Genomic DNA, 72,089 nt, shown 5'->3' on the forward strand with positions numbered 1-72,089 from the left:
AAATCTCTCTTTTGCAATTCAAATCAAAACTCTTTTATGAGATCATCAACATATGCTAGTCATTGATAACTTTCCAACGATATAAGTTTTATTAAATTTGGATCATTAAGAAATGATCAATTGAATATTTTTACCCTTGCTGCCACATTAGCATTAATATGCAATTACCATGTGGTTGATCATGTGGCACCCTAGGTCCATGTGTCATCATAAGGGTAGTGTCATGGAAACACTAAGGCCACTTTAGCCTTCCATGTCATCCATTGGCCTAAGGATTAATTATCTTACATTTAATTAATAATGAATTAATGTATTTATGTTCATACAAATATATTAAGTTAATAATAACAATAAGTACATTTAATTATCTCACAATCATTAAATTAAATAATTTCTTATGTGCACAATTCAAAAACGGAAGGTTTCATGGCCTAGGTGAAATTTGAAATTTACCAATGTAAAACCCAAAAAATTTAACTAATTGTTGATGGAATCAAACTCTTAACTTTTCATTGACCTCAATTAGTTCATTGTCCATAAGTGAAATTTGACATCTCACTTTTAGAAACTTCATAAAATTTTCCAAACACTCAATTAATTCATTGTCCATAAGTGAAATTTGACATCTCACTTTTAGAAACTTCATAAAATTTTCCAAACACTCAAATGGTATTATGGTTGTTGGAAAAGTTTAACGAGTCACTTTTAGAAACTTCATCAAATATGTTTGAAGATTTTATTTGGGCTAAAGACAAAATTTAATGTATCACTTTTAGAAACCGCATCAAATCCATTGAACCTTTGACGGTATTATTGGTAGTTGAAAAAATTTAATGTCACTTTTAGAGAATTCATCAATCCACCAAACCTTAATTGTATTGTCAACCATTTGCAAAATTAACATTTTTACCTATTAAAAACCCCACAAATTCTTCGATTACCGATGAAATATATTTGTGCAAACTATGTAATAAATCTAAGAGAATATATTTGTGCAATCACTGATGAAATATATTTGTGCAAAGTTTGTAATAAATCTAAGAGAATATATTTGTGCAAATTATGTAATAAATTTAAGAGAATTTGTATTATACATTAAATACGATTATCTCTATTGAAGAATGGAAGTCATTATGCATAGAGATACTTTACTATGCTCTCATTATATACATAAGAACTTATAAATTTGAAGATTCAAACTCAATTCCTAAGAAGAAGGAAACTCTAGCATTCTTTATACTCATGTAAATAATCATGATTACAAGGAGTTATTACACATCATAGTTTAAGAAAGTCTTGCACCAAAATAGATAGGATTCAAATGTAAATAAGCATACTTATTGGGAGTTACTACTCACCAAAATTGATGTATTTAAGCATAGATATAGGTAAGAGTAATAAAGTAAAATGAAAAGTTACCAAGGTTACTTCCCACCAAAATTTATACACTTTTTTACATAAATTTAGGTAGAACGATTATGTAATTACTTTCTTTACTTCAGACAACAATTACCCCATAAAATCTCTTGTAAGTTACAATTAATATACACTAAATCAAACAATTAATATACACTAAATCAAACATAACCTAAGATCTTTGCATGAATATAAATATATATGTGCCATAATCATATGAATAAATTTTCACTATAGAAATTAAACATTACAATTTTTACTCTCCCTTGGTATTAACCAAATTTTCTACCACATTTACAATGTCTCGATTAATTATACTATATCTTAGGATATAGTAGATATTTGGGTCATGCATTAGTATATGGTTACTCTAGCTATGCACTTATACTTCCATGGGCCTTATTGTGATTTATAGCTAGTAAGGCTTACTCCTCATACAAGCTCAATGGTATAGTTTATATCAGACACGAATCTTACCCATATAATTGTGGAGGCAAGGGAGGAATCACGGGAGAGACTTGTACACCACCATATCACTATACCAAATTTGTATGATATTTTAACATATGCGCCACATTTTGAATTTCCATTTAAGAAAAGACATACATTTTCTATCTCTAATTTTGCAGGCAAAATTCATAAAGTAAAATAACAATAATAACAAGTATCAAAGGCAACACTTATCTAATTTCAAGATGGAAAATAACTTGAAGGAGTCCTTTCAACCCAACTATAAGCTTAGATGCACCAATTCTCTCTATAACTAGCCACTCCTCAACCATGTTATAATACCATTAGGGGAAGCTATAAACAATTAGAGATTTGGGATGGATGAAGGTAAATATCCTTCACAAAAGAAAAAACATAGAGAACCCTTCTTCTCATTGAGCTTGGGGTATCCACAAATCTCATATGCCTCTCAACTAGCTAGCCTAGCAATGCATAAATCCCTTCACTGCTCTACAATCCCTTTGAAATTTCCTTTCCCATTGCATATCATATTGATCTAAAATGGGTAAATTTGTGACCCACAATATTTAACTAAGTTACAAATCTCTTTGGTGAGAAATGGGCATGTAGTATTCATTTTTAGAAAGTCAAACACACCAACAATGTTCCAATCTGTGATTGGCACTTTTATGGACATACCCAAAACTTTGTATAAATACTCAAAATAATCAAGAGAGCCTCCAACTTTAAAAGGGAAGCGTTGCAGTCTCGTTAGGAATAGGGATCCAATTGGACTGCAAAAAAAAAAAAAAAAGATGAATGGAACTCTGGTTAAAAAAAATAAAAATAAAAATAAAAATAAAAATAAAAATAAAAATAAAATAAAATAAATAAATAAATAATAATAATAATAAAAAGGATGAATGGAACTCTGGTTGTCACTATATAATCGACCCATCTCTTACTTCTTGCCCAATTCATCTATAAACCTTTGCAACCAAATCATTTCTTTACTAGCCTTTGTAACAACAACATACTCTACTTCTGTTGTTGAAAGTGCAACAATGTTTTGCAATTTTTAAACCCAACTGACAGTTGTTCCACCTACGGTAAACACATACCCTGTGGTACTCCTCTGGTTATCTCTATCACCTGTCATATCTACATCAACATATCCATATAGAGCAATGTTTGAACCACCAAAGCATAATGCTTGATTTGTGGTACCTCTCAAATACATGAGAATCCACTTTACTTCCATCCAATGCTCTTTCTATGGATTGTTCATATACTTGCTTACAACTCCCATTGCATGTGCAATATCAGGCCTTGGTTAAGGGGTTTGCACAAAATAAATGTATAGACTTTGATGATTTTTTTTATCGTGTTGTTCAAATGACTTCAATCAAAACTATCTCAATTCTAGTGGCAGCAGAAGATTTACATATTGAGTAGTTAGATGTAAAGACAACCTTTCTCCATGGGGATTTGGATGAAGAAATATATATACAACAGCCAAAGGGTATGAGGTCAAAGGGAAGGATAAATTAATGTGGAAATTGAATAAGAGCTTGTATGGATTAAAACATGCTCCAAGGCAGTGGTATCTAAAATTCAACAGGTTTATGTTTGAACAAGGTTATAATAGATGTCACTCTGACCATTGTGTTTATCTTAAAGATAAAAATGATTGCAACTATATTATATTGTTATTGTATGTAGATGGCATGCTTATTGCAGGGTCTAACATGCAGGAAATAAATGTGATAAAAAGAAACTTAGCAAATTCATTTGCAATGAAGGATTTGGGTGCTACAAAACAAATCTTTGGTATGATAATAACTAGAGATGGGAAAAATCACAAATTAACATTGTCTCAGAGTGATTACATAAAAAAGGTGTTGGAAATATTTAATATGCAAAATTCACAACCAGCTAGTACACCTTTGTCTAGCCATTCCAAACTAAGGAGATATGTCCCAATACCCACGAAGACATGCATTATATGTGTAAAGTTCCATATGCATCAGTAGTTGGAAGCTTAATGTATTCAATGGTATGCACAAGACCTTATATTGCACATTCAGTGGGAGTTGTAATAAGGTATATGAAAAATTAACGAAAAGAGAATTGTATGGCAGTGAAGTGGATTCTGAGGTATTTGAGAGGTACCACAAATCAATAATTATGCTTTGGTGGTTCAAACATTGCTCTACAAGGATATTTTGATCTAGATATTGCAGGTGAAAGAGATAATAGGAAGAGCACGACACAGTATGTGTTTATTGTAGGTTGAACAACTATCAGTTGGATTTCAAAATTGCAAAACATCATTGTACTTTCAACAATGGAAGCAGAGTACGTTGTTGCTACAAAGGTGTTGTAACGGCCACAACCACCCTCCAAAATTTTTCCCATGATTTGATTTTGGAGCCTTCCTTTCTATTGGGATGTGCTTGCCTTTGATTTCCATCAAGTATTTATGTTATGATTGAGACTTATCCCTTTCATCTATGCTTGTGTTTGCTTGTTTTTACACTTAGATGATATTTCTAAGTCATAATATAACCTCCTTACTTTGCCTCACAACAGTTCTAGGATTGCCTCCAGAAACTATGCAATCCATGAGGGAAATCCTGCCTTGATGATTGGAATTGCGCAATCCAAATTGGAAGTTCTCCCTCTAGCTCAGAAGCTACACAGTCATAGAAGGCAACTCAACGATAAGCCCATAAATTGTGCAATCCATCACTAAGCTCAAAAACTGCGCACTGCACTGAGCTGGAAAGTTTTAAAGTTCCCTAGAATTGTGCAATATTTCCCAGCAGTATGCATGGCGAGTTTCCCAAAAAATAAAAAAAAGAAAAGCAAAAAGTAAAAATAAATCCCTATAAAATTGGGATTCATCATTACTTTCCCGAAGGTGGCATTGTCTTTATTTTTAGAAATTTTTCCAAGTGTCACTTTTTCCTTGATTTTAGGCATGCCCGTCATAAGCCTTAATTTTCTCAAACCTATTTAATAGACACCTCTTGAGCTCATTTGTACATTCGATCTTGGAGCTCTAGCATTCCCAAGGAGATCAAGGAACCTTCAATGGAGTTTTCATCACTTTTCTGGGTGAGTTTTGGTTTTTTCGTCTTTTGCCGCTTTTTCTGTCGCTTTTTATCGTTTCGATCCTATGAGTGTTGTTTTACTTGTTTCTCTTTGTGATTGCTAGAATTTTAACTTGTATTAGCTTGTAGAAGTGTTGTTTCAATTTTTTGTTTGCCTTCCATAAGTGTCGCATTGATTTTCTTGTTTTTGCACACTGGCGATCGTCGTTGTAGCAACTCTCCTCACACATTCATTTTTCCTTCCGTTTTTTAAGTTTATTCACTCTATTTACATTGAAACATCAATACTTAGTCAAAAATACACTTAAACTCACATCATCACTTGGATCTTCTTGTTTTCCACACTTGCACTGAGAAGATCCACACTTTCCTTGGTCAGTTTTCACAGTGCCCAGCTGGGCATTGCGCAGTTCAGAAGAACAAGATGAGGCTTGGCCTCTGAGACTACATAGTGCACAGTACAGGCTGGCCCAACTGCACATTACGTAGTTCCAGGGCTCAGTATGCTCCTTGGCCACTGAGACTGTGCAATGCACAATCTCTCCTAGTCACTGCCTAAGTTGGGACTGTGCATTACGCAATATCAAGCCTCGGGCTATCCCTTCCCTACTAAGATTGTGCAGTCCATAGTTCCCACTACTAGTCTCCCTCACTTTCCCAAGAGAATTGTACAATTTTTTCTCACCAGTGCATCAGTTTTCTACCTAATCTTTCTATGAAGATAGATTTGCAAAAGGCTAATGTTTTCTTGCCATGAGTGTCTTTTTTGTCCCATAGGTACCACAGTTGTTGAGCACTTCTCTCCGTTGGTCACTGTTACTATGGAGCCTAAGATAACTACTTCAAAAGATGCCACTGAGAGTAGTACCGGCAGTTGAGAAAATGTCAGAGAACTTGTCAGTATACTCGAACACTCAACTGTATGTAGAAAGCGACTTAGATCTTACATGGAAAAATGGTAAAGAATCATTTTCCACAAAGTACTTCGTAGCAGATCTATAGGATCAGTAGGTATACATTAATGTCTAGAGATTAGGGTTACACAAGGTTTCATGAAGATATCCAACCTTCCCATGTAAATATTTCATTAGCTGAATTGTCTCACATATTGATGTGAAGACCATGAATTTGAGCAGTACCAGCGGATAGAGGCTTGCTACTTTTTTGGTAGCAGATTATCAACGTATGTATCATTTTCTTAAGCATAAGCACACATGGATTCACTCTTCTATGCCACCAATAGCTAGGTGGTCATGAGGGATGTTGTTAAGAGTTGGGTGAAGGAGCCATCAAAGTTTTGACAGACACCCGACAAAACATATAAGACAAGGTCTCTTAGGATGGTCTATCAAATGTTGATCATCTTAGCTTGCAAAATCGATGGTCAACAGAACACACAAACCTTTCCGGAAGGGTGGGAAGTTCTTATAAACTAGATTGTGAACAATGGGAAGCCACTCAGCTAGTCAAATTTGTTGGTTCAATAGTTAAGGATCCATGTAGGTAATGCCCTGAATCCTCCCAAGGGCAAGCAAGCAATATTGTATATGTCTACATATTTGTTGCATGCAATCTCTACACATAATGCATTCCTTAGTATGAACTAGGCTTGTTCACATTGAGAACTTGTCGTGCACATATACTTATAGCTTCTCTCGGATTGTAGTCATTGAGGGGTTATGGAGGAGATAAATAACTACTTCCTCATTCCACTATACAAGATGATATTTGAGGAAGAACCACCTTGCATGTCACCTGCGAAAATGGAGGCAATATTAGATATCACATATTGGTTTTCCTTACCAGATGGCACCTTCCTTGAAGTATTTGGTGGGGAGAAGTCTCTGCATGTTTTGCTAAGGTACGCCACCAACAAGCTCGTCATGCAAGAAGTGTCATATCATCTCGCCATAGGGTTATTAGCTGCTTTGCACAGGAATAAGAAAGAACCTTAGCCAACTCTTCCTATGCAAATTGGATTGTACGAGATAAAGAACCTGAAAGTCATGGATACCAAAGGAAAGGTGATAGAGAAGTTTAGATTCAGTACTCGAGACTTTAATATGTACTATCCATGTGGTATTTTTAAGAACCATTGTGCAAGAATACACTTTTAGTGGCTTAGCGGAACATTTCACTAGCAATAGGAGGATCCATTGAAGAGTTGATACAATGCTTCCAGACCTTGCGAGCCAATCAATATGGCAGGAAATTCACGGGCCACTTCACAAAAGGCAGTAACTCCAGAAGCAATGACAGCAGAAGGGAGGAACCTCATGCTGGATAAAGGAAAGAGAAAGATTGCTCACAATCCAGGTGGAGAAAGAAGCCGCAAGATGAAAGTAGATCCAATGGCTAAAAAAACGGCTTTAGAAATTGAGGCAAAAAGGAAACAAAGGATGTAGAGAGAAGAATGAAGGAATAGGGAAGAGAAGCATAGAAGATTGGAGGAAGAAAATAAAAAGTAAGAACAAGAAGAGAAGCAGAAGTAGGAAGAAGAGGAAAGGCAACATGCAATAGCAGAAGAAACAATGTGGACACAAGATGAACAGAAAGAATAGAGCTAGCCACTAACAGAGGAGGAGGGTGGATAGATGCAGGATCAAGATCTTGCTCAACAGATTGAAAAAATGATAGAGATCGATGATACAAAGGTGGAACCAGAGCTGCAGAATCAGGATGTCGACCTGATGCCTAACACATAATAGGTCACTATTCAGTCTCCACCACCCCCAGCAATAGAATTAGCTCTAGGAAAGGAAGGGGAAGTTATTCCTCTTGATGATGATTTGTTTATGGACATGTACAATATTTCATACGATGAACTCCAGAAGAATATTGTACAAGCGCGTAAGAATATTTTTCTGGATGATATCGCATCTCTTGCTTTTATGAGAGAAAGGGTGATTGTGGCCAACATGTGGAGAGATCCCCAATCCATTTCCTTAGCCAACTTGGCCTTTGCCGGTGCAGTGAAGTCAAACACTTTGTTAGTGTCAGTATCTTCATCCCTCCATTAGTGATCAAATTCTCTTGTTGCATTGCATGTTAGGTGTCTCACTCGATCAGCTGTATTCCATTAGGATCATGGATCATCTGATGGTAGTGGCATATTATACATTTTCCCTCATGTTCTTTACCTGCTGGCCCATTTTCATACATCTAGATCATCTGCAGTCATTTTTTGTCTTTAAATCTACAAAAGTCATTTTTAGGGTTTTAGGTCTCATTAGGTCTAGGGTTTCGTCAATAAGGTCTTGTCAACACTCAATAACGGTCAGCAAGCGCATGAGGAGGTCACATAAAGTCTCAGCAACAATAATTTCCATTATCACATGTTCAGTGATTGATTTTTCCTCAAAACCCTGTTTTGAGGAAAAACAGAGTTTTTATGTTTTCATGTACAAATTTGATGTAATTTCATTTTTTCCATATGTAATAATTTTAGAGGTAGCCCTAGTCACCTTGCCAAGCCTCTGCAACTCCACCACCTACAAAAGAAACAAAAAATCAAAGCATTTAGTCCATCAAAGGAAAAAATAAAGCAAATTGCCCAAAAACAGAGTTTTTAAAGCAAGTGAAAATCAAACATTAGTAAAGTGGGTTTTCTTGAATGAAAAATTAAAAGCCATGGCTATATAAAGTTTTTTCAAATCAAAGGAGGCTCATTTGTGTCCCCAAGAGAAAGAGAGCAAGTGTATTCATGTTCCAAGAACCAAGAGAGTGATTTTTGTGCCAAAACAAGGAAAATCCCAGGCGTGGTACACTTGGGCGTGGGCGTGGCGCACTCATCCAGTGCGGCACACAAGGCAGTGATTTGCAGTGTATTTTTACAACGGGCGTGACGCATTGAGGCAGTGCAGAGCACCTGTGAGGTGGCACGACGCACAGGACTACAAGGCCTGAATTCACTCACAGCTTCCTCCAAAATCAAAAAATCGCTAATTCCTCAATTATCCAAGTAAGTTAACACTCCTTCATATCCAATGAATGAGTTTGTCTTAGTGTTTATGGTGATTTAATGGGAAAAAATTGAAACCCTAGCTCCTTGTATTGCTTGTTTAAAAACATTGCATAGGGTTTACAAATTGCATTTTTGCTGCTAAATCCCACTTTTATCATTTTCACTCCCTCACTTCATTTTTTCCCTCCCTTTTCATTCATATATACCCATTCCATATTCCCCATATCCCTAAACTACTAACCCTAAAACCCTAAATACCATTCCCTAAACCCTTTCATTCCCCCAAAAAACCTGCAAACAACATTCCCAAACCCCTCATATACATTCCCTCCAAAGCCCCTAATCAAAACATACCTTTGGCAGCAAAAACCTATTGACACCATAAAATCTCTTCATACTCATCTGCGAAAACTCAAAAATTAGCAAACATGGAGTCAGATTCTTCCTATGACAGAAATGAGGAAACAGTCAATGAGTCTTCTATAGAAATGCATGCACCAAGGAGGCCTCATAAGAGTGGAAAACATAACCAGGAGGAGCCTACTTCACTTGCCGAGCTATTGGCCTGTCCTCTTGCTGTCACATGCTTCCAGTATCAATCTTGTTATCAGTTTTGTGAGTTGGTGGAAAGAGTCAAATACCACCATGAGCTGGTTAGACTGTTTGTGCTCCATCTTCATAATGGCCAAGTCACTTTGGCAGGTGTGACATTCACCTTGACACTTGAGACTATTGCTCAAGCAACCGGTATTCCAAATGTAGGTGAGTAGTGGAATAAGAGGCAGCTAGTTGACAGAGATCATTATGAGCCTTACATAAAGGCTGGTTTTTAGAGACATGTCGGTAGAGTTTTCCCATTCAAGTACCTACAGGACACATATGCTCCCTTGATGAAACTCATAATTAAATATTTTAGTTGTGAGGGCAGATTTTCTCGTCTATACACCTATCATATCAGACTGTTGATGCACTTTACCAGGGTGAGGATGATGAGCCTCCCCTATTTCATTTGCCGGAACATTGAGAAGATGACCACCTTAGTGCAAAGGAAGCCTCCTCATCAGCAATATAACAGTATTTATCACTTTGCACTAATCAAAATTGTGGTTTTGCATCAGCTTAGTCTACTGAATGTGTCATGGGAGGATTTCATCTCACATGAGGTCTTCACAGGTCCTCAAGTGCCCCCACCAGTTTTTCATGAGGCAGGAGAGCCTTCACATTAGCAGGAGGTTCATGAGACACAAACCACTAGTGTGCTAGTGTTTGTCACATACCAAAAGGGCACTAGAAGGTTGTTTGCAATAGCAAAACGAGTACTATCTCCACCCGGGGTGGAAGGGGTCTCGTTTCCTCCATCAACAGAGCAGGTACAGGACAAGGGTAAGAAGCCCTTGCATGATGAGGGACCTTCAAGAGGTCAAGAGGCAGATTTCATCCTCATTCAGGATGATGACACTGATTTGAGCTCAAAGCTCAAAGAGATCATTCGGGAGCAGCAAGATGACATTCATCATTTGTCCCTCAACCTGGAAAGAGACAAATGGATAATCAATTATTTGGAGCAGAGGAACAAACAACTAGAAGATTATCAAACCATCATGGAGCTAAAAAACATAAAGGCAAAAGCTGCCAAGAGGAGGAAGATCAAGTTGACAACACTTGAACAAGAAATTCAAGCTGATCATGAATCTTGGCTTGAGAGGACAAACTTGCACTTGGAGAGGATGTTGGAGAAGGCCAATAGAGAGAAAAACATGTTGAGGAACATGGCATACCACTACTTGGCAAGAAACAAGGTGTGCAAAGAAAGAATCAGGATTTTGAAGACCAAGTTGAAGAAAGCCACGAGGAAGAGAAAAGAGCAAGATAGACTCCAGATCTTGGCTGAGGCTTCCTTAGCCCAACACAACACCTAATGAAGAACACTTAGCCCAAATTTCAAGAAATTTGGGAAACCTTTTGCAATTTTTGAATTTTTGGCCTAAAAAACAGGTTTTCCTGCCTGATGCGCCGCGCCACTTGGTACGCGCTTTTGCTAGAGACCTCCTTTCAAGGAAAACTCAGCATTTTTGGATTTCTCATGGAAAAATATGAATTCCCTCACATGGCCAAGAAATTTTGACAGGTTTTGAGCTTCCAAAAAGGTCAAAAACACCTCAAAAATGACCTTTCTGCCCCTTTTTGGACACACAAGAAGTAGTGTTGGGAGAACTCATTTTTGGAGGGGAAAATGGAGACCAAATTTAGAAATTCCACTTGTTCTGGAAAGTAGATAGAAAGAACTTTCCAACAAGCCCACTTGGAGCAACTTTGGTGCACGGGAAGGCCTCCAAAAGCAGATCCAAAATAGCGTGGCGCATAGGGGTAGGAGTGCGGCGCATAGGATGAAATTTTGTCATTTTGGCCAAAAAACTCTATTTTTCGCCTAGTTTCTTCACAGTTTGACTTTTCTCTTTCTAATAGTCAAACTCATGATGTATTTTAATGTGAATTGATGAATTTTGATGTAATTATGCTAAATTTTCATTCATAGAGGTAGATTCATCATGAAAAAGTAGTTTGCAACTGAATGAATCAATTTCCTAGGTTTTAGAGGCAAGCTGTTCCACTGCCTACTTTTCAGTTCTTAGTTTAGATCTTGTTGAAAAAGCTCCTAAACTCATGAATTCGACCCCTAAAGCCTAGCATGAGTTGTTTGTTGCCTATATCTAGTATTTTTTCAGTCATTGGTAAAGGTTGGACTCTTGTGAATGCTTTGAACATTATTGTATACTCATTTCAGCAGTTTGGCTAAGGAACAGACCAGGGTTTGCAGCACTTTATGGGATTCTTGTGGAACCTTTGATTTGGTATTATGTTTCCTTCTGTAATTGCAAGTTTACATATGTTTTATGTATGTCATTATCTCTCTCTATTCATCTTAACTAAATGAAACAAGGATAAAGGTAGAATTCATTGAGTTGCAGTGCTCTACTTAGGGTTTTGTTTAGTTGTTTATGTTTTCAACTGTTTGAAGAGGATCCCTGAGACTTTCATGCCCTCTCCAACTCCTCATTAGTCTAAAATCTCTCCATCTCACTTAATTTGAAGTACTAAACCATTTGCCTACCTTGCCCCATAGAGATCTCTGTAAGATTGTGTCCATTCCCCGAACCCAAATCTGCCTTTCACAATTGAGCCAGCAAACCAAAATCAAATTCAATCAAACTCCTCTGTACACACACCTAGCCTAAAATCAGTTTTTACATCAGTCATCTCAAGCTTTATTGGCCATATTTTCCTGAGATTGACAAGGAGAGAGCCCTATCCCGACTTGGTAGGGCTAGCTACCAGGTTAAGTGTGGCTTGATGTTACCCTAGATCCTACCTTTCTCAGCCTGAGGTAGATTTAGGCCCTAACACACTTAGTGTCTGATGGTCGATAATAAACAAATGGAAATGAACTTGTAGGCTCCCAGGAAAGAGGTTGAAAATTTCCATGCAATAGCTCAAAATGTAGCTTCCGCACAGGTCCACTTGGAGGAAATGAAGGCAACGATACTTCATGACGTATCTGAACTTGGATATACCATGCAATATCTCTATCAGGAGTTTATTACTATGCATAAGGAAGTTGTATGTGTGCTTGGATTACAATAGCAGTGTAAATACTTCTTCAAAATTCTCATAAATGTGCAAGCTTCAATCGTTGTAGTGCATGAATGGACAATGTGATACAAAGGGCACCGATTGAATTGGGTAAGAAGATGAAGCCACATGCAGAGGGTGAGAAAGCAATATTGCTAATGTTGATCTAGAAAAAAAGTAGCTCACCTCATTCATTGGCAACATTCAGGCCTCGTATGCATGGATTTAAAATAATCTGGATTCCTTGGTGAAGACCCATAAGATCCCATTAGTTGGCTTACTCATTGAAGCCAAACAGAGGAACCAGGTAAGAAAGGAGCTAGAAGAATACTTGGATTAGCTTAAATAGATTACCACCAAGGAGGACTTGGAGGTGAATAGATATAACATGCACAACTACATTGGTGGTCCTGTCCAAGTGCGGACAATGTTGATCATGCTTCGGAGGGAAGTAAAGAATGGTTCCAAAAAATTGTACCTAGATGCCATGTAGGATAGAATCCTCTTCCATCCAGACACCATCACACAGTTTTGGGATGCCATCACATAGTACTAATATTGGCACCACTACGTGACCAATAAACATTAAGTGGAAGTTGTCGAGCTAGAGTTTCCCCAAACTCAACCATATAGTGTTTTGTCTTGTTAGGCTATCAAGTTGTCTCTACCCTATTTTTTCTTATATAGTTATGAATGTAAAATGTAATATTATTTGTAATTAATTGTAAGTGGAATTCCAAGTGTAACACCCTCCTCCCACATCTACCCAAGTAACTAGCCAACTGAGTTAAACATGAGATGAGGGGCTACTAAGATTGGATTCGACCTCCTATGTGACCTTAAGGAAGTGGAATCAATAGAAACATCACACATAGTCATCCAACATCATCTTTAGAATCCTTAGGAGACATGTCAGCCAACCAGACAGCCAGTCCTTAGGTCCCACTTATGTTCTGGATATATTAGGCCTCAGTCGCTCCCATGCTATGGGCAAGAGAGCATCCAAAAACCCAAATTCGCTCTCACAAGCTTGCCTGCTAGCGACAAAAGACTAAAATTTCCAGTTCTATGCCAATGACCCTGGAATTTAAGCCACTTTTCCAGGCCCAAAGCCCAGTTCACTGCCCAGAATGGAGTGATAGCTTAAGATCAGTAAAAGTACACGAAAAAAATGATGCCAAAGCAATAAGTTAAACAAGACCTTATCCAGACCCCTACTAGCAATGACATGAATTTCATCAAACATGTTGCAAGCATGTAATCTATATGAGTAATCAACATAATAAACATAGGGATCTTGTACTTATCTGAGAATCGCTAAGAACCATTGTTCCCTCATGTCATTTTCTGCATTATCATCTATTAGGTCATAGACACATTATCCATTCATTTACAAGTAAAAACATGTTGAGAGCCATAAATAGTCGTTGTCATAAAACATACATATAACCAGCATAATAGGGATAGAAATATCATAAACATATCAACCATAAAGTCCACATATACATCAGTACATTTACACAAGAAAATCAAGGGAATGAATTTCTCATTAATGAATGAAATAAACTAATTGAAGATGGGACTACCACGTTCCACCTGACCAAATATTAGCTGAGCCAACTCTCACTTCAGCCAATCACCCCCATGCCATATTCCAAGCATGAATATGGGACTCATATAACACACCAAAAACGCCAACAAGCATGGATTCCACCGAATTTCTCCACCAACATTGTGAGGAATTTGAGTTCCTCCTAGTCTCTCAGGCTTTACCGTAATCCACAGTTTGATCCACAGATCACTAGGCCCTACACTGAGACATACTCTCCTAGGAAAAATGGAAATAAAATCCACCTCTTGGATTTACCGTATATCCTGCCATTAACCGGCAAGGATTCTTAGGCCTACCAAGGCACACAATATGGCTTTACCACAACCCATAGTCTGGTTTAGGGGTTACTAGGCCAGTGGCTTTACTGTGATCCACAGTCTGGTTTAGGGACCATTAGGCCATGTGTTTGTCAGTTCATCGATCCACCCCACTCAACTTCGAATCCAATGCAGTCATCCCACATTAACTGAATGTGAGAACCCATCTCATCACAGCTATCATGAAATGGCAAGGCTAGGATGAAGAATATTGTCACACTTGGCAAAACCCATGCCATGATTGAAAAGAACCACATGCAATCCCATGCATGCCAAATCTAGCAAGGAAAATACACATGCAAGTCAATACCTACAATGAATCCTATTGTAACTACTTGACCATGCCTTTCCCTGCTTGATCTTTTCTTCCTCTTACCTTCTTTACCTTTCTCGCTCCAATGCCAAAGTGCTCCAAGAAAACTCTAAGTGTCCAAGAGTATGAGAGAGAGAGAGAGATAATAATGAGAGAGCTCCAACACTGAACTGAAAAAAAGTTACCAATTGATCCTCATAATTCTTTTAATGAATGAGGCCTCTATTTTATTCATTTTCCATTAATTTCCTTGATTTTCCTCCTCACATGCAACCTAAGACCTTTCACCTCCTTTTTCTCCTCATTTCCATTATTTTTATAAATAATTGTGCCAAAAACTCCATTTTTCATTTCCAAAGCCTTAGCCATCACCTTTGCCAATTTCCTTAGCGATAAACAACCAAATGAACACCCTCTAGGATGTCTTTCCCAATATTCAGCTTGGAATAAGTGTCCCATCGACCATGGTTATTGTTTTTAACTTTTATTACATGGAATTTTCACTAGGGCTATTATAGAACCCTCCCCCTTTGGGGACACTGTCCTCAGTGTTCAATCACGTATATACTCAACAACCTGCTGAAAGAAGACATACTGCTCATGGAGCTTTATAACATAGCTCGATGTAGTATTTACAATGAAAGACCTGCTCAGAACAAAACATCATAACAACATACCGCATACTGGGGCTTTATAACATAGCTCATTATGGTATTTACAATGATCATCCTACTGAATCCCAACCCATATGACATCACAACATCATAATAACATAACCACATGATAGCATAGTTACATGAAAACATAATCATAATGATATGACACCCATACCACTTAGTGGAGATTTATAACTTAGTGCATGGTAGTATTTACATCCATATACATATGTACACATAGAAACATCACCAAAAATATATACCAAAAATATACCAAATCATATACCAAAACATATATCAAAACATATACCAAACACCATATCTAAGCATATACCAAAACACCATATCAAAGCATATACCAATAACACCATATCAAAGCTTCTTTTCCTCAATCGACAAACAAGGAAGGATACATAGCCCACATCTAATCTGCCATCTCCCATGTAGCTTCATCAGGCCCAAAGTGATTCCAGTGCACTTTAACTTTTTCGATTGCTCGGTTCCAGAGCATGAGCACCTTTTTCTACAATATACACTGAGGATCTGGTTGGAATTCTCCATATGGTTCCACCTACAATACATACCATTCAATCACATGATCAACATCCTTAACATACTTCTTAAGAAAAGATACATGGAAAACATCATGTACTTTCATTATCGAAGGCAGTGCAAATCGATAGGCTACTAGCCCAATCCTCTCAATGATACTAAAGGGTCCACAAAACCGTGGTGTGAGCTTGGCACATGATCCAATCCGCAAGGAGCTCTTCTTCGGTTTGATGCACAAGTACACATGTTCCTCAACTTGGAACTCCTTGAAAAACATGTTCCTATCTGCATAACTCTTCTTCCTATCATGTGTTTCCTTTAGATTTTTCTTGATCACTTGCATTTCTTGTTCCATGTCTACCAACATATCTGGCCCAATCATTAGTTTGTTAACCATATCACTCCAATTGATCGGAGTGTTACAACTCCACCCATACAATGCCTCAAAAGGACTCGTCCTCAGTCACTCGTGATAACTGTTTTTATATGCGAACTATGTCAAAGGGAGATACTCTTCCCACTTCCGTTGATGGTGCATCACGTACATCCTCAACATGTCCTCCAATATTTTGTTGACCCTCTCTTACTATCCATCTGTCTACAGATGATAAGATGTATTGAAGGCCAACTATGTGCCCAAACCTGAAAATAACTCCTTCCAAAACTTGTAAGAGAACTTCGCATCCCTCTTTGACAAAATATTCTTTGTAACATCATGCAACTTGACCACATCTCTAATGAATACCTGTGCTACATCGCTAGCTGAGAATGTAGACTTCACTGAAATGAAATTTGCAACCTTTGTCAACATGTCCATGATAACCATGATGGAATCATGTTGTCTCAGTATCTTCGGCAACCCTGTGATGAAATACATGAAAATAACCTCCCATTTCCATTGTGGAATCACAATCAGATATAGCAGTCCACTTGGATGTTTACACTATTCTTTCACTCACTAAGAGTCGAAACATCTCACCACAAACTTTGATACATCCCTCTTCAAATTCAGCCAATAGTAAAATATCTTCACCATTGTTAATGTCTTTTAATATCCTAGGTGACCCGAATATGGTTTCACATGAAACTCCCTCAAGATTACCTTCCTGAGTTCACTATTATCCAATACATATATCCTATCTCAGAACCTGACCAATCCATCTACTATACGACAATAATCCATACCCTGTGCACCTGCACCTGTACCTGTACTGCCACCTGTACATGTACCTTCACTTGTACCCATACTTGTATTATCACCTGTACTTGTACCACTACCTGTACCTGTACCTACACCTTGCCATAACCTGTGCACAATCTCCATATACTTGAAATCTTGTTGACCTGCCTGCAAGATCCTATCATGTAGATCTATCCCATAGGAGCTCATAGCTGCCAAGTGATGTACATGTACCCATCTTCTAAGAGCATCTACCAACCTATTCTCTTTATGTTTGATGTACATGATCTAGAAATCAAACTCGTTGATCATGGCCAACCATCTAGCCTGCCTTGCGTTTAGATTTGGCTGGTCGAACAAATACCTCAACCCAATATGATCACTCATAAGTACAAACCTCTTGCTAAGAAGATAGTGCCTCCACATCTTCAATGCATGTATAATCATTGCCAAATCAAGATCATGTGTTGGGTAGTTCTACTCATGCTCGTTTAGTTTCCAGGACTCATAGCATACCACTTGTCCATCTTGCATAAGGACTCCACCAAGCCCTCTCTTGCAAGCATCTGTGCATACCGCAAAATGTTTGTCTAGATCTTCAATCTTTAGCACTGGTGCATGTGTCAACAGTTGCTTGAGCTGTTCAAAATTAGCCTCACACTCCTCTATCCATTAGAATTTCTTACCCTTCCTCAGTAATGATGTGATAGGATAAGTAATCTATGAGAAGTTCCCGATGAACCTCATGTAATAGCCTGCCAGACCCATGAAATATCTCACCTCATCCACACTCTTAGGAGTTACCCACTCCATGATGGGTCTTATCTTCTTTGGATCTACTACAATGCCTTTCTTGGAGACCACATGCCCCAAGTAATGTACCTCACTCTGAAAGAAACTACACTTGTTGAGCTTAGTATACAACTGATGCTCCCTCAACAACCTCAACACTGCTACTAAATTCTCGACATGGTCTTCCTCATTTTAGAATATACCAGTATATCGTCAATTAACACAATGGCAAACTTATCCAAATATGTACACAACACACTATTCATCAAACACATAAATGTAGTTGGAGCATGATTTAAGACAAACATAACAACAACAACTCATAATGCCCATACCTGGTCATGAACGCAACCTTGTAAATGTCCTCCTCTTTGATGCATACCTAATGGTATCCAAATCTCAAATCAATCTTCGAGGACACTGTTGCTCACTCCAGTTGATCAAACAAGTCATCAATCCTCAGAAAAGGGTACATGTTCTTGATGATCACTTTTTTCAACTGCATGTATTCAATGCATAGTCTGAGAGCATCATCTTTCTTCTTCACGAACAATACCGGTGCAACCCAAGGTGATACACTTGGCCTAATGTATCCCTTGTTTGACATTTCCTTCAACTACAACTTCAACTCAACCAACTCAGGTGTGCTCATCCTGTAAGGCTCTTTTGATGCTGGAGTTTCTTCTGGCACTAACTCAATAGAATATTCTACCTCCGTGTGATGCGGCAACTCTATAATGTCCTCAGGAAATACATCCTGAAATTACTACAAAACTGGGTACCTTCTCAACACATCTGCATCCTCAACCTCCTTACCCTTATCACTAGAAATGTGTACTGCAAATAACATACACCCTTTCCTGCGGCTATGCTTTGCTTGCATAGTTTTCACCATCCTAACTGATGTGGATTTCTTCTTACCCTGTAAGACTCTTGGTTCCTCATTGTCATCAACACACTCAATGGCTTTGTCATAACATTCTACCTTGGTTCTATGAAGATACAACCAATCCATGCCCAAAAACATGTTGTAAGATCCCAACGGTAATATTTTTAAATGTGATGCAGTAGGCATACCATTTAAATCAAATGCACAAGCTCTTACCGAATGATGAACTCACCTCTTTGTACTTGTATCCAACTACACTAACTAAGAATATGCATGAAATTCCTTACTCAAACCACATTTATCCACCAAGTCATGACTAACATAGCTATAATTAGATCCAGGGTCAATAAAAATATAAATAACTTGATCACAAAGCTTACAATACATCTCAATGATAGGTGCTTGGTGTTCTACCTGTATGTTGTCCATAGTTGCATAAATACGACGAATACTCTGGACAACATCCTATGCATTATATGTATTAGGCCTACCACCCTAATGTTGGGGACAATCTCTCCTAAGGTGTTCCTCACCACATGTACAACACTATAACTGACCAATTTCCTCACCTGTATGTTGTTGTTGTTGTGAACCATGTTCATGTCTAACTACATTAAACTTCTTTTGCAGTGCAATTTTTCTTTCCCATTTGTATTATGAGGCCTTGTTCTCTTAGGTTGCCATTTACCTCTACCTCTGTCTTTTCCCTTCCATCCATGTTGAGATTCATTTTTACACTTTGATTGTTCATATCAATGATTCAATTTCCCAATGACTTCCTCAAGTGATCGAGGCTCATCATACTCAATCCAATCTCTAAAAGCTAATGGAAAACCACTCACAAATCACTGAACTTTAGCCTCAATAGCTCCAAAACTTGGTCGTGTACTCTTCGTTTGTCATTGATCCCATATTTAGCTCATATCATTCTTTAGCCTTACATTCATAGTACCTCTCTAATAAATACTTCTTCCTGAAAAGCCTATTGAACTCCTGCCAACTCAAATCATCTGTCCTGATGTCTATGACCCGCTTAACATCTTCCCACCAAATGTCTGCTTTACCTTTCAAGCTGAAGATAGCTATTTTGGCCTTCATGTTATCTGTGTACTCATGCAACTCAAAGAATTTGTTCATCCCAAGTATCCAAGCCTCTACCTCTTCTAGCTTCTTCACATCTCCATCAAAAGTAGGTGGATTCACTTTCTTAAACTCACCCGGTAAGTATTTCATATCATTCCTCCTGTAAGGACGATAGTGATGTCTATCATGATTTCTATTAGAACCAAAACTAGAACAGTACCTGTACTCATGGGCCCTCCTATCTAGAGTGTCCATCAACCTACCATCTCTCACCATGTCAGATATATCTGACTTGTGTCCACCAGGAGACCTACTGCCATATGCCCCATTAGTTGTATCCCCATGTCCATGGCTGATCCGAAGCAGCCCTTGTCGCTGTAAGTCTGACAAACTCTAAAGAATTATAGCATTAACCTCTGCTTGTTTCTCTTGTGCCTGTATGATCCGGTCATTATCTGTTGTACAACTCCTTATCTCTTCCTTCAATATTTTTAATGTATCAGCCAAATCAGAATTATGCCCCGCACCATGCTTCTCATCTAATGCATAGGGATATTCTATGTAGTCTACCACCTTGCTAGCCATTTGATCTTTTTCCTGCAATGAATAATGTCTCAGATAAACCAAATCAAAATAAATCAACGTACCTTAGTATATCTCGGGGACGACACCTTGTCTGCAAGATCACCAAATTATCGTGATACATATATAACATAAACATAAAAAAATATATACATTCATAATAAATGTATCAACATATAAACGTCACTCTAGTTAGGGTTCAATCATCAATGCAAAGTCATATCAACAATGCATGATATGACCTCATGCATGACAGCAATCATTAATCCATTGTACACATTGCCACATGCAACCATAAACATGCACAAGCAATGCCAAATCAACTACACATACACATAGACGCATGTATTCAAGCATAACATCAATTCTTGTAATCAAACTACAAGATTGATACATGTAATCAAATCTACAAGAATGCAGCCTAACATACAATGATGTAAGTAGGAAACATAAAACCAACATGTAAGCGACATGTAACAATATGTAACTAGCCATATACTTATGACAAATTCATTCCACAAAATCAACATCAAATTCTCCATGACAACCATATTACAACCATAATCAAGCAAATGCAACAAGCACATGGAATGCAAGTGTAAGAGACACACATGCAACTGACATGCATGCATGACCCACACACACTGCCCATCTAGTCTGAGCATTGAACCATGATCTGATATCACTCTGTAACACCCTCCTCCAACTTTTACTTGAGTAACTAGTCAACTAGGGTAAACATGAGACGAGATGTTGCTATGATTGGATTCAACCTCCTCTGTGACCTTAAGGAAGTTGAATCAACAGAAACATCACATAGAGTCATCCAACATCAGCTTCAGAATCCTCACAAGACATGTCAACCAATCAGATAGCTAGTCCCTGGGTCCCACTGATGTTTTGGACATCTTATGCCTCACTCACTCACATTCTATGGGACAAGAGAGTGTCCAGAAACCCAAAGTCACTCTCACAAGATTTTCTACCAGCAACCAGAAACTAAAATTTCCAATTATGTGCTAGCGACCCCGGGATTTAAGCCACTTTTTCAGGCCCAAAGCTCAAGTCACTGCCCAGAATGGAGTGATAGCTTAAGATCAGTAAATGTATAGTGGAACAATGATGCTAAAGCAATAAGTTAAACAAGACCTTAACCAGACCCCTACTAGCCATGACAGGCATTTCATCAAACATGTCGCAAGCATGTAATTTACAGGTGTAATCAATAGAATTAAATATAGGGATCTTGTACTTATCTAAGAATCACTAAGAACCATTGTTCCCTCATGTCATTTTCTGCATTATCATCTATTAGGTCATAAACACATTATCCATTCATTTACAAGTAAAAACATGCTGAGATCCATACATAGTTGTTGTCATAAAACATACATATAACCAACATAATAGGGATAGAAATATCATAAACTTATTAGCCACAAAATCCATATATACATCAGTTCATTTACACATGAAAATCAAGGGAATGAATTTCTCATTAATGAATGCAATAAACCAACTAGAGATGGGACTACCACGTCCCACCTGACCATAGATTGGCTGAACCAAGTCTCTCTTCAGCCAATCACCCCTGTGCCATATTCAAAGCATGAAAGTGGGACTCATATAACACACCAAAAAAACCAACAAGCATGGATGCCACCAAAGTTCTCCACCTACACCATGAGGAATTTGAGTGCCTCCTAGCCTCTTAGGCTTTACCGCAATCCACAGTTTGATCTAGGGATCACTAGGCTCTACACCGAGACATACTCTCCAAGATTTACCATACATCCCACCCAGAGACTACTACACCGAACGGAGAGAAAATCCACCTCTTGGCTTTACCGTATATCCTACCATTAACCAGCAAGGATTCTTAGGCCCACCGAGGCACACAATATGGCTTTACCGCAACCCACAGTCTGCTTTAGGGGTTACTAGGCTAGTGGATTTACCGTGATCCACAATCTGGTTCAAGGACCACTACACCATGTGTTTGTCAGTTCATAGATCCACCCCACTCAGCATCGAATCTAATCTGTCCATCCCACATTAACTAAATGTGAGAGGAAGCTTCTTGGGCACATAGTATCGTAGGTAGGAGTAAAGATTGATCCTAAATGAGTCAAAGCCATCGGTCTCATTCCCTTGCCCAGAAACAAGAAAGAATTCCAAGCCTTTTTGGGGAGGATAAATTTCTTAAGGCGATTCGTGCCCAACTATGCTAAGATAGTTAAAGGTATCATAGATATGCTCAAGAAGGAGAACGAAGTTAAGTGGAGCTCCACCCCCCATGATTATTTCACTAGGATCAAGAAAGCTTTGGCTGAGGTCCCAGTTTTAGCCAGCCCCAATTATTCAATGCCCTTTTACATATTTTCTTTCGCCTCTCCACATACCATTGTTGTTGTGTTGTTACAGAAAAATAAATATGGTTATGAGAAGCCTATTTCCTTTTTTAGCCAAGTCCTGAGGGACGTTGAGCTGAAGTATGATATATTCGAGAAATAGGCTTATGCACTGGTCAAGGCACTGAAGTCATTTCATATGTATGTGTTGCAATGAAAAATCATAACATTTATCCTAACGACAGCAGTCAAAGACATTCTGATGCAGGGAGACAACAAAGGAAAGAGGGGCAGATGGATAGCTAAAATACAGGAATATGAGCTAGAAATCAAGCCTACCAAGCTCATCAAAGGTCAGGGGTTGGCCAAGATCTTGTCTGAATCCAACTACCAAGCCCTGAGGATAAGCCTGATCATAGAGGAGGGTAGTCCAAAGGATGAGCAGAGCAGAATAAAAACGGCTGAGCAGAAGATCTATTCCAAATATGAGGGATTGCCTAGGTATAAGAACATTGTTCATTGCCTCTTATTCCTGAGATGCCCGTTGGGACTAGATAGATCTAAATACTGGAGTCTGAGATTGTAGGCACATAAATACATTATATCTAATGGACTGCTCTATTGGAAGGACCCGATGGGGGTATTGTTGCTATGTGTCGTTGAGGGAGAACCTGTGAAGTGATTGAGGTTTTCCATGGGGGAGTATGTGGAGGACACTACAATTGGAAGGAAACAACACACAAAATTCTCAAGGCAGGATTTTGCTAGCCCACGCTGTTTGGAGATGTTTATTCTCAAGTTAGGTCATGCCAAAAATGCCAGTTGTTTGCTGAAAAACATAAGTTTTCTCCACTCCCCTTGATTCCTGTGCGTGGAACCCTTTAGACAGTGGGGATTGGACTTCATTGGAGAAATCAACCCACCTTCCAACAGCCAACACAAGTGGATTTTAACAGCCACTGACTATTTTACCAAGTGGGTAGAGGCTATCCCAGCTAGGAATGCTATTGATTCAATAGTGATAAAATTTATGGAGGAGAACATAATGTCCCGCTTTGAGTATCCTTTTAAAATCATCACTGATAATGCACAGATCTTCAAATCTGCCAAGTTCACCAACTTCTGCCACAAATTCAACATCATTATTGGGCACTCCACTACATACTACCCTCAAGGGAATGGCTTCACCGAGTCTTCAAATAAAACTGTGGTGAGAATTCTAAAGAAGACCATCACCGAAAATCAACGGAACTAGGACTGTCAACTAAAGTTTTCTTTGTGGGCTAATTGTGTAACACCCAAAAGATCCACTAGGAAATCTCCTTTTGAGCTAGTATATGGAAAGGTTGTTGTCTTCCCTACCCAATTAGTAATGCCAGTACCTATGTTGTTGCAAGAATCCGAGGAAGAACCTACCGCCTTGACTAGAAGAATAAATCAGTTGGTGGAGCTTAACGAGAATAGAGAGAAGGTGGGGACCAAACTATCAAACTATCAACAAAGGATGAAATCTATGTTTGACAAGAAGGCTAAGGACAGACCTCTTCAGCGAGGAGATTTAGTTCTTATGTGGGATGTCAGACGAGAAGACAAAGTCTAAACATGGGAAGTTTGATCCGCTATGGTTCAGCCCCTTCAAGATTGTAGAAGAAAGGCGAAATAACACTTACATGCTCGAAAAATTGGATGGTGAACTACTAGAACTACATGTAAATGGTCAGTTCCTAAAATTTTATTTTCAAAATTAGAGACAGTTGTATCTTTCTCATTGTAACTATCTAGTGTGTGTATTTTGAAATTGTTACTTGAATTTTCAGTGTATTGTAAAAAAAAAGTCCTTTCTTTCACAAAATTACATTTTGTTTAAAAATAACCCCATGCCCAATGGAAGGAAAAGCTAGTGGTCTGCAGGTCCTTATCACCTTACCAGCAAGGAACTATCCCCAGTTGGAGCCAATGTTGTCACTCACTACATTGTAGGTTTCAATTGGTCGAGATTGCCCAAGAATAGTGAAATTTTGGAGCCACTGTCCCAATCCATAGAAGATACCAGAGCTGCATCAATCAAACTCCAATGCCTAGTGATCAGAAATATATTTCAAATGGTATATAGAAGTTTGAAAATGGACTTCTGGAGCAAAAGTTAGAGCCCATTGAAGATTTCCTTGGAAAGTTCAGGAAAACTAAAAAATGGCTAAGTCTGAGGAGAAAATCGCAATTGGGCCCGGGAGGTCCATCGTGGGTCTTATATCAGCATTCAGGCGGGCCTGATGCAGAGTGCATCACATATCAGTGGACAGACGGGCTTCATACTTAACATATGTCGCAGGGGGCCAACCCTACAATATAGTGTTGAACTGCCGGGAGGGGCCAATTCCGAAATACAAAGGAAAAGGCTTGCAAAATAGGGCAAGCAGACTCCCTTTCTCTCTCCTTCATGTGGGCCACATGTCGCACTTCCGACAATATCACATCCCACATATCGGTGAGGTCATGGGCTCACACTTAATGATTATTGGCAGTTTTCAGTGCCGAAGGCCGATATCGGAGTCTTGCATCTTGGCGACCCCGCATCCCGCATATCGGCAGATCAGTAGGGTTCTAAGACTTCAAATACATTGTAGGGGTTGATTCTCCAACATAATGTAAAATCGTTAAGAGAGGGTCGAAAATTTTAACAAAGAAATGCTTGACAAAACAGGGTTAGGCATGCCCTTTTTTCTCTTCTCCAGGATGACACGTGGCAGTGATGACTTTAGTAATGACATCAATAGGTTATTAGCGATCGCAAGCGGCTAAAGGGAAAAGCTTAAGATATCAGTGCAAGGCCGATTGTGATGTGCGGGACTTTCCCCCGGATGCGATAAATTATTACAGATTGGTCTATAAGGATTTCATGTCCAGACTATTGGCCCGCGCTACAGAAAAGGGAAAAGCATGGTAAAGTGCCGATATGTGGGATTTTGTGATACAAAGGAAAAGGCTCCGAGACACGGGTCTAAAGGCCTTAGCACCTGAGGGCTAAGCCCCTGGTTCCAACCCCCGGTCATATGAGAAAAGCCACACGAGGGGTTATAATAAAGGGGGCTAAGAGGAAAATAAAAAATGCCCATTTCACCTGTTTTAGAGGAAAAAGGCCCATGCCTGTGAGACTGCGTTGTTACACATGGAATGCTGCTCAACCACCATGTCAGGGCACTGGAAGTGCATTACAGAGGTTTAAAGGGCGTGATGGGATGACAACTATTGTTTTAAGAGGAGTAGGTGGTGCATTCAAGGCACATAATGGGTCGATTTAGAGGAAGATCACTGAGACACGGGTTCGGGAGTCAGCGCTGAATGGAGTAAAGGAATAAAATATTGCGGTTCGTGAAAAAGTGCAAGAGGCCATACCTTAGCTAGAACAACTCTTGCAAATCGATATGATCACAGGATGGGCGATGGGATCTTCGTGTATTTTTTCCTTGTGGTTATTTACTATGTTGTACTGTAATGTATCTCCAATCCGGAGGCATTCAACTCTATAATATTTTTGGGGCCATAGAGCCATTTAGGACTAATACAGCTAGTCGACCAGATAACTGAGTAGGGACCTTAGATATTTTGTGTAATAAATGTTCTTCCTCCTCTCTCCAGATAAATAGAGGAATGCAAGACTTAGAAAAGGTTCAAAAATTCTAGAGAAAGACGACATGTTATAATTTCATACTTTATTTCCTTTGAAATACAAATCTTTTCATAATTTCAAGGAAACGATGGTGATTCCCTCTTCAAAGGATTATAGTATGTGTTCCCCTTTGTCTAACCCATTTTATGTTCATGCTTCTTCATGCTTCTTCCCCAAATTCATGTAATTATTGCTGCTAGATGTGTTTCAAGCTCCCTCAAAGATTCATTAATATCTATATGTTAATGCAAATGCCTGTAACTCTTTCATAGATTCATTTCCTTGAACATTATTTGTGTATATGCCTATGAGGACTATTGATATTAGATATTTAAATCTGTAGCACATGAATCATAGCTTTCAGTTCTCCCTTCATTCATTTTGCTTGTAACCCAAATAAGCATAGAAATCCTTACTGCCCCAATCTCTGTGTGTTGAATATAGAAGTCTTGAAGCCCTATGCTCTATGTGATGGCTTACTCTTCTCTCTTATCCTCTCTCACCCACTCTGCAAAAGATTATTAAGCTGTAAGACCTTGAAGCTCTTGGCCTCCACTATTTTTATGCTTATTTCTGAGATCTGAACTAGTGAAGAAGTATCACAAATCTATGTTTTGTTTCATTGGATTAATGAACCAACCTATTTTCTATGTACATATGTATCCATACATCATAAGTGTTGTTTATAGTTTCCTATAAATCATTTGAGACACACCATTTTAGATGTGCCCAAGCATTGGTCTTGAAGCAATCCAAGGCTGTCTCTGGGACTTACAACATATCCAATAGAATAAAACATTATTTCTCTTAGGGTCTTTCTCCCACATCTTTGGGTAGCAAGACCACCACTTAGGTACATTGCCAACAAAACCACATTTTTATCGGTCAACTCCACACAAAACCAGTACCCCAAGGATTGTGGGAATACCTCCCAAACTACACATCTCAACACTCCCTCTTAGCGAGGGAGATACTTCCACTACTCTAAAGTAACTAGTCAACAACACTAGCTCAATCTATGGTATCCACCATTGTAGCATACCTTGTAGAATGAACCACACTATCTTCAGTAGTGTCCCTGCCACCAAAAGCCTCTCACTTCTTCTTCTCCTGAAAGGCCTTCAGGCCAATCTGTGGTGCCTTATTTCTAGCTATAGAAGTCTCCTTGCTACCCACTAACCATGTGTTCTTCTTGGGTTATGGATTCTCCCTATCAACTTAAAAACTCCCATTCAAACTTGATTCCCTCTGAGTCTTAGGAAACTGCTTTGCCATTATTGTTAGTCCTTCAATAGAAACCAACCAACTCTCTCTTCAGTTGTTTGTTGTGCACACTCTGATTCAGTTGTCCCTTCAAAGTAACTCTCATACTATGTTGATTTTTCCTTGGCACTTTAGAATCAGGTCTATGTATAAAACACGATCACAACAACACTGGAATACCATAACTCCAAGTAAATTTCACAATGGAAATTGTATAACAATGAATCGACAAAGTACAAAATAATTTATGCAACCCAAAATTTGCTTGTATTACAAATTTAATAAAACAAACATAGGGATCTCATACCAGGGATCATGTCCCTTACAATTAGCCCTAATAAAATGAAAACTGGGTCTTGATGCCAACAACACTTGACACTCAATCTGCCCAGGAACAAGAAAAAACTTGACTTACTTTTTGAAGAAGCACTTACACCAATGCTTTCAATCAGCTTGTCTTGAACACCTAGCAGGTCCTTTGCCACCTATAGATGTAGATAATATTGCTACTCCAATATCTTTTCCTCAACTACTCACAAGGTCCTTTGCTACTCCAGATTTGTTTGCACATACCAGCTCAACACTCTAACTTCTTTCAATGATCTAAGCTGCTCCAAAGACAATGATATCAGGCTTCAAATAAGTCTGGCTTCTAACAATAATTTTCCTCTTCAAATCATTATTCATAAGGTCTTCAAAGGTTTTTCTTCTAACAATGATATTGCTCCTCCTACATCATTGTGCTTAGGGCCTTCAATAATCTACCTTCTAATAATGAATTTCCACTTCAATTGTCACTATACATAGGCTTATATATACCAACACTTATATCCACATTTCTTTCTCCAAGGTGATTGTACATAGGGCATACAATAGGGTATCCAAAGCATGTTATTGAACAATCCTTAATTCATCTTCCTTCCTGTAATCATCAACATAAAAAAAACCTAGCTAATACCTTTTTCAAGGATCTCTACATAGTCTTGAAAGTCTCATCCTTGTGCAACTTTGTTCTAAGGATTTTTCGGCACAATTATGGTTGTTGTGGCTACCTCATGATGGATCTAATCTTGTGGCCACATTAGACATCAACTTGTTATGGTTACGTCACTTAAACAAACCTCAGAATCACCTACGCAATACTTTGAGGAGACTCACCCTACACTTATGCTACACCATAGGCTTTACGACCTTACTTTCTAGTAAATACAAGGATCTTGACCCTCCTTTAGTGAAAAAAACTCAACACATCACTAACATAGAGATAAACTATAGTCATATGCACAAAACCATGGCACATACAACACATCCAACCCTCCTAACCTTGGCCTATACTAGAACACAAGAAAAGAGAAAATTGTTCCCCTTCCTTCACTACAACTCGGCTCTTTGAGGATTTGCGGCTATCTAAGGCTTGTCTTCACATTAGATGTGTTGCACTTAGATGTCAATTGAGATCAATATTGTTTCTTCTTATAGTGTTCTAGGTGGAGTTATTTTCCACCAAGTGTCACGTCTTCTAGCCAAAGCCAACTTGACCATACATGTCAAAATGACACTAACATAGAAACAAAATTATTTTCATTTACTTTCTCCCACTTCATTGCAGCTATAGGTGCCCCTTAGCCCCATAGCATTGTGTATAAATCCCATCACTTAGGTACATTTCCCACAAAACCACATTTCTTTGGGTTAAATCCACACAACCCAATACCCCAAGGGTTGTAGGAGTACCTCCCAAGCTACACATCTCGACAATTGGGTTAGGAACCATGTTGACGAGCTTACATTGAATAATATTGACAATATCTCAAGTAATTTACATTGAATAATTTTTAGTTGAATCCTCTGAAAATCAAAATATTTAAAAAGGAATTTTTGTAAATGATATAAGGATGGTTTTAACCATGTGCCTTTTAGTTTTTACATACTAAGACATTTACTTTATCAGCCTACAAAAGTTGCACTACAATTCACTATAATGAGATGCATTGTAGTTGACTTAACCATCTTATTTTCATTTTTTGTAGATGTGTCAACCACGATGCTTATGATGGATGTTCTTGTCATTAATATTTTGTTTGAACATCAATGAGTCAATGGTCAACCACGATGCTTATGATGGATGTTCTTGTCATTAATATTTTGTTTGAACATCAGTGAGTCAATGATCCATGGAGTATTAATTGGACTAAGGTAAATGCAACACAAAATGTGTAAAAGCTTAGATTACTACCTTGTAATGTTTTTAACAATTGGCTTGTCAAATTTTGTTCTCCCTTGTAGCCAATTTTTTTTTGGAAGGACTAAGGATTAAAATTTAAAACAATCTTAATGCCTTGAAATATGAGAACAACCATGGGAAAAATACTAAAGCTTGGACTCTTGGTAAAATATTTGAGTTCTCGCATGGCCCCACTTACCAGTCCCCCGTGATTACTCTATAAAGCCTTCAGTCCATTATTTCGGCACTGTTGGAAAGAATTAAAGATGCTCCAAATGTTGCGGATAAGGTTTGTGGCGATTTATATTTTCTTGCTCGGGGATATTAGTAGGTCAATGTTAACTCTTGTCCTCTATCTCCCTTACTTCCAAATGTAATTGCTTCTCTTCTTGCAATGATAGAAAGGAAAATGTTGTTGACTCTCACATCAAAATAGTTGGTTATGAGACACTGAATGAAATTGTGAGATGCTCAACTCAAGAAACTGAAAATGTTATATTGCAATTTCTCCCTTTAATAATGACAAATTTGGGCCAGACTATGGAATTGAAAATAGTGTCTTTGGATGATAGAGAGAAACAAGGTGATATTCAGGCATTATTATGAGGTGTATTGCAAGTGATTATATAGAAGCTTAGCTATAAAGAGGCAACAATATATGTTATTCTACAATACACAAACCAAATGATGGCTCTCTTTCTACAAGTTTTTGCTTGCAGAATTGCAACAATGCATGAGGAAGCCATGCTAGCTATAGGTCCTCTTGCTTATGCTAGTGATGTTGAATTTGTAAATATATGCTAGAATTTTATAAGTATGTTGAAATGGGTCTCCAGAATTTTGAAGACCATCAAGTTTGTGTAGTAATAGTGGGTGTGGTAGGTGACATTTCTCGTTCTTTGGAAGATGGGATTTTTCCTTATTATGACCCATCTTTTAAAAGACTCATCAAGTAGTCAGTTGAACCATTCAGTTCATCCCCCAATGTTTTCATGCTTTGGGGATATTTCTCTTGCTATTAATGGAAATTTTGAGAAGTATCTTGCTTATGTTATGCCAGTGCTTCCATCTTCCATCTACAGCAGAGATTGCTACCTAGCAAGGTGACACAAATGATGAAATGGTTGAGTACAATAATAAATTGATAAATGGTATTTTTGAGGCATATTTAGGATTTCTCCAAGGATTCAAGAATGCAAAGACCAAGTTAATGATGCCATATGTGGTACATATATTGCAGTTTATTGATGTTATCTTTCGAGATAAAGAAAGGTGGGAGTAGGAGTTTTTTTAGTTTTCTAGTTTTCGAAAAAAATTTGTTGTCTTTTAAATTAGTGATCAATGTTTACCATCTTTTGAATTATTAGTCTCATTTAGCTATTGTTTGACTTACATTATTTGTATTGGTTCATTTATAGTATAAAAATTTCTTTTGAAAATGAGTATTCTCAATACATTTTCCATCCTTGGCAAAAAAATGTAATTTTCATTAACATGAAATAAAATTACAATCAGTAGATGTTTAGTAACATTCTGTTAGGAATTCATATATATATATATAACTAACCTGCAAACTTTTAATGTCTTTTGAAGATAGATTTAATAAAACATAGGGTAAGCATATTCAAAAATATGCCACCAGGAAATTTTTTGTGTAATCCATCTCCATGAGCCATCACAATTCCTTACTTGTAAATGCCATCAGCAATATTGTTCCTCTCCCTGCACGGGTCATGAAAGGATATCACAATTCTTTACTTGTAAATGCCATCAGCAATATTGTTCCTCTACCTGCACTGGTCATGAAAGGATATCTAATCAAAGGCTCCAAATGGAAGTTAGTACTAGATTAGTAATTTTATAGGAGAAATTTCCCCTCTCCCTCAAGGACCGGATCATGTCAAAAGGTAATCTTCATTCGTCCCAAAACTCGGCCCCAATTAGTTCCCAAAATTTACCTTTAAGCCCTAACCCCATTTTCCAAACTAACCAACGACCTATTATAGAAAAAACAAAGACAACAGCAGACTAAAATATTAAGATACTTGCAGTTCCCATAATACATTATGGTTTACCTACTGATGTTTCATGGATTTTCTTATAAGTAGGGATGATAGTGTTACAAGAGTTGTTGCTGGTGTACTTGGTGCCTTGCAAGCACACTTGGAAACAATGTTACACCAATATTCCAGAATTCAAATTTCTACAACGAGTTTCTTGGTGAATGCATGGCTTCTCAAGCACCCAAGTTTTACAAAGGAAATTTCCTAGCATAGGAAAAATTGTTTCTTAAAATATTTATTTAACCTTTATGTCAAAAGGTCAAACACTCGAACGCTACCATTGAGCAATTTTATGGGAAATGAGCAGTTTGATATGCAAGAGAAGGTGTAGCAATTAAGAGGAAGTTTGGGATGTGTGAGGTCTATCACAAGGAGAGCCAAATCATCTGCAAAAAAATTCAAGAATTAGCCAATGATGACCATGAATAGTTGTTGTAAGCAATGCTAAACAAACTAATTCAACCATAATGAGGGGAAAATGGTAGATGGTGTTGCAGTGACCCAATAATGCCCAAATCTTAAAATTAAGGTGGCCAAGGAACATGCAGGAAATCGATGCCCTGCAATTCTAGTACGATGTAAAATAAAATTACAGACTGCAAGATAATATCAGGCTTAACCGTATACAGATAATGGAACACAAAAAATGAACATAGACTCAAAACTAATATAGGGAACAAGAGAATCACTTCATGTATTAAATTTGCTGTGTCTTAAAATACAGAGTAAGGTACTCTTTATAGAAAAGTGGGGGGAATCAAGTATTTAAGAAGATGATTTGGATGGTATCCCAACTGGGAATTTAATAATTTACCTATGTAAACTTGAATATGTGGGTTGACACAACCAAACAGTTAGTGTAGTAAAAAAATATATAAGAAGACCAACAGCAAACCGCCAGTCAGAAAGTAAAAAATAACCAAAATTCTCACCCAAAAGTTGTTTTATCCCCCTTCCCAAGCTCTAATCCTATATGTCTAGAAAGTATATTATTGTAGTATTTTAGATATTGTTTTAGCAAAAATCTACCCAATGAACGTGATAAAAATAGAGAGCTACAATAAAACTAGACCTTAAGGGGCTGATTCTTTAAGGCCAACTGGGTTCTCCATAATGCATTCAGATGTTTGCATATCCACATATCTGTTGATGACCCTGTTATGTCTGATCCTACAACATAGTTCCATGATACCTTGAAAGGAAAATGATGTTCAGAGGGTTCCTCCTTAATTTTAGATGAACATGATTACATGGGTAGTGCTAGAAGTTGAAGATGGGTTGTAAATTTGGAACAAAAGAGTGTAGGGAGTCCATTTTTTCTGCCAATTCCTCATACCTCCCCAGATGACTGTGCATGAATTCTATAAATTCCCTTTCCTTTTATTGACATACTGAGAGTTGAAGTGCAATCTAAGTTTATTGTTGGTTCTGGACTTGAGTCTACATCGTGAACTTATATTCCCAATCATTCTATCATCTCAATTACCTCCTAGAATAATTTTGATATATTACTTTGTGTCTTTGAAATTTGGTGCTCACATTCTTTATTCCTTTGCTAACATCTGATAATTCACACATAAGACAGACCATGTTGCCTATTATTACTAACCATGCTAGGTATTCTATAGAATCCAACACACAAAGAGCTCTCAAAGAACAAAATCCTTACCCATCCAACCCCATGAAAGCGTTTTGATGATCAAAGGTTGCAGCAAAGTGTTAGGGAAGCTATCAAACCTGCCAACCCAACATTCCACAGTGGAACAATAAAACCTTACTCAAGAATTGTCCTCATTTTGCTACCCATAGTGATACCTTATGCATGCAATATGAAAAAAAGAGAAAACCAACCCAACATTCCATAGTAGAATAATAAAACCACATTCAAGGAGCATCATAATTTTGTTTCCTTTAATATCACTTGATGCAGCGAGTGTGAAATAAAAGAGCATGCACCTATATAGGGGCACTAACTCTTCTTTGTTTTTTACATGCAGTCACACATTAGGCGTAGTCGGTTTATGATGTGTAGACATGCATTAGGTGATCATTCCTAATTTGACACTCCCAAATTGGCCTGGATATTTGCACTTGAATTATAGATGTGTCGGATCTAAAATTATTCTATTTTTTCAAACTCCTCTTCTAGTACTTCAACTTTGGCTTTGTTTTACAAGGAAGACATCTTGTAGAGTTGGCATACTTTGCAAATGATGTACTAGAAAAATCTCTGAACACAATGGCACTTTTTCTTCGCATCAGCTTTTTATCACAAGGCTTGGATAAACTGAAAGTGTCGCTTCATTGTTTGAAGCATAGTTCAAACCCCAAGTATGGTAAGTTCTTGATTTCCTTTGGGATTTGGAATGATATCCCCATACCTGTGTACCCTGGATAAGTGTTTTGATTTTAATGGGTATCTTAGGCAGTGGTTTTACTTATATTGTGTGCCTTGTAGTAGTGGCTTTAGCTGAAATAATGGCTTTGACTTTGATGGGTGCCTGAAATATTGGCTTTTATTTGGATGGGTGCATGTAGCAATAGTGGCTTTATTTTTAATAGTTCTATGTTACTGGTGGTTTTAATTTTAACTAGTGTGTAAGAAGTTATAATAGTTTATATTTTGTTGGGTGCATTTAATAGTAGTGGTTTTATTTCATTGGGGTTTATAACAATAGTGGTTTCAATGGGTCTTTGCAATAATGGTTTTTGGTTTAATGGGTTTGTAGCAGTGTTCATAATATTAATAAATTTTTGTAATGGAGGATTTAATTTAAATGCGACTATCTAATAGTGGCCTTTAAGTCAAATTGGCATTTGAAATATTGATATTAATTTTAATTGTCGTTTTAATTTTAGTGTATCTACCATTATTCATTTTAATTTCATTGTGAGCCTGCAAGGGTGGTTTTAATTTCAATAAAAGCGTTCATCCCATGGGAATTATTTTTGTTGACCAAAAGCTTTAATAAAACGTATGAAAAACCATACTTTCTGTATTAAAAAGATTATAAAATTTCTACCATAAAGAACGTTAGTAAGTATAAAGTTTGTTTGTTTTTTGTTTTTAAAGAACGAAAATTTTATATTAAAAAGTAAGAAAAAACTATAATTTCTATATTTTAATTATTAAATTTAAATAAATTTCAAAAGATAAATTTAATTTTTAAAATTATCTTAATTATTAAAATATAATTTAATTTTTAAAATTTATAGTTTAAGTAATAAAAGTCAAAAGTTTCGATAGGTAAAAAGATACCAACATTTAGATATTTAGAGAGAGAATATGGTTGAGAGAATATGGTTAATTATAAAAAAGATATTGTTATATATTTTATTAAGATTTTTTTACTATAAATATTTTATAATATTAAAATTCAATTATTAAATGGTAAATTAATATTTTTATGTATATATAATAATATTATATATTTTTTAGTTAAATATGAAATGTTGTTAGATAAGTTAAGTATAACAAAACTGATAATTAGAAGTAATGAATTAAATGTTAGTTTTATAATATTATTAGAATTTTTAAGTAACTCATTTGGAGAAGTTGCAAAAAGTAAAGTAAGACGCAATTTTGTGTATTAATTTAAAAGTAAAGGTAATGATATTTTTATGTTAAAGTTTTAGGATATTTGAAAAATAAAATTTTATTAACAAATAATTAAAAAGAAATAAAAAGTATTTATTAAAAATTAAAAATTTTAAAATAATATAATTTTTTAATAAATATATTGTTAATAAAATTTATTAATTCACACAATTCATATATACAAATAAGCAGTGACATGGCACTAAGTGGTTCTCATTGGTCCATGGTCTAACGCGAAAACACACATTTCCATGTTATACACTTTAATGTAAGGTCTAAGGAATAGGGGAGATAGGCCAATAGTTGTGTGGCCTCCCTACGTGGCTGAATTTGGACAGTTGGTGGTCCAAGGTGGCAGTACGACACGTGTCCATTGGCTACAGCCATGTGTTCCCCACCCGGACGTGGAGCCCACTTGTGTTTTGGTGTGAAAGTTGTATTGTTATCCTATGCTTAGGGTTAGTTTGTTTATGGTTAGCTCATTTCTATCTGGGGTCGATTGCTGCTCGTTTTGCTCCACCGGTAATTTTCTGCGCACGACATTGTGGAGGGAGGGTTTATCGGTTCTCATGGTTGGTTCTTCGGTTGATGTTTTGTGTTGTTTGGTTGCTACAATGTGTTGTTCGGTCACAGAGGTGGGGTGTGGTCACAGTAAAGGGTTTCGACCCTTGGGTGCTTTCGGTTTGCTGCAGGGTTGTATGTTGTCGAATGTTGCATGGTTTCAGACAGACGTTTCTTCAAATTCTCTCACTCGCTTGACCCTGTTTGACCTGGACCTGGCACTGGACACCATGGTTGGCTCGCTGCAAGCTTGGCATCAGCATCGTCGTTCTTAGTTTAAAATGAGTCCTCCCTATTCAAGGATGGATGTTAGTTTTTGGCAACCTACTTTTCCTATTCAACCTAGTTCAGTTGTGGCTTCATCTTTAGCTTCTCAACTTGTTCCATCTACCCCTCAATTTTTTTTTCAACAACCCATGTCTCAACTTGTCCAAACTCAAATGAATGTGATCCAACCTTTACAGGTTGTAACATTAACTCAACCCATTTCGCTAGTATATGGTACATCTCAACCCATGTATACCCAACCTCTTAAGATAACTTACAATCACAACCATTTGGGCAAGCCATTCCTCAAGCTCATATGGGTCAAAATGTGTATGGTATGGCACAGGCACAACCACAACCGAATCCACCTTATGTTGGGATGATGCAAAATCCCATAGGGAAACCATATCTGTTGTATCAAGGTATCCCTTAGATGCCTTATGGTCAGCAAGTCCAAACTCATATGTTCCAACCTTTGCAAGGTCATCTTGGAATTGGACAGTAGGGTTACGTATATACTGGCTATTAAAAATCCTCCCTATCCCGAGACATAGATACCTGTTGCTTAGGCTATACCTTCTTGTCATGGATACCCTCCACCAGACCTTAACAGGAAGTTGCCATCCGTGGCGACTCTCAAATTGTTGGATTTTACCAAGCTCGCCAACGATCCCATTGCTCATTCTCCTTAGTGGTCGATTATTCCTACAAAGTTTTTTTTTTTTTTTTTTTTTTTTTTTTCTGATATTCCTAAATTCAATGGAAATCCTGGAGAAGACCCATCCATGCATATAATGACATATCATTTATGGTGTTCTTCAAACTCCCTAAATGATGATTCTGTTTGTTTGTGTCTTTTCCAGTGTACACTCATTGGTACGACAGCTAAATGGTACATAGAATTACCACTAGAGTTGTTTGATAACTTTAGCACCTTAGCTACTACATTCCTAACACATTTCCAGCTACCCATCAGATATGAAACTGAGACTGAACTCTTATCCAATTTCAAATAGAGTAAGGCCACTCAAATTTCTGATCATATTCATGAGTGGCAACATCATCGTCATTTGGTTAAGACTTTCATTCCTGATCAATTGTTAGTTGAATGGTTCATTAAGTCTCTATTGTCATCTATCACAAAAGACACAGCCAAAAGCAAAGTCGTAACTGAAGAACAAGTGATCACTTGTGCCCAATACTTAGATCTCATTTATACCCAATCCGGCACGTTGTATGATAAGATATTGGATGCTCTGTAGCCTATTAATAATGTTTCTCAAACTCCTGGTAAAGATTCACATGTTGTTGATAACGTGAATGATTCTGCCAGCTAGCGATCGATGAGTAAACCATTTGGTTCAAATCTTGTTATCATTGATCAAAACCATCCTTTCACTCCCGTAGCTTCTACTTCTGAGATCAATGCCATTCAGTCATCTAAAGGCAAATCTCCGCAACCAGGAAGTAAGAAGAAAGGCAAAGGAAAGAAGAACAAAAACAATGCTCTGCAGGATTTAAAAAATAATAAGTCTCCTAAGAGAAGAGGAAACCTTATTACCCATGTCTAATATGTAATGAGGATCATTTCACTCGTGATTGTCCACACTAGGTATAGGTGAATCAATTCCTTAAATCCTCTGCTACACCTGCTATGTTGACAGACCCATTCCCAAATCAGGAGACCAATTTGGTTGCCCAGGACCCTACTTCCTCTAATTTGGTTTTAATGCTTTCCTCTACTAAGCCTAAAAATGATATTTTGGTGGCTACCCGAAGTAAGGACTATGGTAATGTGAATCCTTCGAACGGTCAGGCTATTGATCAACCCACCAATTTGATCATATCTCCATCAGAATCTACTCCAAATTTTGTACCTACTAAATTAACGATTAAGCCTCCCAAGGGTGTTATTCATAAATTGACATTCAACCCTTGCACAAGAGCTGCTAAAAATTATAACATAGTTGAGGACCTGACTCAGGCTCCATCAGCTATGTCCACTCTTGAGGTGTTGCAAAATTTCCCTGCCCAAAAGAAGGATTTTCTCTTGGCAATTGGATGTATTGATCCTTCGGATTCCAACCTGGTAATCTTTAACCATGAGAACCATACACCTCGACTTCCATCTCAGCTAGCCTTCATGATCCAAGTTGTTGTTCATGGTAATAATATTCATCATTCCATTGTGGACGAAGGTGCCTCAACCTATATTATGTCCCTGTCTTGCTAGAAGGATATTGGTTCTCCCTAATTAAGCTAGTCACCAACCACTTTGAAAGCTTTTGATGGAAGAACTTACAAAATGTGTGGGATTTTGAATTCTCTACAAGTAGAATTAGGTGGAAATATTGTATCAATAGAAGTCGAAGTTATCGACAGACCTCTAGATTATAATCTTCTACTAGGTCATACGTGGGTCTATTCCATGGTTGTGGTTGTTTCCACATACTTTTGAATGATCGATTTTCCTCATAAAGGCGGTATCGTAGCCATTAATCAACTCACTTTATTTTCCACTGATTCTTCAGTAACTTGAAGTGTCCCTCTTGTGGGGGAGACCCTTGACCTGTATTAGAATGTTGGAGTTGGACTGCTTAAGGATTCCTCTCTCATGGGAATCTTTCTGCTTCCTCCTTGCCAACTGCCTGACAAATCCACTTCAGTCGCCTATATTAATATGATCTTTTATTGTACTACTCCATTTGATGCATGGGTAATACCAAATCAATCTAATATCGATATTTTTGGTGACCGTATGTCACTCAGCCCCATTGAGCTAGATTACGTAGCCATCCATTAAGCTTGCGCGGCTTATTTTGATCCTTCCTCTTCAATCAATTAAGTTGATCATTCTTTAGATTATGGTATGTCATCTGATCCTTTCTCTCTTACATTTTCCACCAATGAGAATCATGGAGATCATGATGCCGGATGATGCACCATGGGATGATCATCATCATCGTTCCTCCTTGTCAGATTCCTTCGAGGAAGACCTTAATGAAATCTATCGACCCAATATCATTGAGTTATCTACGAATTCCACATCCATTTATGATGTCAATTTTGAGAATAACTTATCAAACATTGAATATATCATCCCTCTCGACATTTAAATTAAACCCGACATTGTTGAAAATCTACATATCGGTGCATCTTGCTCTCCTGATAAGGTCAAGAATTATAAATCCCTATTCTAGGAATTCAAAGATTTTTTTGCCTGATCTTATGAAGAAATTCTCTGTATCGATCCAAACATCGGTGTGGATGAAATTAAAATGTATCGTAATGCTAAACCAGTGCGGAAATGCCTTCTCCCTGTTCATCCCAAGAAGGTCGTTGTTATCAAAACTGAAGTTGAAAAGCTTCTACGAACTGGTTTCATCTATCTCATACCTTTAACTCACTGGCTATCCAATATTGTTCCTATTATTGGGATGACGTTTCTCAAAAGATATTCGATGCCTTGAAAGAGGTACTGGTTTGGGCATCTTTATTATACCCCCTGATTACCAACACGATTATTTCTTGTACCTCATCGCTGCAAGTAATACTATTGCTATGGTATTGGTTCAAGAGGATGATGTAGGAACTAAACATTTTATTTATTACTTGAGTCAGAATCTCAATGATACCGAAGTCAAGTACACTCATGTCGAGAAGTTAGCTTGGGAAGTTGTACAAGCTATCCAGAGGTTTCGCCATTATATCATGCTCTGTAAAACTATGGTTGTTTCGTATTGCAACCCCATGATGTACATCCTCTCATGACAGTTACTAGGGGGAAAATACTCTAAGTGGATTGTCATCCTGCAAGATTTTAATTTGGAATTCTTCAAATCCAAGTTGAAGAAATCCTTAGTTTTTGTTGAGTTAATTTGCGACCTTCCCAATTCTGAAACTAAAACGACATCTAGCGATTCTATTTCAGATGAGTTGTTATTTCTGATTTCATCATCTGACCCGTGGTATGGAGACATTCTCATATATCTCCAGACCTAGACTTTCCGATCTGATACCTCTCGCTTTGACTAGCGACGTATTTGATATCAAGCCAAACATTATATTATAATCGATGACACTCTCTATCATCATGGTATCAATACGATTTTTCGAAGGTGCCTCACCCATGAGGAGGCTGAGAAATTCTTAAATGAATGCCATTTTGGGGTATGTGGTGATCATTTGTTTGGCTATGCCACTACACAGAAGATCCTACGTGTTGGTTACTTTTGACCCACCATATTTCGTGATTGTATCCTCGTTGTCTAGAAGTGTCATGCATGCCATATTTTTTATTGAAATCTCTGTGCTTTGCCCACTCCTTTGCATCTTGTTATCGTCATTGGTCCTTTTACAAAATGGGGCATTGATTTCATGACATGTAACCCTCACTCGGTTGAGGGGCATGGCTATATCATCGTAGCGGTTGATTATTTTACCAAATGGGCTGAGGCGATGCCTACATATAACAATACTAGTGAAACAACTGCTTTATTTTTCTTCAACCATGTCATTGCGCAGTTTGGTGTTCCGCAAGCTGTAGTTACGGACCATGGAAAACATTTTCGCAATCAAATGATTTTTGAATTAACTTCCATGTTGGGACTTTCCCATGATAGTTCCACTCCCTACTACCCTTAGGCAAACAGGAAAGTTGAGGTGATTAATAAAGTTCTTAAAACGATGCTTCAACGTATGATAGGGGTCCATAAATCAGATTGGAATATCATTCTTTATATGGCTTTGTGGGCATACTGAACTTCTATTAGGACTACTACTGGATTTACACCTTTCCAATTAGTCTATGGTCTAGAAGCAATCCTTCCAATTGAATGTGAAATTCCATCCCTCAAACTTGTTGTGAACTACTCCCTGCTACTTTTGTTGAAGAGGAACGTCTCTTACATCTGACACGCTTAGATGAAACCTGGCGAGATGTCGCTATGGCTAATGAATCCCATAAGAAACATATCAAGGCGCAATATGACAAGAGTGTCAAGCCTTGTGTCTTCTCATAAGGAGACCTCGCATTGTTATATGATCAAGGGTTTCATATATTAGGATCATGGAAATTTGAACCTATGTGGTTGGATCCATATATTGTCAAACATGTTCTTGCTAAAGGGGCCTATGAGCTAGTTGATTTTGATGGAGTTCCCTTGGCACAACCTAGAAATGGGTTGTACCTTAAGAAATACTATGCTTGATTTTTGTGTAGTGCACTATGTACATACTATATATAGGTGTGATTGAGTGTGTCCCTTCCATATTTTCCTAAGTTTCTATTAATTTTTTTTACATTTTCTTTTTAGATGTCGACATCCCTCGAACCATATGTTGGTTATGTTGATGGTGCTATTTGTAGTACTCAGAACCTCTCTTACACAACTTGGGCCATATATGATTCATAGCAAGTTAGTGAGTTTACAATGTATTTGTATCATTCTCTCTACAAATAAAATCACTGAGTATAGCACAGTGATTGAACTGTTGTTTGATGCAAGTTCACTTGGTCTTCACTGTATAGTCATCAGACTTGACTCACAACTTGTTGTTCTACAATTGACTAATGTCTATTTGGTTAGAAGCCCAAATATGTTTTACATGTTCATGAGGGTGCACCTTCTAGAAAGATATTTTGATTTCATCTGATATCAACATATTTCTAGAAATATAAATACATTGAGAGATGCACTTGTTAATCATGTTTTAGATAGACATCTGCGACACATGTAAATTAATTCAATACACATAACATCACATTGAAACAAAATAATATAACCATAAGAAACACTGAAGATAGTTATATATATCAAAGTTTTGGTTTTACAAAATTTGTGCCTGAGACACATGTGGCCACACGACCTAAAATATACATGCAGTCAAAATATGGCTATAAGCCTCCTAGTAGAATAATCATAGTGCTCATGGTAGCCCGCCACTACGTGAGCCATCTTGCACAATAACTGATACGGCCTGACATGTCAATGGTATGTCACTTAAATCGTTTTGGGAGCTTGTTGACCTTAGTCTCATCTATGTCATGGGTCAACCCCTCCATATGACGCTCAACCTCTGGTAGGATCTCGGCCATGTTGTAGTACATCTCATCCTACTACAATAACATGTATTGTTGTTAGTGCTTGTTGTGGGTCTCTTGCATGATGAAGATAAGAAGATCCCACTAGTCGAATGGATCCAATATTTGCATGTGTACAAACTAGTAGTTTAGTCTCGGATACATCAAAAATCACAAAAAATTGTAAAACTTAAAAATAAAATAAAAATGGTCAAAATTTCTTACCTATTGCACCCCATCACTTTCCTTCAGGAATCGTGAGCTCCAACTCTCTACGGAAATCCATCCCTACATATGGATAGTCTTCTATCATGATAAAATGCATGCACAACTAGTTGAATAAGATAGGTGGGAAGCTCATTGACAAAGGACCTGCATACGCATGAGATCCACCCGTCTCCTCATATGTGAGACTCTTGGATCTGCAAGCTCAAGTGCAATATGTTGTGGATTAAGAAATGGAATCCTCTCTAGAGAAAAAGAGATCAAAATTGAACCATATCCAAAGTTTTTCAACCTTCCTTCTTTTGCTTTAGTCAGCTTCTCCTTCATGTTTACCAGTACCCCTTCACTCCAGTTGAATATCATCGGCTCCATACATTCAAAAGCATACTGCATATGTTACTTATTCGCCACATGGAGAGATGCTTTGCTGGCTAATATGACAATAAGGAACAAGATCATTCCTAAAGGAAAATAGAGTACATATTTGATGTCGATTTTTTTATCCTTAGTTGATTAGGATCTCGTTCGAAAACATTAATTGACATAATATTTGATTGTTTCTCCGCCACTCCTTGAACTAGACAAAGAGATGGGGGTACCTTGCCTTGATAGACTAGTCAAGAAATATATGTCCTCTACCTGTATTGCCAATGTGTGCACCAAATTTGAATGCTTGCACTTGAACATCCCATGCACGAGCAAGGTACCTCAATAACTCTATGTGTTTCCTCATACCACAAAGGCAGAATAGTTTTAAGACCCCATAATCTCTTAAGCTTGGATTGTGGAAGGATCATTACCTGCAGTCAAATCTTGTTATTCATGTTCTCTTTCCCTCTACATCAAGACCATTTTGTTCCAATAGACACCTAAAACAAGATCATTAGGATGAATTTCATGCAAAAAGCCAATGAAAATTTGAGGCAAACAAGCAAAACCAAGTTGGGGATTGCGCCCAACACACCATTCTAAGGGCAGACAGTGCATTGCAACATTGTCCCCAATATATTTTCCTCTTGATCAACGTATCCTTCAACCTTCTAGGGGTCCGTTGGACCTAGGGCAAAGAATTAGAGCCCTAGGGGCCTCAAAACCTTGAAAAATGTGCATGAAATCACAAAATGGAACCATGAAAATAAATAGGAAGGTTCCAACTCCTACCTGGAAGTGATGATGCTTGAAATAATCCACTATATTGGTTGTAATCAGTTGTAAAATATTGGGGGAAAAACATTCAGAACTCACTCTCCAAGAGGTAAATGTGAAATGGTAAAAAGAGTTACCTTTTTCCTATTTTACGGTCATTTTCATCATTTTCGTCATTAGTTTATTAGTGTTTTGACCTAAATATGACTCATTTTTAACATGAAATAGGTATTTTTAATCTTTTGGTGGTGTTTTGAGCTGGATGACAATTGTTTTAATGGATTTGATGGTGTCTCTATTAAAACAGACCATTTTGACCAGGAATCATACTTTTATCACTTTTTCAGGCTTTGTAAACCTACGAAAAAAAGAACCCCCAGGAGTCCTCTTTCAGCTCTTTTCAGGCTCCCTAAACATGAAAATATTGTCGAGCACTTGTCTTTTCAACCTCGTTAAAGTAAATGAAAAAATGTCTACTTGGTATAAGTTTAACCTTTTTCTGGACTAAGATATACTAACTACAAAAAAGGAATACCTTAGTCGAACACCACTAAGAGGTTCTACTAAGTATTGTTTTCTCCCTTATCAAACTCAAGAGACTATCTACGAAAAGGAACCTTTGGACTTTTCTTTTTCGCCTCTTTTTCAAACTCTCTAAATATGAAAAAGGTGTTGAGTTAGACCTTCACTAGATTTGTACAAGCATCAAACAATGATGGACTCGTCGAACATGACGAGGTTGAACCACTCTTTCTCATCATTCGTTAAACATACTCATAGGGATTCATTCAAAGGATGAATTTACATATCAAGAATATGTTATCCTCCTCAAGCTTGTTAAAACATAAAGAGGTAATCACTAGAAATGGTTGGGAAAATTTGGAAAATGGGATATTCTACCTATTTATGGTAGTGAGTCACTTTTGGACACGACACTCTTCTACTTCATCTTCGTGATTGTTGGGTTGGGAAATCTGCTTTTCAATTGGTTCATCATACCATTACAAAGCCTTCATTTTCAATTTTTGGTCAATGCTGCCAATTCCATTTAGTGTCGTTGATGTGTTCAAGACAAGTCATTCAGTAAATATACGCTATGATACTCTTAAACCTTCATACCATGTATGTCATTCTTGAACCATTTCCACATTGATTTTATTTTATCTTGAATCATGATACTCGTTTCATGTCGTTGATGGGGGATACATTAAGGCCGTCCTACAACGTGTCGCTTCCTATCGACATCAGCTCATTATCCAGGGAGTTGACTTAGAAACTCCTCCTTCAGTACTTTGTGACTTACATACATCAATAGTGTTAGCACTCCAAAATTTCTTTAGAAGTTGTTAGAGAAAGAAATGATAGAGGTAACCACAAACCAACTTTGGATATTAGGATCTAGCCTTCCTAATTCTCAGAGAGGGCTCTCTCTTTATGATTTAACTTTGTTTAGTTAATTAATTTTAGGCTAGTTATGATTGTACTTGGGTTTTGATTTGGATTTGGTGGTGGGATCACTTACTTAGATGAATAGAGGGATGTCTTTTACCATTGGGCTATGGGGTCAAATGTCAAGCAAACAGGACTGGATCAAGTTCTAAAAAGAGGGTCTACAGGGCAAGATAGTTAAGTTACTTTAGATCTCGAGGTTGGATGGTGAAGTGGTTTTCAATTAGATCCAGGGAGCAATTAAGGGTTCCTTAGGCCAGATGATGAAGAAAATGACAGAGGTCAACTGGGATGGGAGAGCAATTAAGAATTCTCAGATCCAGATATCAAAAGAAAACATAGAAATGATTAATTGTTCAAAACAGAGTGTATTTAAACAAATGCTGAGATAAATTTCCAGTTAATTCATTCAACTTTAGATAACATTTAAGTTTATAAGATACCTAAGAAAATAACAAATTTGACAAAGAAAATACTTCACTATAATATCTCAACACATGAATCCTGTAATGCAATCTCTTTATTACTTGGTCCAGTCTCTTGACTTGAAAAAATTGGTACTATAATCCTCAGGTTTATGATCAATAGTCTACAAATGTATAGCAATCCACCCTCAATACTTCGAATTATGAAGTATTTATACAAAAATAATTTACAAAATATCCCAAATTGTCTTGGGAATTAATCTAGGAGAAAGAAATATCTTCATGCAAGAAGATAGAGACAGATGCTCAACTGATGTATGATGTCCCTATTTATTAGGTTGTGTTGTCTTTATGCGCTGACATTTTACCTATTATTCTCTGCTTTGTTGTTTGGTCTTCATGCTGGATGTTCTTTTCACTCTGACCTTTCAACTGATACAATTTTACTTGATACTCTTTCATCCGGCTGGCTTGTCATTATCCTTTTATTGGGCTTTCTCACCCTTACTGTACATTTTTACATTTTGACTATGTATTTCTATAGTAAGTCATTCAATTTCTCCCATGTTTTTGCGTCTGGTAATTGGATATTTATCATTTTCCAATAAATCTCATCTGCCCCCATGTACTTGGTAAAAGTGGGCTTATTCACAAAAAGGCGTTTTACCTCACGTTGGAGGTAAAACAAGTTCTCAAAGGTCTGATACAGGACCTTACCAATTGGCATTCCCTTCATAGATCAAGTATTTACCTTATCTCCGGCCAGTTCTCTAATTTTCCTGTTCTAGTCCTCCTGTGGCATTAATTTGTCGTTTATTACGAAGGGATTAGGGGGACCCTTTTGCCTCAAACCTTCAAACTTAACCATGAATATGTCTATATCCAGCTGCATGGTTTAGCACTTATCTTTAAGGTTTAACATTAAATTCCTCTTGGTGAGGACCATTTTTACTTCCAGTATTGTACCTATCCTATCAGGTATCTCTAATTCCTGCAATTCATACTTATTTTTCAAGTTGAGGAAGTGAATGATCCTAGTGGGTTCCTCTGGCATGTCTCCTAGTTCTGTTTTCACTCTCTGTATGGCTTTTGTAGCCTCTTTTACTAAGTCAATCTGTTCAAAAATCACTTGAATGGATGGCCAAATATCATTGACAGAGTCAATGATATTGGCCCATAATTGTTCCTTGGCTTGGCCAAGTGGTTCCTTCAAAGTCAATTCCTTCTCCAAGCATTTTATTCTTTCATTCATCCTGGTTGATTTTTGCAGCTCTTCTTTGTGCATAATCTGTGCAAGATTATAGTCAGTCTCTAGACTGGTTACCTTTTCTTTGATCTTGTTCATTTTTGTAGTCTGAATGGACATATCTTCCATTGCCTTGACCAATTTACTAGCTTCATCACCTGGCTGAGTTGTTGTTGTTGACTCTGTTGCTGATGTAGATGTTGTGGAAGCTGGGAGGGTTGTAACCATTGGAGCTTCTGGAGGCAACGATGCTGCCAAGGTGGATGGTACTACATTAGTAATTGTTGGGATAACAATGGCATGGGCATTCTCAAGACTAGCTTGTTTTAACTGTATCAAGCTATCTAACTCCTTTTCCATTTCCTTTAGTTGATCATGTAATTGTAAAACCAGGTCCATCATCTCCTCCTGATGAGTTTGGCTCTCAAGGACCTCTTTGTCTGTGGGTGCTCTGAATGATGATGTTTTAGTTGTTTTTTGAGATTTGCAATGTCCTCATTCTTTTTCTTGATCAATTTCTCAGTAGCTTTGATGTCATTGGGATCATGTCCCAATTCAATTACCAAGTCCTCTAATGGCTTGATCCTGTTGTCCTTAGCCTGTGAGGAGGCCTTTTCCAATTTTTATTGAGTTGTAATGTTTTCAAATGAACTTTGCAACTTATGTGCAGCCTTGGATTTTCTTGTTAAGGTGGAGTAGATCAAATCTCCTGCCTACTTGTGGAATTCAATCTAGTGAATGGGATGAACATCCTTGGCCAACACCTCAAAGTCTGTTTTTTTGTAGTTAGTTGATGTCTTTGGTTGTTGGACAATAGGTTGCATGAAGGACACTTTCATTTTTCCTGTTTTGATGTCAAAAGATGACATCAACTTGCTCTGATTTTTTGGTGTGTGCTTGAAGTATTGAGCATAGGTTTGAGCCTTCAACTTATCATTTCTTAATTTGATTTCCTTATACCTGTCCTTGATATCCTTTTCTTTATTTGCTGGCCTGGTGAAAGAATAAACCTCAACACTGAGCTATCTCTCAATCAGTTGAGTGTTAGATGTTGATGGATGTTGTGTTTCTCCTGAAGTAGTTGGGCCTTTGCTTCTTTCCACCATTGTATCAATGTTAGTGATTTCCATTGGTTCAATGGTGTCTTCCTACTCAATTACAAGATTTAGCTTGGGCCTCTTCCTATAACTGATCTCGAACTACTCATCTGTGGTTTCCATAGCAGAACTGGAACCCTCCTCCCTGTTTCTCTTTGGGTTTCTCTCCTCATTTGCATGAGTCTATAAAATAGGAGGAATATTCATTGGTTCTCCTAGTTTTGGAACTTGCAGGAAGGAACTTCCATCAATTTGTTTCTCTACATCAATCAATGTATTTTCTACATCCACTATAGTACTTTCCATGTCAATTAGAGTGTTTTACAACTATTCTGATTGGTTGTCAAACCTCTTAATATCTGGTCTAGTATGATGGATGAAAGGTCCCAATTTGACCTTGATTCTCAGCTTATTTATGACTCCATAAGATCATATTGCCACATGAAGCTGTTTTTGAACTTCATTTGCTGTAACATCTTGTCTGCCTCTGGTCCAGCTTCTTTGGTATTGCAAATGAAGGGGCCCAATTGATTTTTCATTTTGAATTGGGTTTTCTTCCTAGCTGCTAGGAAGTTGACTTCATCAGAATTGATAATCTGCATAAAGTATTCTAGTGCAAATATCCTCATGGGGAGGTATTTGGGTAGTTTGTAAGGGGCAAGTTAGCATCCATAAATTCTAATCTCTGTGTGGTTCTATTACAGATACCATTCTCCCACCTTACTATTCTTTGCCAACTGTAACACCCTTTTGATCTCTTGGCTGATTTTGGGTTGAGGGCCACTGGTCAGCATATTCATAACTGGATGGACAATTGAATCAATGAAGTCCTTATAGGTGAATATATTGGAGTATTTTTGGATCAAGGGTATCCAATAGATAACTGATCTTTGATTTCCTTTTGTATCCAACTTCTGGATGCTGAAATGGAATTTGTCTGATTGATAATATAAAAACATATGAAATAATAAAGAGGAATACATGAAAACTCTCTCAGTTGGTAGTTTGGTGAACTGTTCATGCATTTGATCTGCAATGAACTAAGCATAGTTGTAAATCACAGCAGGAGTTTTTCCTAGGCTAAAGATGGAAAGGAAGGCAAGGACAACCTCATCCACATGCTCATCTGTGGTGTATCCTAAGATGCAAGAGAGCATGGTAATAATCTGTCTGCCTCTCTAAAAAAAAATGGTGGCAGCATAAGGAGGACTATCTGTGGGAGTATGGCATTCCTCTATGATGAAAGTTTGGAAAATTTGGGCTATTCTGGGCAAGTCTAACTTGACATAGAGGTCCAGTAAGTCTCCAATAGATAGTGGGGTCTCATTAGGGCTTGGTTGGACCTGCAACATTTGGTTAATGGATTTTGCAATGATGGTAAACAAAACTTGCTGGTTAGGGGTGACAATGGCCCTTTGGCTAGGAATGTGGCAAGCATGACATAAGTGGATGCTTTAAGGGAATGGGTGTACTTTAGGCAACAAATATTTGGGCAAATTACTCCCAAAGGTGAATTTCATCATTCTGGTTTAGGAATATTTCCTTACTCCAGCAGGGTAGCTTTAGAAGGTAAGTAGGGGAAGTTGTGTCCTTTATTTGGAAATCTATGTCTGCTAATGCAAGGTGATCGATATCCAGGTGAGGGGTTTGCAAAGGTATCACATCCAAAGAGGTTTGGGAAGCCATAATTGGGTGTAGAGATATGAATTAGGCTTGTAGTGGTTCTAAAAGTGAGTTTTAGGAGTTTTGGTATAGTGAGAGGGTAATTACAGTCTAAAAATAGGGTTTGGGGTGTATAGCAAGTTTCTTTTTAATTTAAGCAAATCTCTTAATTAAGTTTTCAATTAGACTGTGAGTTTTCAAATTCAGGGGCCGTTCTTATTTTTCCAAGAATACCTGGAAATCGGTGGTCTAGCTTGCAAAATAGGTTCAATGGTGAATGCAGAGGGTATGGTGGATTTAATTGTCAACTGGTTGCTTCAATTAGGCATCCGGAGCTTCTTCAGGCGGCGAACGGTGGTCAATTTGGTCGTTTTCAGGTTCAGGGTGTCGTAAATAGGTTAGCCGCAGTTTACAGTGAAAAATGAGCGAAAAGAGTGAATTGGGGCTTTTCCGGATGAACAGTGGGAAGTTTTCAACTTGAGTGGGGAGGTGGTTTTTTGGGCCATCGCACTACTTTTGGAGGGCAGGCAGTACTTTTCGTGAGCACGCAATCTAGCCTAGGGCCACCACATAGTATAGTAATGTCGAGGCAAAACAACGAATCTTGCGTGCTCTCGGGCTCTTATTGGCCAGAACATGAACCTCCGCGATATGGATACGCACCGTCGAATCTAGGGTTAGGAGATCAGACGGTTGTTGCGTGGTTAAGATGCATAGAGGGAATCGGGAAAGGGATTTGCGGGGCTTGGGGTTTAATTACAAATAATTATAATTAATTAGTAAATAAGGTCGGGATTTAATATAAGCAGCGGGTAATTAAAGTGGGACCCTAGGTTATGTGGTGGGGGTTTTCTAACTGCACCAAGGGTTGGTGGGTTAAAAGGGTTTGTCAGGGAAATATGAAGTGGGGAGTTAATTAGATAATGTGGGGGGATAAAAACTTAGGATAAGGGGGTTTTTATGGGTTTTTGAAGGGAAATATGAAAATTAATAAGGGGGAATGTAATATTTGTTATGGGGAATGGGTTTCACACTAGTGAAAGGGATTTTGGGAAGGGGGATGATTTTTGAAGGGTAATTTCTAGGGAAATGTGTGAAACCAAGGGGTAAAGGTCAAAATGAAGGAAAAAAGGGTATTTTATAAGAAATGATGGGATAATGGGGAAATTAGTAAGTAATTATGTGGGGTGAAATGAAATGAGGGGAAATTAGTAAAAAAATCTTGGTGGATATTCTTTCTTTCTCATAAATCCTGCTGCACATGAAACATAGGATTAAGCATGATAAATTTGCTTTTTGACTTAGCAACCTTTCTTTTACCCACCCTTTATTTATCCTAACATATTTTCTTCATTTTATTGGGTGCATTTAAACTTGCTAACCCTTTATTCCCTTTTCTTTTGACAAGCAAACTATCTAATTCTAACCTTATAAATTCTAATGGTTCATATTAAACTAATGAGCTCATTTTTATTTCTCTACCTAACTACCGATCTACCAAGGTTAAACAATTTGGCTAGATCTTTATTCTCTATCTATTAACATGAAATTTAAAACATGAATGAGTCAAGATTAAGCTATTTGACCATCATGGGTTCTGGCATTTCTGACAAGCTACACACAATTTTATTTTACAAAGTAAAGTAAAAAGTAGCGGCATTTGAATTTTCACACTTTCATGATATGTTTTATTTCTTTTTGGGGTTCATATTTTTCACTTTTTTTTTATCTTTTTCTTTCTTTTTGTCCTTTGATTAGTCTTTTAGGACATACCCTCTTTACATTTTTAAATTTTTTATATGGAAAGCATTTTGCAGAAAGCAAAAGTATGTACAATATTACAAGACTAACCATAGCCAATTCAAAATTATGAATCCTATTATTATAGGACCATGACAGTGGCTCCACATGGGGATGGAATTTCCTAGTGAAATGTCAAGAACTTTAAGATCAATAGCCTTTGGAACTGTGACTCTAGTTAACTTGTATTGCTCTTTTGTGATTCTGCTTTATTCATACTTATGATGGTGAACCCCTCAAAGCTCAGGGCCTTCTCTCCAAACTTCAACTTCAAAATATTACCATCCAATCCAATATAAAATCTACAATGTTATACATAATGATTAAAGTAAAGTGAACTACTATTAATCTGTGGATAAGTAATGCTTCAACATTCTACCATTGATAGGTCCTCCTGGTAGATCTGTTCCATCTAACTCTCTCAAGAAAAATGCATTGTTACCTCTGTAACCATAAATGATGTAAGGGCCTTGCCATAGGAAATCAAATTTTCCATGTTTGCCCTTATCTTCTCTTCTAGAATCCCATTTGAGAACTTTATCACCTATGTAAAAATCATCAGCTTTGGTCTTTTTGTCAAAAATCTTTTTGATTTTATCCTGGATTACTTGTGATTTGACATAGACTTATTCTCTGGTTTGTTGCAAGTGTATTGTCTGATTTATCCTCCTTTGGATGTCATTTGGTTCTACTTGCAATTCCTAGATGATCTTCATCACTGGTACTCCTAAAGAGGATGGAAAAATATCATCCATACCATATACTAGCTAATAAGGAGATGTACCAATGGAATTTTTGGTAGTTAGTCTATCTACCCATAAGGCATTGACCAACTTTTTGTTCCATGTCTTCTTGTTGTCTTCCAGTAGTTTCTTAATGATATTGACAAGGCTCTAGTTTGAGGATCCTGCAAGTCCATTACCTTGAGGGTAATAGGCAGTGGAATGGCCAAGGGTGATGTGATATTTGTTACAAAAGTCTACCATTTTCTTGGATTTAAAAGCAGTTGAATTATTAGTAATGATATTTTGGGGGCATCCAAATCTTGACAGGATATTGTTTTCAAGGAATGAGATAATGAGAAAGTTTGTGGCTTGTCTAGAAGGGATGGTTTCTATCCATTTGGTGAAGTAATCAGTGGCTGTCAAAATCCACTTATTCTGGGTTGAGGAGGTTGGGTGAATTTCCCCAATGAAGTCTAAACCCCATTATTGAAATAGCATTTTTGTGGAGATGGGTTTTAGAGGTAAAGGTAAAAGATTTCTTTTTCCCTTAAATATCTGACACTTATGATAGGAGGTCACATGTTTCTTAACATCTGCAAAAAGAGTGGACCAGTAAAAACCAACCCTTAGGATCTTATCAGCATTTGTTTTCTAATACAAGTGTCCTCCACAATATCCTGCATGAAAATCTTGCATAATTTTATCAGCTTCATCTTTTAGTAAACAATTTAATAGAATACCACCATTGTCTTTCCAGAATAAAGCATTATCTATGATACAATATTTCAATGATTTCATTTTCAAAACTCTAGCTTTAGTTCTAAATAAACCAAGAGGAGCTTGTAAGTTTAGTACAACAAATATGATATCTTCATACCAAGGCGAATCTGTAAAAGCTTCATTGATCTCTGGAGTCGCCATCTCTTCTTGATCATCTAGGGCACCAATGAAATTTATATCTAAGGCCTGACAGTTAGATTCAGCCATGACTTTGGGTAAACCTTGGCCTTTAAGTTTTGTAGGCTTTATTTCTATTTCATATTCCAAAATAGTGGCAATCCATTTTCCTCTCTTTCCTTCAAGCCCATTATGTGTCAAAATTTCCTTTACTACTGAATTTGAAAGATAAGCAATGATGTGTGAATACAAGATGTATACTCTAAAATCTTTAATAGCCTTCACTAAAGCTAGTGCTTGTTTTTCCATTATGTTGTACTAGTGTTGCATCTCTTAAATATTTATTGAAGAATGCAATAAGTTGCTCATATCCTTGGTCATTCTTTTGCAACAAGACTGCTGCAATAGTATGTTCTGAAGAAAAAGAAAAAATTATAAAATCTTTCTGAAAATTAGGACTTATGAGGACTGGAGTTTTGGTAAGGGCTTCTTTGATGGATTCAAAGGATTGTTTAGCCTCCACTGTCTACTTAAGTGCTGGATCTTTCCTTAACATGTTATTTAGTTCTTTAATTAATTCTGCTAAGTTTGAAATGAATCTCCTAAGAAAATTTGCCTAAAAATGATTGTAATTCTTTGATGTTTCTAGGATGAGTGATGATCAAGATAACCTCTATTCTAGCTGGATCTATTCTAATTCCATCTTTCGATATTATATGTCCCAAGAGTTTACCTTCTTCTAGACCAAAGAGTGTCTTTTGGGGATTTAAGGAAATACCATTTTTTCTGCATTTAATGAAAACTCTTCTCAGGTGATCTAGATGTTCATTATCAGATTTAGAAAAGACTGTGATGTCATCTTGGTAAACAACTAGAAATTCATGGATCTCTTTTGCAAAATCTAAATCCATAGCTCTTTGAAATGTTTCTCCTGCATTCACTAATCCAAAAGGCATCTTCAAGTACATGAAAGCACCCCAAAGAGTAGTAAATGTAGTCTTTGCTTGGTCCTCTGGTTGAACTAAGATTTGGTTGTATCCAGAAAATCCATCAAGTAATGAAATTCTGGATGAACCAACTACCCTCTGAAGAATGTGGTCCATTTTTGGGAGAGGATATTTGTCTTTCATTGAGACTTTGTTTAAGTTTCTGAAATGAACACAAACTTTGATTTCTCCTGTCTTCTTCCTAGTAGTGACTAAGTTTGAGACCCAATCTGAATATCTAATGGGAGCTATGATTTGGGCATCATACATCCTTTTTACTTCCTTTTCAATTGATGGCATAAGAACTGGATTAATTCTCCTAAGCTTATGTTTAAAAGGTTTATGATCTTCTTTGATAGGTATCATCTGTTGAATTATGTTGGTGTCATAAGACTTAAGGTCTCCATAACTCTAGGCAAAGACATCTTGAAACTCTTTGAATAGATTTATATATTTAACCTTTTCATCTCGAGGTAAGGATTTGATATTTTAATGAGCTTAGGTTTTTCTTCAGTTCCTATGTTACATTCTTCTATATCTTCTCTTAAAGGCTCCATTTTTGGTTTCCTAGCTACATCATTTGAATCAAACAAATCTTCTAATGGGACTAATCCCTTAGGAAAAAAGTTATTTTTAAGGTTCAGAATTTTAGGATCATCATTCATTATTTCTTCTATTTCTACATTTTTTAAGTTATCTATTTCTACTTTAGTGAAATTAGTGGGTTTACCTATATCTAAAATATTTACATCTATGTCACTATCTATGTTATTTTCTACTGTACAGTCTGTATCTATATTACAATTTTGAAACTCACCTTCAGCATTCATGAAATCATAAATTTGAGAATCTTGTGAGAAAATCTACCAATATTTCAAATTGTCAGGTATAACAGGCCTATGTCTCACTTCTGTAGTGTACTGGTGGTTGGGCTGAAAAGGCAATTTGCAGGTACTAGCAAAAGTGGCCAGACTGTGAGCTTGCATATTCTGTTTCCTATGAATGGAAGCAAAATATGTTTCCATAAGGTCTTTAACCAAATCTAAGACAGTCTCTCTATATCAGCCAAGTCTGGGATTATTTATAGAGTATTCACCTTTGATTTGTTTAATAATCAATTCTAAGTCTCCCATAATAGACACTCTTTTGGCTCCAAGTTTTCTAACCATTTGTAGTCCTAAGATTAGAGCTTCATATTTTGCCACATTGTTTGTGCATTTAACATTTAACCTAAATGCATGACCTTCAGAATTATTATTTTCCATGTTGTGAATCCGCACTCCTCCACCTACTCCTAATCTATTCACAGATCCATCAAAATCCAAATGCCATAGAGACTCATGAAAAATGTTTTCACTATCAGGATCTTTGTATTTTTCTTTTATAGTTGTGATTTCATTTTTGTCATGTTTCGAATTGTACAAGATAAAAGAGTCAATATCAGAATGCATGGAGTATATAGGGAAACTTTGTGGTTTTTCTACACTACTCACCATGTATTTCATCAATGTCTCTCTATAAAGTTTCCTTTGTTGACAAAAAATAGAGATGGTGGCATATGACATATCTAACTGTAAAGATCCATGCAATTTTTCTCCCCATGAGTGAGATAATAACATTCCATATTTGGGTGGGATGTCAGCAACTACTATGTCCATCACAATACTCTGCTAGGCACTGGACTAGAGTCACACATAAATCCTTAATCAGGTCGAGGCATTTAACTTGGCTAGAGTCAAAGGAAAACAGGTCCTTATATGGTCTGGTGATATCTAAGTTTAGTCTCTTCGTGATTTCTTTTGGCATTAAGTTATGGGATGCCCCTGAGTCTAGCATAGCATTATGTATTATTTTATCATGAATGTTCAGGCTGATGTACAAAGGAGGGATACCCCCTTGCTGATGTGTGCCATTTACCTTAGGGCTAAACAATAACTCAGGTATCATCCTTCAAATTCACAGCATCCTCTCCTTCACCTATATTCATTGTTTCAGTGATTTGTGATCTATATGATTCATTTTCACTAGCTCAGTCAAGGGAACTGATATTTTTAATTTTGTTATCTCAGTCTTAATGTTGAATGACAATTCAGTTTTGTTTGATTGGATGAGATCTTCCTTAGCAAATGTGGTATGTGTGTTTTTATCTTATTTTTCAGTACTAGGCACTTCAGTTTGTGTTTCAGAAGTTTTTTTTTGAATTCTCTTAACTGGAATGATTTGAGTAACAGTTTCAATTTGAGTTTCAGATGAAGTTATATCTACAATTTTTGGGCTGGAAGTCTCTTGAGTTCCCCTAGGGAGAATTTGTAAAACTTTGGTGACAGGAGCTTCTGTTATCTTTTTAGTTTGGGTTTGGATTGATCTCTTAGTGGGAGTTTCATTATTATTTTTACTTCTTAGGCTATACTGTTTGTGAACCTCATATATGGCATATTCATAGCCCTGTTTAAAGTCAAAGGACTCTCCAGATTCTAATTGCAATTGTTGCAACATGTACAATTCCTGTTCTTCTTGAGTAAGAAAAACAACATCTTCATTTTTAATCCCTAATAGGTTTATCTGGGTGTCATCCTCTCCCTCATGGTTTTGTGAACCCTCAACATAGTTTTCCTGGAAGGGTGGCCTAATTTTCTGATCTGGTATTGCATTCTTTCTAGTGTTAGGATTCTTCCTGAAGTTGGGGTTTCTTATTGGGGGTGGTTGTTGATTCTCCCACTGAGTTTTTCTTTCCATGTTTTCTAATATATCCATTATTCTTTCTACACTCTTTGCTAAAATATCTATTTTACCATCAGAAGTGGAGGTTTCCTCTTTAATGACAACTCTTTTTTCATTTCTCATTCTAGCTTTCTTAGCTAATAGATTGGCTTCTACACTAACAACATTACTTTGCATTTGTTCCAATGTTTCAGGATTTCTTTCCCTTAACTGGTATGACATGTCAGTGTCAAAACCATCAGGGAATTTGATGAGTGCTAGGTCTGGTGGAGGCTTAATATTAGCAGGGATTGCATTGTAGATGCTATTGAACCTAGTACAATAATCTTGAATTGACTCATTAGGAGCTCTTCTAATGTTATCATATTCAGAAAGTATTTGCAGAGGGTTTTTCTTTTTCTCTCCCATCTATCAATGAATAATCTATGAAAAGCAGCTAAGTCTGTGATATGATTAGCAAGTAGACCTTTGAACCATTTCTTAACATCCACAGTAAATGTTTGGGCAAACAACCTCATTTGGACCTTAGATTCATCAATCTCATGCAACTCAAAATAGTCAGTCATTTTGTTCACATGCTGTTGGGAAGTGTACTGACCAGTAGCATCAAACAAAAAGATTTTGCTTTGGTAATCTTGGGGCATGGGATGGAGTTGTGCTGGTAAGACCAAAGGTGCATATCGGTTTGCCATGGCTGAGATTCTGGTTTGACTAGGGGGTAAAGTAGTGGCGCTTGAGGAAGGGCTTGAAGTGGATGGAGATGAACTAGATGAGGTTGAGGTGTTTGGTTGGATAGGAAGCTGATGAACAACTAGTTTAGGGGAATGAACTGTGGTGGATATTATAGGTGAGGTGGTAGTAAATGAAGGTGTATTTATAGTATTTGAAGATTGTGCAGAAATTTCAGAGGCAACAGCAATGAGGGCAACTAATTCAACTGATTGTTGAAGGTAGGCATCATCTATATGGCTTATCAATGTAGAGGTTAAAGCTTCTAGCTTGTCAAAAGTATCCAACACAAGTTTATCTAATTCTGGATGCATATGCACCCTCTTTGACTCAATGAATTGAATAAAATTAGGGTCTAACATAGTTTCATGAATTGCATTTTTTGATTTAGTCCTAAATAATGAGAGGTAAAATGACAAATCAAATGGAATTTCCTTTAAAGTTGATAATTCCTCGAGGAGTGAATTTGCTTTAACTAACTCGCTACTATTTGCTTGAGTTTCTACCTTTTTTGGTTTTCTTAAAATTTTGTCAGGGTCATCAACTATTGTAGTAGGGTTTGGATCTAGATTTGCCTTGGTATAGCGAGTATTTTTGGGAGCCAGAATTTTAATTTTTATTTGTTTTTTGAAACTTTTCATCCACAACTCTAAAATGACCTTAAGGCACACAAAATGAGAATTAATATTTCCTTAAAGATTTATTACACTAAGGACTTCGATCCCCAGTATGGTCGCCAATATGTTAACTCTCCAAAATTTCTTTAGAAGTTGTTAGAGAAAGAAATGATAGAGGTAACCACAAACCAACTTTGGAGATTAGGATCTAGCCTTCCTAATTCTCAGAGAGGGCTCTCTCTTTATGATTTAACTTTGTTTAGTTAATTAATTTTAGGCTAGTTATGATTGTACTCGGGTTTTGATTTGGATTTGGTGGTGGGATCACTTACTTAGATGAATAGAGGGATGTCTTTTACCATTGGGCTATGAGGTCAAATGTCAAGCAAACAGGACTAGATCAAGTTCTAAAAACAGTGTCTACAGGGAAAGATAGTTAAGTTACTTCAGATCTCAAGGCCGGATGGTGAAGTGGTTTTCAATTGGATCCAAGGAGCAATTAATGGTTCCTTAGGCCGGATTGTAAAGAAAATGACAGAGGTCAACCAGGATGAGAGAGAAATTAAGAATTCTCATATCCGTATATTAGAAAAAAACATAGAAATGATCAACTATTCAAAACAGAGTGTACTTAAATAAATTCTGAGATAAATTTCCAGTTAATTCATTCAACTTTAGAAAACATTAAGTTTGTAAGATACATAAGAAAATAATAAATTTGACAAAGAAAATACTTCACTGTAATAGCTCAACACATGAATCCTGTAATGCAATCTCTTTATTACTTGGTCCAGTCAGCTGACTTGAAAAAATTGGTACAATAATCCTCAGGTTTATGATCAATACAACTCTACAAATGTGTAGCAATCCACCCTCAATACTTCGAATTATGAAGTATTTATACAAAAATAATTTACAAAATATCCCAAATTGCCTTGGGAATTAATCTAGGAGAAAGAAATATCTTCATGCAAGAAGATAGAGACAAATGTTCAATTGATGTATGATGCCCCTATTTATTAGGTTGTGCTGCCTTTATGCTCTGATATTTTGCCTTTTATTCTCTATTTTGCTGTTTGGTCTTCATGCTGGATGTTATTTTCACTCTGACCTTTCAACTGATACACTTTTACCTGATACTCTTTCATCTGGCTGGCCTGTCATTATCCTTTTACTATGCTTTCACCCTTACTGTACATTTTTACATTTTGATTGTGTATTTCTACAGTAAGTCATTCAATTTCTCCCATGTTTTTGCATCTGGTAATTGGATATTTATCATTTTCCTATAAATTTCATCTGCCTCCATGTACTTGGAAAAAGTGGGCTTATTCACAAAAAGGTGTTTTACCTCATGCTGGAGGTAAAACAAGTTCTCAAAGGTCTGATATAGGACCTTACCAGTTGGCATTCCCATCATAGATTAAGTATTTACCTGATCTCTGGCCAGTTCTCTAATTTTCCTGTTGTAGTCCTCATGTGGCATTAATTTTTCGTTTATTACCAAGGGATTAGGTAGAGCCTTTTGCCTCAAAACTTCAAACTTAACCATGAATCTGTCTATAGCCAGTTACATGGTTTGGCACTTATCTTCAAGGTTTAACATTAAATTTCTCTTGGTGAGGACCCTTTTTACTTCCAATATTGTACCTGTCCTGTCAGGTATCTCTAATTCCTGCAATTCATACTTATTTTTGGAGTTGAGGAAGTGAATGATCCTAGTGGCTTCCTCTGGCATGTCTCCCAGTTCTGTTTTCACTCTCTGTATGGCTTTTGTAGCCTCTTTTACTAAGTCAATCTGTTCAAAAATCACTTGAATAGATGGCCAAATATCATTGATAGAGTCAATGATATTGGCCCACAATTGTTCCTTGGCTTAGCCAAGTGGTTCCTTCAAAGTCAATTCCTTCTCCAAGATTTTTATTCTTTCATTCATCCTGGTTGATTTATGCACTTCTTCTTTGTGCATAATCTGTGCAAGATTATAGAAAGTCTCTAGACTGGTTACCTTTTCTTTGAGCTTGTTCGTTTCTCTTTGGGTTTCTCTCCTAATTTGCATGAGTCCGTAAAATAGGAGGAATATTCATTGGTTCTCCTAGTTTTGGAACCTGCAGGAAGGAACTTCCATCAATTTGTTTCTCTACATCAATCAATGTATTTTCTACATCCACTACAGTATTGTCCATGTCAATTAGAGTGTTTTCCAACCATTCTGATTGGTTGGCAAACCTCTCAATATCTGTTCTAGGATGATGGATGAAAGGTCCCAATTTGACCTTGATTCTCAACTTATTTATGAATCCATAAGGGTCATACTGCCACATAAAGTTGTTTTTGAACTTCATTAGCTGTAACATCTTGTTTGCCTCTAGTCCAACTTCTTTGGTATTGCAAATGAAGGGGCCCAATTGATTTTTCATTTTGAATTGGGTTTTCATCCTAGTTGCTAGGAAGTTGACTTCATCGGAATTGATAATCTGCCTAAAGTATTCTATTGCAAATATCCTCATGGGGAGGTATTTGGGCATTTTGTAAGAGGCAAGTTGGCATCCCTAAATTCTAATTTCTGTGTGGTTCTGTTACAGATACCAGTCTCCCACCTTACTGTTCTTTGCCAACTGTAACACCCTTTTGATCTCTTGGATGATTCTAGGTTGAGGGTTACTGGTCAGCATATTCATAATTGGATGGACAAATGAATCAATGAAGTCCTTATAATGGAATGTAGTGGAGTACTTTTGGATCAAGGGTGTCCACTAGATAACTGATCACTGATTTACTTTGGTATCTAACTTCTGGATGCTGACAGGGAACTTGTCTGATTGATAATATAAAAACATATGAAATAATACAGAGGAATACTTGAAAACTCTCTTAGTTGGTAGTTTGGTGAACTGTTCATTCATCCTGTCTGCAATGAACTGAGCATAGTTGTAAATCACATCAGGAGGTTTGCCTAGGCTAAAGATGGAAAGGAAGGCTAGGACAATCTCATCCACATGCTCATCTATGGTGTATCCTAAGATGCAAGAGAGCATGGTAATAATCTGTCTGCCTCTCTCAGAAAAAATGGTGGCAGCATAAGGGGGACTATCTGTGGGAGTATGAAATTCCTCTATGATGAAAGTTTGGAAAATTTGGGCTATTCTGGGCAGGTCTAACTTGACATAGAGGTCCAGCAAGTCTCCAATAGATAGTGGGGTCTCATTAGGGCTTGGTTGGACCTGCAACATTTGGTTAATGGATTCTACAATGATGGTAAACAACACTTGCTAGTCAGGGGTGACAATGGCCCTTTGGCTAGGAATGTAGCAAGCATGACAGAAGTGGATGATGTCAGGGAATGGGTGTACTTCTGGGAACAAATATTTGGGCAAATTAGACTCCCAAAGGTGAATGTCATTGTTCTGGTTTAGGAATCTGTCCTTACTCCAGCAGTGGAGCTTTAGAAGGTAAGTAGGGGAAGTTGTGTCCTTTATTTGGAAATCTATGTCTACTAATGCAAGGTGGTCGATGTCCAGGTGAGGGGTTTGCAAAGGTCTCACGTCCAAAGAGGTTTGGGAAGCCATAATTGGGTGTAGAGATATGAATTAGGTTTGTAGTGGTTCTAAAAGTGAGGTTTAGGAGTTCTAGTACAGTGAGAGGTTAATTACAGTCTAAAAATAGGGTTTGGGGTGTATAGCAAGTTTCTTTTTAATTTAAGCAAATTTCTTAATTAATTTCAATTAATTAAGCTTTCAATTAGACTATGCATTTTCAAATTCAGGGGCCGTTCTAGTTATTCCAAGAATACCTAGAAATCGGCGGTCTGGATTGCAAACTGGGTTCAATGGTGAATGAAGAGGGTATGGTGGCTTCAACTGTCAACTGGTTGCTTCAATTAGGCGTCCGGAGCTTCTTCAAGCGGCGAATGGTGGTCAATTTGGTTGTTTTCAGGTTCATGGTGTCGCAAATAGGTTAGCAGTAGTTTACAGTGAAAAATGAGTGAAAAGAGTGAATTGGGGCTTTTATGGCCTTTTAATAGGTAACGCTCACATTTTGGCACGGAAACTATAAATGAATAGTGGGTAGTTTTTTGCTTGGGTGGGGAGGTGGTTTTCTGGGCCATCACACCGCTTTTGGAGGGCAGGTGGTATTTTTCACGAGCATGTGATCTAGCCTAGGGCCGCCACGTAGCAGAATAGTGCTTGGGCAAAACCGTGAATCTCGCATGCTCTCATGTTGTTATCGACCGGATAACTAACCCGTGTGATAAGGATGCGCATCATCAGATCTGGGGGTAGGAGATCAAACGACTGTCGTGCGGTTAAGATGCACGGAGGGAATCAGGAAAGGGATTTGTGGGGCCTGGGGTTTAATTGCAAATAATTGTAATTAATTAGTAAATAAGGTCGGGATTTAATATAGGAAGCGGGTAATTAAAGTGGGACCCTGGGTTATGTGGCAGGGGTTCTCTAATTGCACCAAGGGTTGGCGGGTTAAAAGGGTTTGTCAGGGAAATATGAAGCAGGGAGTTAATTAGATAATGCGGGGCGATAAAAACTTAGGATAAGGGGGTTTTTATGTGTTTTTAAAGGGAAATAGGGAAATCAATAGGGGGGAATGTAATATTTGTAATGGGGAATGGGTTTCACACTAGGGAAAGGGATTTTGGGAAGGGGGGATGATTTTTGAAGGGTAATTTCTAGGGAAATGTGGGAAACCAAGGGGTAAAGGTCAAAATGAAGGAAAAAAGGGTATTTTATAAGAAATGATGGGATAATGGGGAAATTAGTAAGTAAGTATGTGGGGGTGAAATGAAATGAGGGGAAATTAGTAAAACAAGCTTGGTGGATATTCTTTCTTTCTCATAAGTCCTCTGGCACATGAAACATAGGATTAAGCATGATAAATGTGCTTTTTGTCTCAGCAACCTTTCTTCTACCCACCCTTTATGTATCCTAGCATTTTTTCTTCATTTTATTGGGTGCATTTGAGCTTGTTGACCCTTTATTCCCTTTTCTTTTGACAAGAAAACTATCTAATTCTAACCTTATAACTTCCAATGTCTCAAATTAAACTAATGAGCTCATTTTTATTTCTCCACCTAACTACTGAGCTGCCAAGGTTAAACTGTTAGTCTAGATCTTGATTCTCTATTTATTAACATGAAATTTAAAACATGAATGAGTCAAGATTAAGCTATTTGACCATCATGGATTCTGGCATTTCTGACAAGCTGCACACAATTTTATTTGACAAAGAAAAGTAAAAAGTATTAGCATTTAAATTTGCACACTTTCATGATCTATTTTTTTTTTTTTTGGGTTCATATTTTTCACTTTTTTGATCTATTTCTTTCCTTTTGCCCTTTGATTATTCTTTTAGGACATACCCTCTTTACATTTTTAAATTTTTAATATGGAAAACATTTTGTAGAAAGCAAAAGTATGTACAATATTACAAGACTAACCATAGCCAATTCAAAATTATGAATCCTATTATTATAGGACCCTAACAAATGGAAATTTTCCTCGCTCTTGGCGATAATTTTACATCATTGACCTTTGACCACCAGATTCTGTGTGGTTCTCGAGTTCAACTCATTGATTCACACCATACGGATTTTACCGTAGTACCTTGAGAGCAATTAACATCATCGATGGTTTCTGTCGCATTTTTTAATGACTTACATCATTAGTCGATAATAAAGTGGTGTCTTCCATCTTCGACTTAAACTCATTTATTCACATGGTTATACTCGTACATTGAACAATCGAGTGAACGAGAGTGAATACCCTAGATCTAGTCCCATCCATTAGGGCTATGATTTCAGGATTAATACAATATCACAATATATGAAGGCTATGATCATACAGATGGTCATCCAATCATGGGTCCACCCTTTTCCATTGGTGGACATGTTTTGTTGATCATTGTACATGTAATGTTAGCTACGTCTTGAGAATGGGTATGTCTCCCTCAACAAATATATCATGATGAAAATTTATTGTAAAAAATGATGATCCAACCAGTTCTTCTTGATCCAGACTTTTCACAAGGTAAATTACTTCAGTCATCAACCACTATTTTTTACTTTGCGCTTTAGGGGGAAATCTGTTATAGTCGATTTTGTCACATCTAGTCAATAGGCCTACAAATTGGATCCATCGACATTTATGAACACCTTCTCATCATCCCTACATAAAGCCCTAAGAATGACTCTCTCAAATCCCTAATTTTCTGACCTTCACTACTTCATTCCAGTGCTTTCAAGGCCCAACTCACTTTGGCCCTTTAGGGACCTACTTTGAGTGGTAGGTTTCTCATTTCTACACCTACTCTGATCAGAGTAGGTTTTCCCTTGCTAGGGGTGCGTTGATTCGAGAAATTTGGGAAAAATAAAATGGTTCTTGAATATTCCTCTTCCTTAAGCTTCAAAGAGTTGTTGCAACCATTTACATTGGATAATAACTTTGAATCCTATCTCCCCTACCTTGGATTTTTCACCTCTTATCCATTGAGCTCATCCTCCCATCAATAGTGGATCTCAAGCCTAGATTTGTAAATGGATAAGAATTCCTAAACTACCATCATCTCTTATATATTTACTATCATCCACAAGATAGAGGTTGGATTTTGGAGATTAATAGTACCCTTATGTTTCTACTTTGATAATAAGAGAGACATCATTCCCATGAATTAGGGTGGTTTTGAGGTGTACATTATGGCAAAGAAGGACAAGCCAACTTGGAAGGTTATATACAAGATCAGCTTCCACTTTTGGTTGTAAACTCTCTCCCTTAAATTTTAATACAAAGAGTATATCTTTTTCCTACATGTGTCATGTTATGTTTATGTACATGTGTTTCAATGCTATGTTGATCCATTAAATAGAATGATTGGATAATGCTACACAAATGTCGTAGATCTTTGGCTTGTGTTGTTTGTTTTTGCGGGTTCTAATTATAACGATCGAAGTTACAGTTGGAGATGACAAGCCAAGAAGAAATAAGAGTTTGCGACGGATCACAAGTAAGCATCTTTCCATTCTCCAATTATTCTAAGGAAAATTATATAGTCTTTGATTTTTGTGTCTGAGACCAAGCCACTAGGTCTAGGGAAGATACTTTTGTTCGCATTCGTAGATTTCGTATAGATGTTAGATTACATTATTGTGTTTATTAGATGATATTATGATGATGGTGATTATGTTTTTTTAGATGGCATGCTTCTATTTGTTAGAGAATTTTATGTTCATATTTATATATTTTTAACGCCTATCTTTGCTTGTGTTTGTGCATGTAATGCTCATTCCTTGTTTGTTTCCTGTGTATATTTTTAAACAATCATATGGTTTTATTTGTTACATGATAAGATGATAATGTTTTTCAAATAATACTATGGGGGGAGAGAGAGAGTGGAAAGCATAGGGAGAGAGATATGGGGTGGGTTGAGAAGAGTGAGACAGGGGAGGGTAGTTGGATAGAGAGAGAGAAAGAGCGAAGGAGGGAAGGAGAGAGGGTGAAATGAAGAGGAAGCAAGTTGTGGGAGACAAATGGGGAGAGATATATAGGGGATAAAAACAAAGGATGAGAGAGATTAGGGGAGAGAGATGGAGGGAGGGACAAACTAAGAGAGAGGAAGGGGAAGAGGGAGAGAGAAAGTGAGAGAGAGAAAAGGGGGTGGTAGTGAGGGATGGGGGGAAGAGAGAGAGAGAGCTCGGGGGTTGTTGTGAAGGAAGGATAAAGAAAGGAAAAGAGAGGGAGGAAGGTGGAGGGAGATAAAGATGGAGTGAAGGAGAAAGGGGCAAACAGAGAGAGGGGTGATGGGAGGGAGTGAAGGAGAAAGTGGTTGAGAGAGAGAGAGAGAGAGAGAGAGAGAGAGAGAGAGAGAGAGAGAGAGAGATAACATGGAGAGGGATATATAGGATGGATAGAGGGAGGGGTAGATGAAGAGAGAGAGATGGGGGGGGGGGAGAGGGGAAGATGAATAGAGAGTTAGATTATGGAAATAAACACACAGAGGGAGAGAGAGAGAGAGAGAGAGAGAGAGAGAGAGAGAGAGAGGGAGGGAGGGAGGGAGATGGGGAAGAGGAAGTTAGGGGGATAGGTGTAGGGGCATGTGTGTAAGAGAAGGTTTGGGGGGGAAGGGAAAAAAGATGGAGAGAGGATAGGAAAGGATGGAGAGAGAGGGAGGATGGATAGAGAGAGGGGGATTAGATGAAAAGAGGAGTGGGGAAGAGTGAGAAAGGTGAGTGGGAGAGAGTTTTGGGTGAGATGGGGGGAGAGTGTCTAACACCCTCCTCCCACACTTACCCAAGCTTACCAATCCACCAGGGTAAATATGTGATGAAAAGTTACTATGATATGACTCAACCTCCTATATCACCTTAAGGAACTGAAGTTGACAAACCAAGATGTTACTAACTTCCCTTAGGTGCTACAAGACTCCCAAGAGCTAAAACACCCTTCAAAGTGCCCAAACCCTGAGTTAAATTTTTTTTTCACTGATCTGGACTCCTATACATTGGCATAAGATTGCCTAAATTCATTTGTAACCCTCCATTCACATTCATAAGCCTCCAAGGGAGCGAATGCAGTTTCTTTACCCAGTTCAATGCCAGCAACCATGAGATCTAAACCACTTTTTCAACGTTAGGACCCAGGGCTTTGCCCAGAATTGATTGAAACTCTAAGAAATGATACATAACACGTAGACAAATCCTTTAATACAAATCTTGAACAAGGACATAACCTGACCCATCCTGACCATGACAAATATTTTGTCAAACACATCATGAACAAGCAATGTACAGGTCAGAAATACACATTTGAACATAGGGCTCCATACTTATCTGAGAATCGTCAAGAAGGTATAATTCCCTCTCACAAAAGTTACAATATCATATATTAGGTCATGCATTCATTAAAATTCCATTTACTAACCAAAATATAATGAGATCCATAACTCAAGTCTGTCATAAAACCATGCTTATAACTAGAGAAATATCAATTATGAGAAAATCATTAAAACCACATAATTACAAGTATAAATAATAAAGATTTACAGGAAAAAAGGACCTCTTATTAACATATGAAAAACCAACCAAGTCAGGGACTTCCTGTAGGAATTTACAGGGTAAGTTCCTCAGAAAGAACACCAAAAGGACACCGCTCACAACCAGATCTCGAATCAATACACCAGTATTTTTGACGTGGTTAAAACCCTCAAAGTGCAAGGAGGGAAACAGTCCACGGCCTGTCCCAACGTGGGTACTACAGGCAATTTATTAATCAAAGAATGAAAATTTACATAAGCTTCTCTCATGCACGGATTACCCGAACAATGACCCTCCATGTGCTTTAAATAGAACTCATGGACCAATCGGGTGTCAAGCCACGGATCAAGTGTCGGTAATACCGAGGTGAGAGTGAACCGTCGGATCACTACATATCGTGACCGTCGGATTTTAAGTTACAAAATGTACAACGGTAAAGAAACACACTTTACCTAACTCTAACCTAACTCTATACTAGACCAAGTTGAACTTAACTATATCCTATGTGTCGGAATATCCTAACATCCCCCCTTAAGAACAACTTGGGATAGGATTGAAGGATTTACAAATATGACACAATAGGAGAAGGAAGGAGGCACTAGAGCCTATCCCCCCTTAGTGACAACTTCCTGAACTCCAAGCATATATCGAAGTTTAGTGAACTTCGCCTCTGTGAGAGCCTTTGTGAAGATGTCTGCAACCTGATCATCTGTTGGACAATATTGCACTTCAAGAACATGGTCATGAATGAGCTTTCTGATGAAGTGCATGTGTAGTTCAATGTGTTTGCTGCGCTGATGCTGGACTGGATCTTTGCATAGCTGAATGGCACTTTGATTATCACACCAAAGTGTGGTTGGATGCTGCTGCTCAAAGCCAAACTCTGATAGGATCTGACGAAGCCACAAGGCTTCCTTACTAGCTTCCACGGCACCACGATACTCTGCTTCTGCTGACGAAAGAGAAATGGCAGCCTGTTTCTTACAAGCCCATGTAATAGGTCCTGAACCAAGAGTGAAGACATAACCGGCAGTAGACTTCCGATCATCAGGGTCACCAACCCAATCAGAATCAGTGAAACCAACTAACAGAGGAGCTGCTTTGGCACTGTAATGAATCCCAAACTGTACTGTACCTCGAACATAACGAAGTATTCTTTTAGCTGCTTTCCAATGACTTTCACGGGGGTTTTGCATAAAACGAGCAACAAGGCCAACAGCAAAGGAAAGATCAGGACGAGTATGGGTTAAATACAAGAGTTTTCCGACAAGTTGACGGTATAGGGTAGCATCAACTTCAAGAGAAGTACAAGAGACTGAAAGTTTGACTCCAGACTGAAAGGGAGAAGGGGTTGGCTTACAGTCTTCCATGTGAAAATGACGAAGAATATCACAAGCATACTTGGACTGGGAAAGGAAAATACCCTCCTGGGATTGCAAGACTTGAAGACCGAGAAAATAGTGTAAGTGTCCTAAGTCTGTCATTTCAAATTTCTTTTTAAGGCTGGACTTCACATGGTTTATAAGGTTGGGATCATTACCAGTAAGAATAAGATCATCAACATAAAGAACAAGGATGATAAGAGAGTTGCCCACTTTCTTGGTGTAGACAGTATTGTCAGAATGACACCTAGAAAAGCCAGATTCTAAAAGAAAGCTATCCATTTTGGCATACCAAGCCCGAGGAGCTTGCTTGAGGCCATAAAGGGATTTCTTAAGTCGACAAACAAGGCTGGAGTCTGTTTGTATGAAGCCAATGGGTTGTTCCATCTAGATTTCTTCCTGCAAGTCCCCATGCAAGAAGGCAGATTTAACATCCATCTGATGGACTTCCCATTTTAAAGAGGCAGCAAGGGAAAGAACAAGGCGGATAGAGTTCATTTTGGCAACAGGGGAGAAGGTTTCAGTGTAGTCAATGCCTTCAACCTATGAAAAGCCCTTAGCAACGAGACGAGCTTTATGTTTATCAACTTTCCCATCTGGTCCATACTTGGTTCTGTAAACCCATTTACATCTAACAAGTTTGCGTCCCTTTGGTAGAGGAACAAGATCCCATGTATCATTTGTCATCAATGAATGATATTCTTCATTCATAGCTGCTTCCCAATGTGGATGGACTGAAGCTTCTGCAAAAGTGTCAGGATCATGATTTACTGGAGCTTGAGCCAGTAAAGAAGAGGCTCTTTCAAACTGAGAACGTGTACGTCGTTGATCTGTAGGATCACCGGCAAGATCACCTGCTGCATCCCGAGTAGCATGGACCCATCGTGGAAGTTGAGGATCCTGAGAAGGTGGGGGAGGATTTTCATCCTCGCTTTCATCATCTGAAGAAGAAATGTTTTCAAAAATAGAAGAGATAGGAAGAGGTGGCACATGCGCCGGACTAGGCTCGCAGGCCGATTTATTTTCATCAAACTTTACATCTCTTCTAATGCTAAAATTTTTGGACTTAAATGGAATAAGTCTATAACCTTTTACATCTTCAGAATATCCAACAAAAGTACATTTCTCACTCTTAGGTTCTAAAGCTTTATGCTTTTCATCTGGAATATGGGCCCATGCTTCACTTCCAAACACACGAAAGTGACTTACATCTAGTTTAATGGAACTCCAAGCTTCTTCTGGAGTGATATTCTCTAGAACCTTAGTAGGAGTGCGATTGATTATATAATTTGCACAATTAATTGCTTCGGCCCAAAAACTAAGACTGAGTCCTTTAGATTGCAGCATACAATTAGCCATTTCCTTTAAGGTGCGATTTTTCCTTTCAGCTACACCATTTTGTTGTGGAGTGTATGGAACAGTATGTTGCATTTGAATTCCATTTTCGGTGCAAAAGTTGATGAATGTGTTTTTAACATATTCTCCACCATTATCAGTTCTTAGCTTAAGAATTTGATGTCCAGATTGTTTTTCAACAAAGGCTTTGAAGGCCAAAAAGGTGTTAAATACTTCGCTCTTGAGTTTTAAGAAGTATACCCAAGTGCGTCTGGAGAAATCATCAATGAAAGTTAAGAAGTATTTGCAACCAGAGAATGAAGCAACAGGAAGAGGACCACATAAATCACTGTGCACAAGCTGTAAAGGGGCTGAGGCGTGCCAAGAGGCACGTTTGTCAAAACTGTCCCAATGATGTTTTCCGAGTACACATCCGGAACAAACACCATCTCTGCATGATACCATAGGAAGACCTGTCACCATATTTTCTTTACATAGATGCTGAAGGGAGCGATAGTTTAAGTGACCAAATCGCTCATGCCAAAGTTTGCTCACTTCATCATTATGAGCAACAAATACTGAGGGAAGATTTGATGACCCAAAGTTGTGAAACTTATACAACCTTTTGGAATCATCAGCAAGACTAGTAGCTAGAATCTATTGAGGATCTTTTAGATCCTTGATTACAACATCATGAGGTGAAAATTCAACAATTTTACCTTCACCTGAATGAGTTATCTGATAGATAGATAGAAGGTTGCAGGATAAGGTTGGAACACATAATACATCATTAAACTGACCATTGTCTAGATGAACAGTTCCAGTCCCTACAACATTAAGAGATCTATCATCACCAATATATATATTTTTGGTGTTACAATCATTTAAAGAAGAAAACATGGCTTGGTTTTTGGCCATGTGACAAGAGGCTCCAGAATCAATGAGCCACTCATGAGAATGAGAAGAAGAAGAAGATACATTTAATGCATAACCAGACTGAGATGATTGACAATGACATGCAGAAAGTGCCATTCCGGAAGTTGAAGTTGAAGTAGGCTCCACATGGATGTTATGTTTCTTCATTGCGGCTTCCAAGGCTTCCATCTTCTTAAAGCATTTAGATTCTAAGTGGCCATCTCGATTAGAAAAGTTACAATGTCTATCAGTCTTCTTCCATTTGTTTTTATTGGTCTTATCATTTTGCTGAAATGATCTTTCATTTTGAGGCTGAGATGGTTTAGGACCATTCTTTTGAGGATATGACTTCTTAGGATTCCTTGAATTTGGTTGCTGCTGGGCGGCTAATGCTTTCGTGGAAGAGTTTCCAAGATTAAGAAGACCAAGGTCTAAGAGTTTTTCTTGTTATCTTATTAAGGAATCACAAAAGGAGTCAAAGGAAGGGGCCTTGTAGTCTTTTCCTTGACAAATGAAAGCTTCCCTTGTAGAATGGAAAGTGGAAACAAATACAGAGTAGGCTGGTCCCAACTTAGTAAGGATGGAATAAATAAGGTTACCATCTTCTTTCTTAACTTTAACACCTTCCAAGAGATATCTAAGGGTCTTGAATTTGGACAAGAAATCTTCAATGCAAGAAAAATTATTAGGATCCAAAGTAAGCAGCTCATTTTCAAGTTGATGGGCTCTAATTTCATTTTTAATCCCAAACACTTTAGCGAGTTTTTCTAATGCTTCATGAGGAGTCTCAAGGTCTGCAATGTGGAATCTAAGATCAGGAGAAATAGACATCCTTATCAAACCACGTGCTTGATCTTGTCTATTTTCCCATTTTGCAACCTTGTCTTCATCTTTTGGTTTCTTCTCTTGGTCTGTGGCTATTCTGAAGAGACCTTTACTTCTAAGTAAATCTTCCATGTAGGCTACCCATTGGAAGTAGTTAGTGCTGTCAAGAATGACTTGGCATGGACTTTCCATTTTTTTTTAAAAAAACTGAAGCTGAAGATGCTGAAAGTAAGTGTTCC

General features: G+C 37.5%; 1 pseudogene; it reads left to right on the forward strand.

The window, feature by feature from the left end:
• Positions 1 to 30,160: 30,160 nt before the first annotated feature.
• Positions 30,161 to 50,303, forward strand: LOC149240752 (importin subunit beta-1-like; annotated as a pseudogene).
• The last annotated feature ends 21,786 nt before the right edge of the window (positions 50,304 to 72,089 follow it).

This window comes from Pinus tabuliformis, chromosome 8 (assembly GCF_031772625.1).
Source record: "Pinus tabuliformis cultivar Carrire ecotype Pingquan chromosome 8, CPIR1, whole genome shotgun sequence".
NCBI lineage: Eukaryota > Viridiplantae > Streptophyta > Pinopsida > Pinales > Pinaceae > Pinus > Pinus tabuliformis.